General features: G+C 35.9%; 1 long non-coding RNA gene across 3 annotated transcripts; it reads right to left on the bottom strand.

Annotated features, from left to right (window-relative positions):
- Positions 1–30,819: 30,819 nt before the first annotated feature.
- LOC124108570 (uncharacterized) lies at positions 30,820–67,112 on the bottom strand. Of its 3 annotated transcripts, none has more exons than XR_009228834.1 (8): positions 64,255–64,290; positions 63,426–63,507; positions 60,164–60,304; positions 59,114–59,232; positions 56,783–56,842; positions 55,545–55,639; positions 52,872–52,965; positions 30,820–34,292 (listed from the first exon to the last, which is right to left on the bottom strand). It is a non-coding gene; the product is annotated as an uncharacterized LOC124108570 (long non-coding RNA). The 3 variants fall into 3 exon arrangements; XR_009228833.1 differs by having other exon boundaries at positions 32,786–34,292; positions 64,217–67,112; XR_006856725.2 differs by lacking the exon at positions 55,545–55,639 and having other exon boundaries at positions 32,787–34,292; positions 64,217–67,112.
- Between the last annotated feature and the right edge of the window lie 4,977 nt (positions 67,113–72,089).

Genomic DNA, 72,089 nt, shown 5'->3' with positions numbered 1-72,089 from the left:
ACATTAACTTTCCAACAAGCCTAATAAAAATTACAACAACTCTTTGGAAGAGTGGTGGTTTGAAAATTTGCATTTTCTACAAATATTTTCCTCCATTTAAAATATTTACATTTGCATTTATACTAGGCAAATGTCTTGAATTACTTAAGAAACCCATGTTAGTTATTAGCAATGTTCTTTCTACCATATAAACAACCATCCCAATTAATGATGATCATGACATTATTAAGTACCCTATATACATAATTGCTAATACCCTAAATTCTAACTTGGATGAAAAAAAATACCCTTTACATATGTTATAACCTCTAAAAGGAGAAGGAACAATAGTCAAAGTAAGAAGAGGAGAAAAAATATGAGAGGAAAAGAGTAGTAGAGAATGAAATGAAGCTTGTCCTCCTGACCCACTAATGGATTCTCAAGAAAGACTTTGAGGAGATTAATTCGAAAGGAAAATGAAGTAGAGCCCTGAGCTGTTAACTTGTTGAACACACCCATTGTAGAGTAATGGGAGCTATTTTCTCAGTAAATGTGTTGCCAAAAGTCAAGAGTACTAATATGTATTCAACCATTCCCCGTGAACAATTTATAATTGTTGGAGAATAGACTCCTTCCTCCTCCACAGCCTCTTCATTTACCCCCTCATTCTTCTCCATTGTTCTGCTTCTTTGTGAATGCCGCTCACTGAAGCTTGAAGACAAAAATGTTCTAATCAGGGTAGTGATGGGATTATGAAGCCGAAGCAAAAGGCTAACAAAGTAAAAACTCTATGTCATCTGTCATGGGGCATCTTCAACACCATTCTCAACCATGGTGGGAGATAATAATACCAATAAATAATACCAATCGGTATTATTTTCTTGAGAATCACTAATTTACTGAAACACACTGATATAGGAACTAAATGCTTCTGAGTTCTGGAGTTTTTATTTTGGTGTTTTCTTTTTTATCTTGCCCAAACATTAACTTTTAGTAAGGAGGAAATGGATGAATAAACAATCTATAATAAATCTAGATCCATTTTGCATCCAAGAATACCAAACCACTTCTAATAAAAGCATGATTACATTTACTAAATCAAAGATAAAATGATAATGAAGTAATGAAAGTGGAATTGGCAATAATGTTTGCAATAATAGTAGGATAAAAATTGGTAAATTCTCTAACAGAGCATTAACAATAAAATGAGGTTTATTGTGCTCTGACCAAGGGTAATAGTAAAAGAACTTGTTATCACAGTGATCCTCCTGCCCATACAATTATAAAATGTATAGAAAGCATAAATGCTACCATGTAAAGTCACAGAAAAACAACCGACAGTAGATTAACACCGAAACTGATTCAATTCTTGAGACAAAGGAACAGAGTAGATGAGGCCATATTTGTTCAGCTTTACCCTGAGGCTATTCCTCAGCCCAGGACAGAAGCAAAGATCAGTGAGAAGCTGCACTCTTGTTGTGCCAGGAAGTAACAAACACATATAGGGGAGAGACTGAGGATAGGAAGTACTAAACTCTGTGTAGAAACTCCTCTCAAATCCTTGGTTGACTCTAAATCAGCACACAGTGGAACCAGACTCCAAAGAGTCCAGGGGGGGTTATCAATAGCTAAGAGCCTAAGTAAAAATGTCTCAGTTTTAACACACAGTATGGAGGGTTGGGTAGGGAAAAAAATGGAAGTATTTTGGATTAGAAAAAGGGGAATGAAGAGAAGGGATGGTGGGATGGGAACAGGAAAGACAGTAGAATGAATCAGACATTACTTCTTATATTCACATATGAATACACGACTAGGGTAACTCCACATCACATACAACCACAAAAATGGGAAGTTATACTCCATTTATGTATAATATGTCAAAATACATCCTACTGGCATATAAAACTAAAAAGAACAAATACATTTTTAAAAAATATCTGCAATTTCCCATAATAAGAGGGACAGAAACTCTTTGAAGTTCATTTCTTGCCAACTTAGAGTAACTTTTCATTGGGGAGAGAAAATGAACCATGTCTTAAGAGTCAAGGGCAAATCAATTGGATATATCTAATAAAGCATAAAACCAAGACTCCACCATCCTAAAGTAATCTCAGTATTTGACTCCTGTTAAAACAAAATTCAACCCTAGTAAGGCAAATATAATGGTATCAGAGTCTTCACAATATATAATTTCACAGAATGAAGAAATTAGTGAAACTAAAGACCAAAACAATAAAATAGAAAATGGAAAAAAAAAAAAACAGAATTCAAGAGAGTCAGAATTAGTCTTTTTTTAAAAAAAAGTCTAATAAAATTATGCTATTAATTAATGGGATTCATAACCTGTAGCTAATCTTCTAAAGCAAAAGAAGGCAAACACAAGTTACCAATGTCAAGAATAAAAGATCATAGGGAGAGACTGGTCAACAAGTACCAAGTTTCAGCCAGATCAGAAGAAGGCTTTTGTTGTTCTTCTGCACAGTAATTTTCCTTCAGTTGACAACATTGTATCAAATGCATCAAAATAGAAGAGAGGATGTTCACAAAAAAATGGTAAGCATATGAGTTAGTGAATGTGCTAAGTACCTCGACTAGATTTTTACACCAGGTGTACCGACATCAAAACACCACACTCCACCACGTAAATATGTACACTTATTATGTGCCAATTAAAGGCAATATAAAACAAAAGAATGAAAGAGAAGACATCACTGGAGATACAAAAATGTCATATGAAAGAATTATAAAAAATTAAGCACAACAACTTAGTTACATCAACAAACGTCCTGGAGGAGCTGGGGTTGTGGCTCAGCGGTAAAGCCCTCGCCTAGCACGTGCAAGGCTCTGGGTTTGATCCTCAGCACCACATAAAAATAAGTAAATAAAATAAAAGTATTGTGTCTAACTACAACTAAAAATAAATATTTTTTAAAATCTCCTGAAAAACTTAAATTACCAAAACAAGAATAAATAATAAACCTAAATATTTTTATCTGAACTAAGGCAACCATATTCATAATAAAAAATCTTCATATAAATAAATTCCATGCCAGTCAAAATTCTTGGTGCATTATATTAAATGTTTAAGGAACAAACAATAATAACCTTATATTATTTCAGAAAACAGAAGTAGAAGGAAGTCTTACCAAATCATTTTGTGAAACTATAACAATACTAACACAAAAATGGAAAGAAAAAAAAATACCAAAAAATGTGTGAAGTTCAAGTTGAGGATTTGGGGTTTTATTATGTCTGTCTGTTTTGTAGACATCCAGTTACTGCAGCAACATTTGTTGAAAAGTCTGTCTTCCCTCCATTGAATGTCTTTTGCACCCTCATCAAAAAAAATAAGCTGCACATTCATGTGGATCTATTTCTGAATTCTCCATTCTGTTCCTCTCATCTATACCTCGAATCCTCTACCAAAATCATGTGATCCTGACTTTAGTTGTGCTATAAAGTAGACCTTCATATTGGGTAGAATACCTTACCTTACTTTATTCTTCTATTTCAAGATTGGTTTAGCTATAATGGAAACTTTGTCCTTTCATGATAACTTTTAGAAAAAGCTCATCTATGTCTACAAACAATTCACTTGGATTTTGATAGGAATCTCCTTAATCTGGAGAAGCTCGGCATCTTTACTATGTTGAATCTTACAATCTGTGAACATCATATAGGATCATGAACATGATTAATAATAATTAATAATCTCTATGTTATTTAGGTCTTCTCTGATTTCTTTCATCATCTTTTTGTAATTTTCACATACAAATTGGAATGTTTACAATACAATATAAATTGAAAATGTTTTGTTAAGTTTGGACCTACTATTTTACATTCTTTGGAGTGACTGTAAATCACAATTTATTTTTAAATTTTGGTTTTCACATAACCATTATTAGCATGTATAAATGCAATTGATTCCTTATATCCTGTGAACTTGCCAATCTAAAATATTAATTATGGAAGAGGTTACATTTATTTGTTAGGATTATCTATCTACAGGATGATCATGTTTTCTGAAAATATTTTTTTTTCTTTTCCCATCTTTGGGCCCTTTGTTTCTTATTTCCTTGCTGCAGGGGCTAGAATTGCCTGGGCTATGTCATATAGAAGGAGTGAACGTAGACATATAGTCTCCAACATTTTTTGGAAGCATTCATTCATTTCTACCATTAAGTATTATACTAGCAACAGCTTTTTGGAGATACCATTTACCAGTGTAAGGGAGTTCCTGTCTATACTTTGTTTTCTTAAAATATTTATCATAAATATTTATTTGAAATGTTAAAGACTTTTTCTAACTGAATTGGTATATTCATATGCTTGCCCCTGGAAACTACCATTCTGCATTCATATAGGGGGACTCATACACTGTTTGTTGTTCTATGACTGGCTTATTTCACCTCAAAATTCCTACAATTTGTGCCAGATTTGCAAAATTCCCATCTTTCTAAACACTGAATAATATTTTAATGTATATAGGTCATATTTTCTTTATCCATTAATCTGTCAACGAACATGCAGGTTGTTTTGACATGTTGGCTGTGGTTAATAATGCTGCTATGAACATGGAAAGGCTAATACCTCTTTGAGAACATCATTTAAGAACATCATTTCACATCTTTTCAAAAAATATCTAGAAATAAGATTGTGGGAACATGGTAGTTCTATTATATAAATGTATTATATTGGTTTTGTAATGATTTGGTGGCTGTGCTTTTGTTGCCACATCCACTTGGTAAATCATTACCAAGATCAATATAATGCATTTTTGTTTTCTTCTTCCAGTTTTCTAGTTTTAGGGCTTACTTTTAAGATTTTATTTTGAGTTGATTTTGTGTATGGTGTAAAGTAAGTAAGTGTTCAGTTTCATTCTTTTGCAGCTTTCCCAAAACACTTTTTAGAGCTTTTTAAACAGACTGTTCATTCCCCATGGTATATTCTTATCATTCTTGTAAAACACTCATTGGTCCTAGATGCGTTTACTTATTTATGGGCCTCTCTTCTGTTCCCTCAGCCTGAAAGTCTGCCTTCATGCATTATTATATGTTTAATTGCTGTAGCTTTCTAATACAGTTTTAAATAAGAATGTGGGATTTTTTTTCCTTTCTCAGGAACAATATTTTCATCAACTTCCCCTCACTACAACAGAATAGCTGAGGCAATTAACCTATAAATAGAAAAAGATTACTTTGGTTTTGAAGCTTTCAGTCCAGATTCAAGAGTTCCCATCTTTGGGCCTTTGATAAGGGCAGTACATCATGGCAGAGGCACATGGCAGAGAAAAACCACTTACATCTCATGAGCCAAAATGCAGAGAGGACAAGGAAACTGGAGTGCCACAAACCCTGTCAAGGGAATTGCCACCATGTACTTAAGGACCTCTCGCTGGCCCCATGTCCTAAATGTTGCACCACCTCCCAATAGTACCACCCTGTGGCCCTTTCAGGGACATTTAACATAGCAAGTGATTTGGCTATGAATGGTCTTGTAGTTCCATACGAAGTTTAGATGTCGTTTCTGTTTCTGTAAAACATGCATTGTTGAGAATTTTTATCATGAAAGGATGTTGAGTTTTATAAAAGGCTTCCTCTCTATCTCTTGAGACAATTAGGGATTTTATCCTTTAATACAGTGTATCATATTAATTAATTTTCATGTGTTGGATAAACTCTGCATCCCAAAGATAAATCCCACTTAGTTATGGTGTATGAATCCTTTAATGTGCTGTTGAATTTGATTTGCTAATATTCTCTTTTGTACATGTATATTCATCGAGGATACTGGTCTGTATGGTGAGCCCTGCATTCACATATTCTGCATCCATGAATTCAAGCAATCATGTATCAAATATATTTAAAAAATAAATTCCAGAAAGTTCCAAAAAGCAAAACTGTAATTTGTGTGTGCCAAGAACTATGCTGGATTCACATGAATGAACTGATGTGTAAGCATATCCTGCTATAGCCCTATAGCGAGGTCTCAGCCTGGCTCCAGCACTTTTTTAGTGTTGTTCACCCCACATATAATTTATGTTCTGTGTAATTAGGTCTATGATCATTGCCTCTGAACTGAACATACACATGGTTTGTTTGGGGGTTTTTGTCTTATCATGTGTCCTAAGAAAATCAACTATTCACTTATGAATACATTGGATGAAGTATTATAAATAATCTGGAGATGATTTAAAGGGATATGATAGACTGTATGTAGGTTATACACAAATACTGCATTTCACATAACATGCTTCAGCACTGGCAGATACTGGTATCCATAGGGGTCCTTGAGTCAATTCACCATGGACACCAGGAGACAACTGTAGTTTTCTTTTGGTGTCTGTCTCATTTTGGCATCAGCATAATGGCCTTATAAAAGGAGATTGGAAAGGTTCTCTAAGTTTTTGGAAGAGTTTGAGAAGGATTGGCATTAACTCTTTAAATGTTGAATAGAACACTAGTAAGTCATCTTGGTTTAAAGGTTTTATTTGCTGTGAGATTTTTGATTAACTAGTCCATCTCCATATTAGTTATATATCTGTTCAAACTGTTTCTTCATGGTTCAATCTTAATAGGTTGTACATTTCTAGGAATTTATCCATTTCTTCTAGTCATGAGTGTATTATGATCCTTTTTATTTACATGGTATGAGTTTTAAAGTATCCCATCTCATTTCTGATTTTATTTGAGTCTTCAGATTTTTTTTAAGTTAGTCTAGCTAAAGGTTTACCGGTTTTGTTTATCTTTTCAAATACAGGTCAGTTTAATTTGATTTTTTAAAATTTCTATTATTTCATTTATTACTGCTCTAATTTTTGTAACTTCTCTTATGTTAACTTTCAGCTTAGATTTTCTGTTTAGAGCTCCTAGAGGTATAAGGTTAGGTTGTCAGAGATCTTTATTTTCTAAAGGAGGCTGCTAGCATAATAAACTCTCTTAGTACATCTTTTTCTTATTTTCATATTCTATGGTGTTGTTGTTTAGCATCCTCCCTTTTCAATTTGAAGAACTTCCTTTGGTTTTCTTGTAAGCAGGCCTAGAGGTGATGAACTCTCAGCATTTGTTTATCTGGACAAATTTTTGTTTCTGCTTCGTTTTTTTGAAGGACAGTTTTACTATGTGTGCTGTTCTTGATTGGCAGGGCTTTTTTTTTTAATTATTTTTAGTACTTTAAACATATCGTTCCATTTCCTCTGGTCTGTGAATTTCCTGCTGGAAAATTCACCAGTAGTTTTATAGGGGCTCCCTTTTACCTAATAAATCATTTTTCTCTTGCTGCTTCCAAAATTCTCTATTATTTTTTTAAATGTTCTTTGACAATGATGGTTTTATTATAATGTATCTTGATGTATAATTCTTTAGATTTATCTTATCTAGTGTTTTTTGGACTTCTTTAATCTGGATGTCCACTTCCTTCTCCAGATTTGGGAACTTTTCAGACACTGTTTCTTTGAATGTGCTTTCCTGTCCTTTCTCTCTTGTCCCTCTGTGATTCCCTTGGTGTACATCTCAGTCCATTTAATGGTGTCCCATAAGTCCCTGGGGTTTTCTTTACTATTTTTTCTTTTTGTCCCCCCCACTTTTACTCCTTTGGCTGAATTATTTACATCAACCTGTCTTTGAATTCACTGATCCTTTTTCCTGTTTGATTTAGGCTGCCATTGAACCCTCTTAGTGAATTTTTCAGTGTTTGTTTTCTGTTCTTCAGCTGCATGATTTATGTTTGGTACATTTTAATATTGTCTATCTTTGCTGAAACTCACTTTGTTCGTGAATTTGTTTTCCTGACTTTGGCTAGCATATTTATGGTAGTTAGTTTGAATTATCGGTCAAGTAAATCATGTTACTCTGTTTCATTAGGGTTGGTTTCTGGAGATGATTCTTGTTCCTTTGGTACATCTTTTCCTGATACTTTTATTTTCCTCAACTCTCTATGTTGGTGTCTGTGCATTAGACAAAGATGACACATCTAGTCATCACAGAGACCTCATGAAACTAAGACCTTTACCTTTAAAATCAACCAGAGATTTTGAGAGCCTCTAAAACATCCATGATAGTCCAATCCATTTTCTTTATACTTTAGACATCTAGATATGTTGGATCTTCTCATTACACCAAGACAGGTAAGACTGAAGCTAGTTCCTTGTGCATGTGCATCCCTCAGAAAATTAGGTCATTGGAAGCTCCCTTCAAGTCTTTTCTTCCCGACAGCTGGAGGCGAGTATCCATTTCCTATGTATTAGGGAAGTCTCTGATAACTGCCAGACCAACTCTCCATCTCTGTTCCAACTTACCCCCAGGTAGCTAGATTACAGCAAATCCCTTGAACACTCTGAAAAAAAGCAAATCAGATATCAGTCATTTGAAAGCCCCTGGAAAAGTAGTGCATTGGATGCTGGGACCCATTCTTTCCCTTTCTAGGGAAAAGCAGATAGCTGTGGTTTTCATCTGCTTGCTCAGGCTCATCTGGGGGAAGGAGCTGTGTAAGGCATTTACCAGCCCACTCTTCCATCTCTGTTTTCCTTCAGGCAGCTAGACTATGTCACACCCCTCACAGATCCAAGACTAGCAAGACATATGCCAGTTCTCAAGCAGCCCAAAGAAGTTAGGGAATTGTATGTACACAAGGATCAACTTTCTTTCCCCAGGGGAAATCTGAAAGTAGAATTTTTCATCTACTCTATCTGTGTTGAGCTAGGGGGAAGGAGCTATGGCATCCACTAGCACTCCAAGACTGACAGAAGACTGACAAGAACTGACAGAAGCCAGTTCTCCAGTGAGCTCCTTCAGAAAAGTGTGGGGTGTTTGATGTATGAACCAGTTCTTTCCCTCTCCTGGGAGAAGCTCAGGGTTTATTCCTCATCATATGGTACTTAATGGGTTAAAGATTACAGTAAGAGGAGGGCCCCAATTTCCCTACTGGCTTCAGTGAGTCTAGTTATACATTCACACAGGGAACAGGAGACTTTGGAATAAATTCCGGATTGCTCACACAGGGAATTTGTCCATGAGCGTTGCTAAATTAATATGTAGAGGGGAAGAAGCTCTGCTATTCCGCATTTTGCTGACATTACTTTTATACATTGCTACATTTAATTTGCTAACATTTTATTGAGGATTTTGTGTCTTAAGTTTAGCATGTTCATGTTTTGTTGTTGTTGTTGTTGTTTGTTTTCTTTTCTGGTACTGATTTTACCTGCTTTCGGTATCATGTTTGCACTAGCCTCATAAAATGAATGAGATGTCTCTCTTATTTTCTGGAATAAAAATTGTAGAAAAAAAATGGTGTTAATTCTTTACAAGTTTGGTAGAATTCTCCAGTGAAATTATTTTGGCCAAATTTGTTTTTTAAAGGATGTTTTAGTTCCAAATTTAATGTTTTTCATAATGATAGGACCATTTAGGTTGTTAATCTCATCTTAAGTTGAAAGTTTGGTAGTTTGTGGTGGTTGTTGTTTTTAATCTATTTCTCCTTTTTTTTTTTCCAACCAACCTAAGGATATTTGACCACTGAGACACACCCTCAGACCATTTGTTGTTGTTTGTATGTTTTTTCTTATTTGCAGACAGGGTCTCACTAAATTTCCTAGGCTCTCCTCCAACTTGGGAACCTCCTGCCTCATCTTCTCTAGTTACTAGATTTGCAGGCCTGTTCCTCAGGGCCTATCTTTTCTTAGTTGTTGGATTTATGAGTATAAAGGTTTTCATAGCATTCCCTTGCTGTCTTTTTATGTCATTCTATCACCTTGTTATTCCTGATACAGTTGATTTTTGCCAATTTTGCTAGAAAGTTATCACCTTTGTTGGTTTTAGAAAACACCTTTAGTGATATTCTCTGTTGTTTTTCTCTCTAATTTCATTTACTTCTTCTCCTTCTTATTTCATCTTTCTGACTGTTTTGGGTTTATTTTCTAATTCAAAATCTTTCTTCATAATATAAGCACTTAGTATTAGAAACTTCACCCTCAGACCTGCTTTAGGTTCAGACACATATTCTTATGCATTTTGTTTTAATTTAATTATGTTTGATGTGATTTCTTCTCTGACTCATGGATTATTTAAAAATGTGTTACTTAAAATATGTTAAGTTCTTCATATTTGGAGATTTTCTTCTTGTCTTTCTCTTCTAATTTCATCACTGACATTCTACATTTATGGCTTAATTACCTCCCAAGGGTTCTACCTCCAAATATCATCACCTTTGAGCTTCAACATATGATTTTGGGGTAACACACATTCATCCCATAGTGATATTCATTGATGTGTTAGAGCTTAAGACTACTATTTTACTGGTTCTCTGTTTATTTTCTCTGTAGTCCTTTTTTTATCTCCCAGTGAATTAATTGAACATATTTTGAACATATTTTAGGACTCCATGCTGATTTCCTTGTTGTTTTGAGTATATCTGGTCCCTTTTAAGACCATCCCAGTGAAAGTGTACTAACGGACTTGTACTACCTGGTTGGTTCTGAGTGGGGCTGTAAGATTACCTCCCCTCTGCCACTTTTAAGAGAAAAGAGATAAAGGGACCTAAATAGAAGTTTTTTACATTTCACTTAAAGTTGTAAAGAACTAATTTCAAGTAAACTGTGATAAGTTCTTTATATTGTAATACCTAGAGCAAACACTAATCAACAGAGGGATAAAAGTAAACAGAAGGATGAATCAGTTCCCTATGATGCTTCTTGGTAGAGTCAAAAACTCAGCTCCTTACTGGTCCCCATCTACAACAAGGAAGAACACAGGAAAGCAAAGTGCCAACCTCTGCTACCTCATACCACCTTTATGTACCTAATAATTCCAGGTATAGGTGTAGGCTCAACTCCTCACTATAAGGGAGATCCTGATGACATGAGATGGTGTGTGTTAAAGCCTAGGGCTGGGTCAACTACCTCACCAAATACTGCCCTATTAAGTCTTGTCACTGTCCTGTGTGTGAGGATGGCAGGGGGGAGGGAGGTGTCAGCTCATTGCTGGACCCTGTCAGCATTAACCAGACAGGGAGAATCAGGCATCATCTGCTCCTATCAGATGAGAACGCAGGATCTGCTTCCCATAGCCTCACTAATACTTTATGAGCAAGAGAAGCACAGAGATTCCTGCTTCTACCAGGTAGGAGATGCAAGATCAGCTGCCCCCTCAGTTCTGCCAATAAGACATCAGCAGGGGTATCAGATAACTTTTGCCTGCTTCTGCTGCGCAGGAGATGGAAAAACAGCTCCCAGCTGGGTCTCACCAACACCACACAGTAGGAGATCAGAATGCACTGCCTCCTTCCTGGGAGCAGTAGGTTGAGAAGGGCGTTGGAAAATCAGCTCCCTGCTGAACTCTGCTCAAACTGTGGAAGGCAGGACTGTGGTTTTCTCTTGGTGTGTGACTGGAGTAGGCTGGGTTTTGCCAAAGAGGTTTTGTGCTGTTGGACCACATTTTTGTAATTCTTTGCCTGAAGGGAAATGCTTTTCTTGGAGTCTTTTTTGTCTGTGGATGTTGTCAATTCCAGGTTGGACATTTCTACAAAGCTCTAAGATATTATAGAACACAATAAGGAAACCCAGAAAATTAACCACCGCGCGTCACTCCTACAAGTCCTAAGATCTCTAGGTGCCCACCTTATTTCCAGAGTATTCTTACACGTGTTTAACTATAGCTAGAGGTGTTTAGTTGTAAAAAAGGAGATGTTGGGAGGAAAAATGAGCTTCTCTATTTTTGGCAAAACCAGAAATTTTCCCTGTTGGCAGAACCAGAAGCATTTCCTTCTATTTTGTTATGCAACAATTTTATTGAGATGTGTTTCATATATCATACAATGCATCCATTTAAAGCACATAATTCAATGCTTTTTTAGTATACTCTCAGAAGTGGTCAGCTATTACCACAATCAATTTTAGAACATTTTTATCACTTAAAAATGAAACTCCATACATTTTAGCAGTCACTCTCCATTTCCCCCCACCCTCCGTAGACACAGGCAACCACTAATCTACTTTCTATCTCAATAGATTTGTGTATTCTAGACATCTCATATGAATTGAATGACTTAAAATTGGCTTCTGTCAGAAAGCATAATGTTTTCAAGATTCATCCATGGTGTAGCATATGTCACTATTTCATTCCTTTTTATGGCTAAAACATATTCCTTTGAATAGCTATAGTACATATTTTTATCCATTCATCATTTGAAGGATATTTGAACTGTTTCCCTTTCTTGCTATTATAAATAACCTTGCTATGAACATTTGTGTACAGGGTTTTTGTTTTTGTTTTTGTTTTTTGAGGGCATATGTTTTCATTTCATATCTAGGAGAAAAGTGGCTGGGTCTTAAGCTAACAGTGTGATTATTCTTTCGAGAAACCTCCAGAGTGTTTTTTCAATGCAGCTAGACCATTTTACATTCCCATCAGTGGTACAGGAATGAGGCAAGAATTAAAGACAGGCAGTCAGTGCAGATAGGCAAGAAAATGGAAGTTGGTTTGAGTCCAGGAAGTTAGAGACCATCCCTGATAGAATGTCCATGTCTCCAGGGGGCTTTGATTACCAAGATTACCTGCCTTTAATACCCCTCCCAAATGTTGCCTCCTGGGCTGCTTCCTGCCTGGATCAATCCATTTGGCCCCCTCCCTCTGCCCACCTGTTTTTCACCTTTTGGCCACCCCACTGGCATCTCCTGGGCCTAGTCACTGTGCAGGAAGGAGAGAGATAAGAGGGAATAAGGCAGGAGAATTAAAAAAAAAAAAAAGGTCTAAAATGTATAAAAGGGGCAGGATGCTCTCCCTTCTTGGGATGGTAGGTCACCAGCTATGGCCCCCTTCTTCCTCCCAAGAGAAATCTGGATTACTAGTTTTTAAATAAAATCTGCTTTATATGCTTGCCTCAATGCTTCTCTAATGTTCAAATTTCAACATTTGAGGAAGCAAAACTCATCACCAATAACCATAACAAGAAGGTTCAAGTTTCCCCATATCTTTGTGTTTTTTTGTTTTTTTATTGATTTTATTATTTTTTTAAATACATGACAACAGTGGAATGCATTATAATCCTTATTACACATATAGAGCCCAATTTTTCGTATCTCTGTATATAAAGTATGTTCGCATCAATTTATGCCATTATACATGTACTTTTTTGCATTACAATTCTTAATACACATATATACCACAATTTTTCATATCTATGTTTGTATATATGTTTACACCCAATTCAAGTCTTCATACATGTACTTTATTTAATGATGACCATCACATTCCAACATCCTTGCTAATCCCCTTCCCCACTCTTTCCCTCCCACCCCTCTTCCCTATCTAGAATTAATCTAATCCTTCCATGTTCTCCCTCCCTACTCTAATATGAGTCAGTCACCTTATATCAGAGAAAACATTTGGGCATTTGTTTTTTTGGGATTGGCTAACTTCACTTAGCATTATCTTCTCCAAAGCCATCCATTTACCTGCAAATGCCATGATTTTGTTCTCTAATGTTCAAACTTCAACATTTGAGGAAGCAAAACTCATCACCAAGAACCAATATCAGGAAGGTTCCAGGTTCCCCATATCTTTGAAAATATTCATTATTGTCTGTCTTTCTGGTTACAGCCATCCTAATAGGTGTGGGATTTTGATTTTTCACTTCTTTTTGGCTAATAATATTAAGCATCTTTTCATGTGAGTCTTTTTAGAGAGATATCTACTTAGATCCTTTGAATCTAATTAGGTTGTATTTTACAATGGAGTTGTAAATTTCTTTATATATTCTGAATACAAGTACCTTATTGGATATGTGGTTTTACATATTTTTTCTCCAATATTTTTGAGTATATATAGTAAACTTGTACTTGCTCTATCCTTACTTGTATTATTTGTTTAGAAGGCATCTAGAAAAAAAAATCACCTTTAATTTTTTTCTGACAAACAGGTTAGCCATTTTCCTTTGTTCTATGTCATCTTTGAGCTCTTTAAAAAGCATCTGTTTGAGAAAAAGTTTATATAAATACTGTAGCAATACACAGTCTGTGTGATGCTTTATTATTTTGTTAGTTGTTTTTATTTCCTCTCAACCATTTTAGGGATATCTCCAAACACTTAAAAAAAATGACCCATGAATATAAAATTCAGTTGTCATGTGTTGAGTAAAGAGGCTGAAAAATTATTTGTATTTAGGAATGGGTCAAAGTCTTGACATAAACGCACACTCAATGTGAGCTAGACCTGGGGCTCAGAAAGGGCTTCAAAAAATTCCCCGCATCTTGGATGCCATCTTGTGTTTAGCATGAGGCTTATGCTAAAATCTTCCTATGAATCATGATAACCTACCAAACCATGAATTGTTAACAGTTCTTTATCACAACAGAAATAATGGATTCTGAAAACAGTAAGTGTAGGTGATTGATATTCTATATTCTATTGCGTTTCATGGAGTTTGATTTTTTTTCTTTTTTTTTTATTGGTTGTTCAAAACATTACAAAGCTCTTGACATATCATATTTCATACATTAGATTCAAGTGGGTTATGAACTCCCATTTTTACGCCAATTACAGATTGCAGAATCACATGGGTTACATATCCACATTTTTACATGATGCCATATTAGTGACTGCTGTATTCTGCTACCTTTCCTATCTTCTATTATCCCCCCTCCCCTCCCCTCCCATCTTCTCTCTCTACCCCATCTACTACAATTCATTTCTCTCCTTGCTCCCCCCCCCATTCCCCTCACAACCTCTTATATGTAATTTTGTATAACAATGAGGGTCTCCTTCCATTTCCATGCAATTTCCCTTTTCTCTCCCTTTCCCTCCCACCTCATGTCTCTGTTTAATGTTAGCCTTTTCCTCCTGCTCTTCCTCCCTGCTCTGTTCTTAGTTGCTCTCTTTATATCAAAGAAGACATTTGGCATTTGTTTTTTAGGGATTGGCTAGCTTCACTTAGCATAATCTGCTCTAATGCCATCCATTTCCCTGCAAATTCCATGATTTTGTCACTCTTTAGTGCTGCGTAATACTCCATTGTGTATAAATGCCACATTTTTTTTATCCATTCATCTGTTGAAGGGCATCTGGGTTGGTTCCACAGTCTAGCTATTGTGAATTGTGCTGCTATGAACATTGATGTGGCAGTATCCCTGTAGTGCGCTCTTTTAAGGTCTTCAGGGAATAGTCCGAGAAGGGCAATAGCTGGGTCAAATGGTGGTTCCATTCCCAGCTTTCCCAGGAATCTCCATACAGCTTTCCAAATTGGCCACACCAATTTGCAGTCCCACCAGCAATGTATAAGAGTACACTTTTCCCCAAATCCTCGCCAGCACTTGTTGTTGTTTGACTTCATAATGGCTGCCAATCTTACTGGAGTGAGATGGTATCTTAGGGTGGTTTTGATTTGCATTTCTCTGATTGCTAGAGATGGTGAGCATTTTTTCATGTACTTGTTGATTGATTGTATGTCCTCTTCTGAGAAGTGTCTGTTCAGGTCCTTGGCCCATTTGTTGATTGGGTTATTCATTTTCTTATTGTTTAATTTTTTGAGTTCTTTGTATACTCTGGATATTAGGGCTCTATCTGAAGTGTGAGGAGTAAAAATTTGTTCCCAGGATGTAGGCTCCCTATTTACCTCTCTTATTGTTTTCTCTTGCTGAGAAAAAACTTTTTAGTTTGAGTAAGTCCCATTTGTTGATTCTAGTTATTAACTCTTGTGCTATGGGTGTCCTATTAAGGAATTTGGAGCCCGACCCAACAATATGTAGATCGGAGCCAATTTTTTCTTCTATCAGGCGCAGAGTCTCTGATTTGATATCAAGCTCTTTGATCCATTTTGAGTTAACTTTTGTGCATGGCGAGAGAAAGGGATTCAGTTTCATTTTGTTGCATATGGATTTCCAGTTTTCCCAGCACCATTTGTTGAAGAAGCTATCCTTCCTCCATTGCATGCTTTTAGCCCCTTTATCAAATATAAGATAGTTGTAATTTTGTGGATTGGTCTCTTGTCCTCTATTCTGTACCATTGGTCCACCCGCCTGTTTTGGTACCAGTACCATGCTGTTTTTGTTACTATTGCTCTGTAGCATAGTTCGAAATCTGGTATCGCTATACCGCCTGACTCACACTTCCTGCTTAGAATTGCTTTTGCTATTCTGGGTCTTTTGTTTTTCCATATGAATTTCATAATTGCTTTATCTATTTCTACAAGAAATGCCCTTGGGATTTTGATTGGCATTGCATTAAACCTATAGAGAACTTTTGGTAATATCGCCATTTTGATGATGTTAGTTCTGCCTATCCATGAACAGGGTATATTTTTCCATCTTCTAAGGTCTTCTTCTATTTCTCTCTTTAAGGTTCTGTAGTTTTCATTGTATAAATCTTTCACCTCTTTTGTTAGGTTGATTCCCAAGTATTTTATTATTTTTGAGGATATTGTGAATGGGGGTGGTTGTCCTCATTTCCATTTCAGAAGATTTGTTGCTGATATACAGGAATGCCTTTGATTTATGTGTGTTGATTTTATATCCTGCCACTTTGTTGAATTCATTTATTAACTCTAGTAATTTCTTTATAGACCCTTTTGGGTCTGTTAGATATATTATATCATCCGCAAATAGTGAAAATTTAAGTTCTTCTTTTCCTATTTTTATGCCTTTAATTTCTTTCGTCTGTCTAATTGCTCTGGCCAGTGTTTCGAGAACTATATTGATTAAAAGTGGTGATAAGAGGGCATCCCTGTCTCGTTCCAGATTTTAGAGGGAATGCCTTCAGTTTTTCTCCATTCAGAATAATGCTAGCCTGAGGTTTAGCATATATAGCTTTTATAATGTTGAGGTAAGATCCTGTTATCCCTAGTTTTTCTAGTATTTTGAACATAAAGGGATGTTGTACTTTGTTGAATGCTTTTTCTGCATCTATCGAGATGATCATGTGGTTCTTATGGTTAAGTCTATTGATGTGGTGAATAACATTTATTGATTTCCATATATTGAACCAGCCTTGCATCCCAGGGATGAATTATACTTGATCATGGTGCACTAGTTTTTTGATATGCTTTTGTATTCGATTCACCAGGATTTCATTGAGGATTTTTGCTTCTATGTTCATTAGAGATATTGGTCTGTAGTTTTCTTTCTTTGAAGTGTCTTTGTCTGGTTTCTGTATCACGGTGATGTTGGCCTCATAGAATGAATTTGGAAGATCTCCTTCTTTTTCTATTTCTTGAAATAACTTGAAAAGTATTGGTATTAATTCTTCTCTGAAGGTTTTGTAAAACTCCGCTGTATATCCATCCAGTCCAGGGCTTTTCTTGGTTGGTAGTCTTTTGATAGTTTCTTCTATTTCCTCCTTTGTTATTGGTCTGTTTAAATTGTGTGTATCTTCCTGACTCAATCTGGGCAAATCATATGACTTAAGAAATTTATCGATATCTTGACTATCTTCTATTTTATTGGAATATAGGGTTTCAAAGTAATCTCTAATTATCTTCTGTATTTCTGTGGTGTCCGTTGTGATATTGCCTTTTTCATCCCATATGTTGGTAATTTGAGTTCTCTCTCTTCTTCTCTTCCTTAGCATGGCTAAGGGTCTGTCGATCTTATTTATTTTTTTTGAAGAACCAACTTTTAGTTTTATCAATTTTTTCTATGGTTTTTTTGTTTCAATTTTGTTGATTTCCACTCTGATTTTAATTATTTCTTGCCTTCTACTACATTTGCTGTTGTTTTGCTCTTCCTTTTCTAGGGTTTTGAGATGAAGTGTGAGTTCATTTATTTGTTGGTTTTTTTTCTTTTATTGAGGAATGAACTCCAGGCAATGAATTTCCCTCTTAAAACTGCTTTCATTATGTCCCATAGATTTCGATATGTTGTGTCTGTATTTGTGTTTATCTCTAAGAATTTTTTGATTTCCTCCTTTATGTCTTCTGTAACCCATTGATCATTCAGTAACATATTGTTCATTATCCAGGTGATGCAGGATTTTTCCTTCCTTCTTTTATCATTGATTTCCAGTTTCATTCCATTATGATCAGATATGGTGCATGGTATTATCTCCACACCTTTATATTTACTAAGAGTTGCCCTATGGCATAATATATGGTCTATCTTTGAGAAGGATCCATGTGCTGCTGAGAAGAACGTGTATCCACTTGATGATGGTTGATATATTCTATATATGTCGGTTAAGTCTAGGTTATTAATTGTGTTATTGAGTTCTACAATTTCTTTATTCAGCTTTTTTCTGGTGGATCTGTCCAATGGAGAGAGCGGTGTGTTGAAGTCACCCATAATTATTGTGTTGTGGTCTATTTGACTCTTGAACTTGAGGAGAGTTTGTTTTATGAACATTGCAGCACCATTGTTTGGTGCATACATATTGATAATTGTTATGTCTTGTTGGTGGATGATTCCTTTTAACAGTATATAGTGGCCTTCTTTATCCCCTTTGATTAACTTAGGTTTGAAGTTGATTTTATTCGATATGAGTATGGCCACTCCTGCTTGCTTCCGAGGACCATGTGAGTGGTATGATTTTTCCCAGCCTTTCACTTTCAACCTGTGTATGTCTTTTCCTATCATATGAGTCTCCTGAAGTCAGCATATTGTTCGATTTTTTTTTAATCCAGGTTGCTAGCCTTTGTCTCTTGATTGGTGAATTAAGCCATTAGCATTTAAGGTTATTATTGATATATTGTTTGTACTTCCAGACATGCTTATTTATTTATTTATTTATTTATTTTAATATGGCTCGTTTTTCCTTTTTGGTTATATGTTTTGTTCTTCCCTTTACTGGGTTACCTCCCAATGTTAGTTTTGGGTGCTGTTTTTCAATTCCTCTTCTTGTAGTGTTTTGCTCAAAATGCCTTGCAGTGCTGGTTTTCTGGCTGCGAATTCGTTTAACTTTTGTTTATTGTGAAATATTTTAATTTCATTGTCAAATATGAAGCTTAATTTTGCTGGATACAGTATTCTTGGTTGGAATCCATTATTTTTCAGAGTTTGAAATACGTTGTTCCAGGATCTTCTTGCTTTCAACGTCTGTGATGAAAAATCAGCCATAAACCTAATTGGTTTACCCCTGAATGTAATCTGCCTTCTTTCTCTCGTAGCTTTTAATATTCTCTTCTTTTTCTGTATGTTGAATATCTTCATAATTATGTGTCTTGGAGTTGGTCTATTAGGGTTTTTTTATGTTTGGGGTCCTGTAGGCTTCCAGGATTTGGCAATCCATTCCATTTTTCATATCTGGGAAGTTTTCTAGGATTATTTCATTCAATAGGTTGTTCATTTCTTTGGTTTGAATCTCTATACCTTCTTCTATTCCAGTGACTCTCAAGTTTGGTTTTTTTATAACATCCCATATCTCTTGGATAGATTGCTGGTGATTTTTTAGCATCCTTTCTGTGTTGACTATATTCTTTTCAAGTTGATACACTTTGTCTTCATTATATGATGTTCTGAATTCTATTTGATCTAGTCTATTTGTAATATTCTCTTTTGAGTTTTTAATTTGGTTTATGGTTTCCTGCATTTCTAGGATTACTGTTTGATTTTTTTTTAAATCTCTATCTTCTGGTATAGCTCATTCTTTGCCATTTGTATTTGCCTATTTAATTCATTTTCAAAGTATAATTTCATTGTTTGGACTTGCTGTCTAAAGTCTTCTCTAAGATTCTGTTCCATCTGAGTTAGGTATGCCTTGAGTTCTTTCTCTGTCCATTTTTCTGAAGCCTCTAGGTTCTCCTGTGAATTTAAGTTGTCCTGCATTGTTTGTAATCCTTTTTTCCCTTGTTTTTTCATGGTGCTCACGTTGCTTTCCAACTCTGTTTGACTGCTGTGTTTCTGTTTTCTTCTTTAAATTTGTTTTGGTTTTATAGTTCCAATATCTCTCCTTTGTGTTGGGAGACAATGTTTTGAGATGTTGGGTTTAATTGTACTTTAAGGTAAATTCATTAGTTTCATTAGAGGCCTACAGAATTTGTTGGCATGTATAGAATTGAGGTTTGAACTTAGGATTTTATGATGAGGTCAGGCGCTTTGATGATGTGGAGGTTAGTATATGTTAGCTTCTTTGGGGGGTTGCTCCAATGCAGGCGGATATTAACAAGAGAATAGACAGGAGTACTTGGGGGTAGTTAAGGGCTTAGGCGGACTATGGACCAATTCGTAGTATTCATCTATTTGCATTTAGTAAGTTGTACCTAATCTGGGTGGTTGTGCTTAAGAGGAAAGATGGGGAAAAGGTAAGGAAGCAAACAAAGAAAGAGAGAGGGAGAGAGGAAAGAAAGAGAAAAGAAAAGGAAATAATAATAAAAAATAATAATAAAATGCAGTAAAATAGAAATTACATTTAAAAAATAATAATAGTATAATTGTAGAAAAGAAAAAAAAATTAAAATTAAACCAAAAAAAAATTAATTAAAAAAAATTAAAGGAAAAGGGACACTGTTAGGCTTCTATTTTCTTTGCTTCCAGTAGGTGGTGCTGTGCCTTCCGGGCCAAGATTTTGCCCTCCGCTATAGGAAACAGTCCAGTCCGTGTGAGGCCGCTCCCTCCTCCCCCCACTGGTGTCTCTCAAAACCTGTTAGCTTAGGTTAATTCCTGGTTTCTAGTCCCCTGGCTTCTCCTGCCAGCCAGGTCTATCCCCGTGTGATACCTCTTGGAAGTTCAAACTACTCTCTGTGCCTGCAGTTTCCTGGACGTGGAGTGCGGCTTTTGGGAACCGGCACCTTATTGTTTTGACTCCCTCCGCTAGCCCCTCCTCCTAGAGCTGGCAAAACAGGTTTCGTTTTCGCTGCTGGTGAGAGGGAGGAGTTGGGGGTCAGGTGCCTTTGCCTTTCCCCCACGCCTCTACTCACGTTCACTCTGTTAATCATGCCCCCAGAAAGCCGGGGAGAGATTTTATGTGATTTCCCCGTTGTATGGAAGATGGTTTTAAAGTCACAGACCTGTTCTATAACTGAATGAGCTGCAATCAGTCGAAAACTGGCGATGGTGACGTCAGCTCTCCAAGATGGTGGCCACTGGCTTCCTCGGTGGTCTGACGGGTGTGGAGAACAGAACTGGACCGCTTCCTTCCCCTGTCTCAAATCCAAAATTCCGCTCTGAGCACAGTGAGTGCACAGCCGGCAGGCGCCCGCAGAATCAGCAGCGCTGTATCTCTGCGTTGCCAGCTCGCCGTTTCCCTGCGCACGCCGCAGTCTCTAGCAGCGGGGCGAGTCGCTGAATAAGCAGCTTGAATCTCCGTGCGGACAAATCGCTCGTGGTTGAGCCCCAGTAATCAATCCTCGGGTGATGGAAATCCTTCCTCTAGGTTTCGGTGTACCCCAATTATGCTGGGAATTCCTAACAAGATAGTTTTTGGCCGTTCTAACTCGTCATTCACCCGCACTGTGACGCGGTACACAGGGGTGATGCACTCCATTCGCCGCCATCTTCCTTATTTCGAGTTTGATTTTTAAGAAAAAAAAATAATTGCCAACCAAACTGCTTTAAAAATGAGATATGCTCAAGGCACAAAGGCCTAAAGCTTGGACCCAAAAAGCATTTCCTGAAACAATTTTATGGGAGCATAAAATCTAGCATTATAGCATAATGTGTAATACTATTTTATAGTATAAAATATTACTTTAGACATTACATTTCGTCTAGGAATAGCTTATTGAATAAATAGCACGTGAGAAGACAATAATAAAAGCAGGAACATTGTGAAACACAGATTCAAAGGTGCACATAGTCCCTCACCCTGATATTTTTACGAGCATAGTTAACCAGTCAGTATCTTATAATAATTGTCCTGAGTTTTGCAATTTATTCATCAGGGATTAAACAAATTATGAAACAAAGCAATTAGCTGAGCTCAAAGAAAGTAAATCCTATTTGAGATGTAATGTACTTAGTATTCTGAAATTGCAGTTACTAAGTGTTATAGAAGGAATTATGCAAAAACATTTTGATGCCTAGTATGTTCTCTAGAGGTATAATTTTCATTTTCTTAAAAATTGTCACATAGAATGTTTGACCAACCAATTAACTAGCACTTACTATCTCCTTTAGAGATGTTAAAAAGTAATAGATAAAAAAAAAATAAGTAGTGTTTTCATGTAAGTTTCTTTAAAAGAAATAGCTCATGAAATGCTAACGGTGAATGCAGTGCAGAGCATGTGTTACGCTACCATTGGGCCTTTAGAATATAAGGAGATGGAGAGTAGCGGCAGTGCCCCAGAAACTGCCCAGAGAACCCTGGCAATGTGCTTTTGGAAAGTAACTTGTCTAATTTAAAAAAGAATATATCCATTATAGAGATTTTGAAACAACAGAAGATTATAAAAAATAAAATTAAATATATTCATCACCCTATGAGTATATAGTTCTATCAATTTCCAAACTGTTTTAGTGTGTGTAGTGTATATACAACACTATAGAACATACAGTATATTTTATAAGGTGATATCATGCTGTATGTACTCTGAGAATACTAGCTTTTATTTAAAATCCTGCCAAAAATAGATGGTTAATGATACTAAATATTTTATTATAAAAGTAATAATAGTCTATCAAAACTGTTTCTACCATACTATTTTCCTTGGAACAGTACCATCTAGCATGAAGTTAAAGGGAAAATGAAGCAGTCAAAATATATATATATATATATATATATCTGATAAATGTTATTAAATCAATTTGTTTACTTCAGGATTTCTCAGAATTTTGATGTTGATAGGCATAACTGAATTATACAAATGAATAGTAAATATAAGTCTTCCTGTGTTTACATGGCTAAAGATGCTATCCTTTTTCATATAATCCATGATTATATGTTATTCATTATAACTATATATTAGATAAGCTATATCTAATCAATCTGTTTCAAGATTCCTATTAATATTTTTTTAATTTGTTTTAGTTATACGTGACAGTGGAATGCATTTATGCAATTTGAAATATCATCCATATATGGGATATAATTTCTAATTTTTCTGAGTGTACATGTTGCAGAATCATATTGGTCATGTAGTCACATATATTCATCCAGTAATAATGTCTGTTTCATTCTACTGTCTTTCCTATCCCCACATTTCCTCCCCTTCCCTCCCATTGTTTTCCCTCTACCTAATCTAAGGCAATGCTATTCTTCCCTAGTGCCCCCCACCTTATTGTGAATTAGTGTCAGCATATTAGGGATAGCATTTGGCTTTGGTTTTATGAGATTGGCTTATTTCACTTAACATAATATTCTCCAACTCCAACCATTTACTGGCAAATGCCGTAATTTTATCTTCTTTAAAACTGAGTAATATTCCATTGAGTATATACATACCACATTTTCTTTATCCATTAATCTATTGAGGGACACCTAGGCTGGTTCCATAGTCTAGCTATTGTGAATTGAGCTGTTATAAACATTGATGTTACTGTGTTACTATAGTATGCTGATTTTAAGTCCTTTGGGTATAAACCAAGGAGTGGGACATCTGGGTCAAATGGTGGTTCCATTCCCAATTTTCTGAGGACTCTCCACAGTGATAACACCAATTTGCAGTCCCACCAACAATGTATGAGTGTACCTTTTTCACCACATCCTCCTATTAATATTTTATGAGATACTAGTGAACAAAACAACATGGTATGGAAAACACTGAATTAAACTATTTCCAGCTGAGCGCAGTGGTGCAAACCTATAATACAAGCTACTCAGGAAGCTGTGGCCGAGGGATTTCAAGTTAAGGCCAGCCTGAACAATTCAGCAAGACTCTCCCTCAAAATAAAAAGTTTCATAATCCCAGCAGCTCAGGAGGCTGAGTCAGGAGGATTTCAAGTTCAAAGTCAGCTTCAGCAATTTAGAGAGGCCCAAAGCAACTCAGTGAGACTCTGTCTCTAAATAAAATATACAAAAGACCTTAGAATGTAGCACCCCAAGTTCAATCCCCAGTACCAAATAAACAAATAAATAATTTTAAAAAGGGATTAGGGCTATAACTCAGCAGTAAAGTACCTTTGGTTTCAAGCCCCAGTACTAGAGTGGGAGTAGGAGACTACTTTCCCACATACCAGTTTTATTAGTGTTCACAACACCACAGCCTTCTTCAAAATTTCATTGCTTGAAGATGATATTTAGATATTTGTTCATAATTCTGTGGATCAGCAATTTCGAATGAGCTCAATGTGATGTCTCATTGGCTTCTGCTGTGTCGGCAGGTCTCTGTGTGGCCAGCTCCAATGGCAGGATCTCATTTTCCCAGCACTTCAGTCTCTTAACCTCAAGGAGGTAGCCCAGGCTTATTCTTATGGTTGAGGGATATACAGAGAATAGAAGCAGAAAGGTCTCTTGAGGCCTATGCATACCTATCACACTGACCTCATTCTATTGGTCAAGTCGGGTTACAAAGCCAGTTGAGATTCAAAGGTAAAGAAATGGATTCTACTTTCAATGGCAGATGCTGCAAAGAATATGTGACCATTTTCAATCTATCACACCTCTTGTCAAACATGTATGCTTTTTTCCAGATTTTTTTCTAATATAAATAATACAGTGAGGAACATCCATGCACATAAAATTTTGTCCATATTTTTGGGAAAATAGGGAAATAAAAAATTACTGTCAAAAGCTATGAATATATTTAAGGATTTTAATACACATTGCCAAATTTGATAGAAATACTGGAACAATTCCTTCTCACCAACAATACATATCCCAGAATTTCTTTTTTTTCCAATTAATTTAAGACAACTCTTGTTTCATTTCAGCTTATGTAACCTCTAAATTTTACTGTAATATAATCATGAAGTCTTTGCTAGAGGACTGTATTTTATAGATGAAAATTTCATAAGGAGAAAGTACTTTGGATTTCTCAGTAACTTAGTCTTTCTTATGATGTCTAAGATAAAATACTTATATGCAAAATCCGACCAAGTAGAGAAGAAGCATTATTATAAAAGCTGTTATTTTGTTGGTACCCTTATAACAGGAAAATCCTATAGCTAATATTTTATAACTTGGATAACTTATAATGTAATCCCAACTCCTTCAACAAATGTATTTACTTCAGAGGCATCAATGGGGGAAAAAAGTGTTATATAAGTTGAGAATACGTTTTCTGGAAAAAAAGGAAAAAAGAATGAGGTAGTACTCTGGGTGTCATAAAGCAAATTTAAATAGTTTTTCTAGAAGAGGATTTTCTTTGCTCATCACTCTTTCTTTCATATATTTCCCATTCCTGTGAGGATTGAGGACCTCTTTGGTAAAAACAGAGTAAAGAAATACAGACTGTGAGTCTGAGAACCCATTGAATTATATGAAGACACAGTCAATATATTCAACAGAAAGACATTTTTATTTGCATATCCCACACTTTGGAAACTCAAAAGGGCCTAATGCTTCCTCTGGCTCTTCCTGGCAAGGATCAGATAATAATTTTCCATAATGGTCCTGGAAGAAACACTGAACACTTCAAGAATCTGGTGCCAGGCTCCCATGAAGAAAGGGATCTTAGGCATCACCTGAAGTACAGTCTCTGTATTTAAAAAATGATTTAATGGAAAAGTAAAGTCGTTGGCTCAGATAATAACTTTCCAAAATGGTACTTTTCCAAAATGGTACCCTGAACAATTCAAGAAACTGGTGCTAGGCTCCCATAACGAAAGGGATCTTGGCATCACATGAAGTAGAGTCTCTGAATTCAAAGATGATTCAGTTGAGGGTTGGGGTTGTGGCTCAGAGGTAGAGCACTTGCCTAGCATGTGTGATGCACCTGGGTTTGATCCTCAGCACCATGTAAAAATAAAATAAAGATATTGTGTTTGGGGAAATGTTTGGGGAAAGAAGGATTTCTACAGAAGGGGGAGGGAAATTGCTTCAGTAAAATAATTGAATTAGAAGGAGAAACCAAGCCAATACTAATCTGGCATTGCACACACTAAGACCATTATATTAGGTGTAAAAGTTCAGAAATTTGCATGTAGGGCACATGCCAAGAACAGAAGATTAAGGCTGTGTGTTCATGTCAGTATGGACTTGTTACAGGAATTGTTACAGAAGTTAACCACTCATTCTAGAAAATGAGAAAGGCAATCAGATTATAAGGATCAAAGGGCTTTGCTTTTAAAATAGTATGTGGGAGAAAGCTAAGAAGGCTTTGTTCCATACCTGTATTTCACAGGTTGCTGACTATAAGGCACATTCTCAGGGAGTCATTCAAAGATCTAAGAATCCTAAGATTCTTCATAGTGATGGAGTGAAGGCTCCCCAACAGACCCATCACAAATGTTGTTCTACCATTTGCTACTAATGTGGGAAGAACAACATGTGCTGTTCAGTCTCAGAGAATTTCTCAATAAAATATAACAAACATTCACAAATGCTTAAGGTAGCTGGAAAAGAGACCTGTGGGCCCCATGCCATTGCCACCTGGCTCCAGAGACAACCAGCTCAGCTCAGAGCAGCAATTTCCACTCTTCCCATATTATTTTCCTGCACAAGTTTAAACTGTCCCTCTGCAGCCTTGTGGACATAATGGTGTCATTGTGAAAACAAGAAGAATTAGAAATGCCAAGAAGAACTGAGTTATAGGTCCTGAATTACTAGTGTTCTCAGTGGTAATAAGTGAGATTTACAAATGCTAAGTATGCAAAGATATAACTTCCATTAAACTGTATTTCTTTGAATTTAAGACACTCTCCATTGAAAGAAGCACTGTTGTTTTACGTACCATTAAGAAAGAAAAATCACTGCCAACTAAACTCATGGATTGTGAGCTATATCTCAATTTCAAATATACTAAATCATGAAACAGTGTCTTAGAATCAATGAACTAAAATATTTCTGTAAGTGTACTTAACGCTCAAACTTCATTTTTACTGATAACAGAAATATCGATCATGCCAGTTCAAAGTAAACTCTGTCTTCTGAATTTTACTCAGTTTCATTTGAGAAAAGAGTCAATTGAGAATTCTCTGAAGATAGTTTGGAGGGGAGGGGCTGCTCTTTTATTCACAAGGGAGAATGGCACAGTCCTGCTCAGGCCACAGTATCTCAATTGAGATTTAAGTCAGCCTATTTTGCACAACTTTAGCCTTATCAAGTCCTCCTGGCCATGTAGTCTATGTTCAGGATAACCAAAAATGTATGGTGCCTCAAAGGCTTATGGACATCTTAACTGGGGACCCTCAAGCACTCCAAGATGTTTTTCCCATCCAGTGAAATGTCAGACCCATCTTCTTACCCATTTCCTTCAGTGAGGGTTCTACTCCTGCTCCGGCTCATGTTGAGGGCTTCTCAGGGAGACCTATAGTTTCTTCTGCAATCAGGAGGAGGGTGTACGTTTCCCTCCTTATGGAATCCTCAAACATTTTTTGGATTTCTATTTTTCCCCACACATGAAGGATTTCAACCCCAGCAGGACTCAAAAAATAATTTTATTCTCCTGTCTTCTTAACTTCTTTCCTCTCTTCAGTCAACTGACTTTATCTTTATACCCAAAGGCAGAGAAATCTGCCTAAGTTTAGAGACTAACCTATTATTTAGGCTAGAATAATGGCTTTTGATGTTATACAAATGTCTCCTTAGAAGTTCAAATGCTAAGAACTTGACTCTTCTTGCTTAGTATAATCCCTCCTCTTGAAGGCAGCTTGCATATGGAGAGCTGAGGAAATAGGAAACCTGCCAAAGTACAAGTGATGTAAAAAAAAAAATGACACCAATTCTCTATTCTTTCCTTTATTGATGCCTTTGCAATGTGACTTTCAAGTTTCTTTTATCAAGCAATCAAATCTATTTCCCCACTATGGAATCAGGTTGGCCTTATGATTTGAGGTGGTGGATGAAAGGGCAGAAGTGGCAGTATGCCACTTCCAAACCCAGACATCCAAAGTTCTCGCACATCTCTACTTCACTCTCTTAGAGCTCTGTCCCACACCATGAGAACAACCTAGACTAGTCTGCTGAAAAATAAGTCACTATTACCAGCCAAAATAACCCAACATCTTATTTCAGGCAGCCCCCAGATATTCCAAAGTGACTCCTACCTGTGTGCAAGCCCATTCAAGATCAAATTTGTCAAGTAAATTCACAGTCTAACAAAATGCTAGGGCTGTTAGTACTACCCTTGGTGATAGTTTACTATGCAGCAAAATCTAAAGAATATAGAAATTAATATGTAGGAAAGGATGCTGCCTATTTGGGACTCGGTAAGTAGAAGAGGCTAAAAACAGCAGACTGTTAGCAGAAGTTAGAAAAGTGCTGAGATGACACTAGAAATGAAAATCCAGTAACCTGTATTTAGTAGTGGAACAGGTTACAAAACAGTTGTACCACTTTCTTGGAAGATAAAGAAAGTAGCTAATCAACCTTTGGGTTTGACTGAGAAATCTGCAGGCAAAATGTTAGAAGTGTTCCAGTTGTATGTGAGATCCTAGAGGAGGTTGGGGTGAGATAAGATAAAGAAATAACTGGCCAGTTTTAAAAAATTTGTAGGGAATATTGTAGTCCATAATTTGAAGAGTTGGAAAATAAAACTATCTCTCATCAACAGTGTCACCAGCCTGAACACAAAGATTAAATCAATGATTAAAATCTCTGAAATAATGAAGGTGGCACCTAAAATATTTTATAGCTAGCGGGGGAAAAAAAGACTTCAGGAATCTTAAGACTGTGACTCTGCAGAAAAATTCCAAACTAACAAGAAGTCTACAAAAAAGATGCTTTTTTTAAAAAAAAATTCAATTCATAGGAAGATCACAAAATTTTTATGAAGTATACATGTGAAAATACCACCAGCCTGGACTAAAAGGGATACAGATTGTTCCAGCTGTAAAAAGATTTTTGGACTTCAACTTTCTATTGAAAAGAATTGGGTTCAAAAAAAAAATTAGCTAGCAAGTATGGGCTGTTTCTTCAGAAGTAGGTAAGAAATTGAGGGACAGGAAAGGATGAAAGGATGACGACTGGTGCAAACAATGGAGGACACAGACACTTCCAAGAGGCTGTAGAGACAGATGATCAGAGAAAACACTCCCAGGAAGAAGAAGCTATGTCTGATCAAGGAGCATTCCCAACTCCCAGGGTAGGACAATCAGCAACATGTTCCCACTTAGATCTTATAACTACTGCAAATCAGTGACTGTGATGAACTTCCCACAACCCACTCCCCTCCTTTATTATAAAACTAACTCATATTAATTGTATGAATCAATGCATTTCTCTGTGCTTTTTCCATACATGCAGATATCCTGTTTTAATTTTATCTAATCTCCCTATTATCCTCTCTTGCCCTCCTCAATTCTTTCCCATTTGGATGGGATTGTTGCTTGCAATTCTCCAGTCTCTGTAAACACAGTGTATGTTGGGTGTGTAGATCTTGTCCTTTTAGTTCATATGTCTGTTGATCAAAAGGAGCTACACCTAAGAAGCCATATGTGAAACTGATTTAGATATGCAACTTTGAAATTCAAGCTCAATGCCATTATTGATGAAAGCTTTTGAGGATATTAAAATTAGTGAGCAAAATGTGGGCTTTAATAGAATGGTTCTTATTTTCTTCCTGTCTTTTATCTACACCCTTTGAAATGTAGCCTTGAGAGCCTCCTAATAAGAGCTAAACTATCTCTCTCTGTGAACTTGTTGACTTGGATCTGGTCAACAGATTGCAGCAGAAATAGTAGTATGTCAGTCTTGAACCTAGTCCTCGGGTGGTCTTAAAAACCTCTCCTCCATCCCATAAGAACAAGCTTAGGCTAGCCAACAACAGGTTATTGTGGCGTTGTTATTGCTCTAAATATAAACAATAACCAGTTCATGCCCCAACACGTCAGATGAACCAGCTGACAACAGATACATAAGTGAGTCTAACCTATATTAGCCAGCCTGGGTGCAGATCATAATAATCCACCTGATCATAAACTCATGATAAATAACAAATACCTATGGCTTAAATCATTAAATTTTAGATGGCTTTGACACAGCAATAGTTCAGTGATACATGATAGTGATCTATCAGAAGACTACAGTGAAAATGCCAAGATTTTCTATAAATTCTGTAACCTACCTTCTATCATTTTTTTAAAAAAAGAAAACTTTATGCATATTGACCAACTTCTATTATTTTCAAGCCCCTAAATCCCTAACTTACAAACTAATCACCTATCTTTCATAGATTGTCAATGAATAGTTTACAAAGTTAAAACACGTATATTTAAATTGTACTAGCATCAAACATATATGCATAAATTTTAGGGAGCTTTTTAAGGAGCCAGCATGTCTACAGAGAAAGATTGTCTAGAATGTAATAATGATTCTATCACTTTGTTTCTCTTCAGTAAAATTGTACTTGACAACTTTTAATTTTAAAATAATATGTATTTTAGTCAGCTTTTTCATCACTGTGACCAAAAGACCGGATAAGAACAACAGAGGAGGGAAAGTTAATTTGGGGCTCAAAATGTGGGAGGTCTCAGTCGATAGATGGCTGACTTTATAGCTCTGGGTCTGAGGTGATACAGAGCATCCCGGTAGAAAGGCATGGAGGAGGAAAGCAGCTCAGAACTTGAAAATCAGGAAGCAGAGAGAGAGCTCCACTCATATACCTCAAAGTCACACCCTCAGTAACCTACATCCTCCAGTCACACCCCACCTGCCTACAGTTAACACCAGGTTAATCCATATCAGTGAATTAAGCCTTTGATCAAGTTACAACTTTTGTAATTTAATCACTTCACCTCTGAACATTCTTGCATTGTCTCATACATCAGTTTTTGGGAGATACCATGAATCCAAACCATATATATATATATATATATATATATATATATATATATATATATATATATATATATCTCCAAGTTTATCTTTCTAAAATTATTTCTATCTCTCCATATGTGTTTATACATAGATACATGGAATTGTGCTAATCAAATGTATGTTATGTTATTAAGATTTAAGGTTGCTATATTTGCAATATAGTAAAGCACAAATAACTCTAATAAGTTTATTCAAAGAATCATTCAGTTCAGGTAGGACTAAGATTTACAAATTTTCTTTTAAAAAATACTGATTGAGCTATTAAATTAAATCATCATAATAAAACTTATAGCTCTATGAAATCCATGGTGACTCATATCAAAAATATTCACTGATGGAAAAACTTTTATAAAATAAAAAGATATGTGATAATTTGGATGTGAGGTGTTCCCCAAAAGCTCATGTGTGAGAAAATGCAAGAAGGTTTAGAGGAGAAATAATTGGGTTATGAGATCTTTAATCCAATCAGTGAATTAATTCCTGGTAGGGATTAACTGAGTAGAAACTGAAGGCAGGTAGGGTGTGGCTGGAAGAGGTGGGTCATTGGGGGCATGTTTAAGGATATATATTTTGTATCTGGGGAGTGGAGTCTCTCTCTTTCCTTCCTAATCATCATGTGAGATGCTTCGCTCTGCCACACTCTTCCACCACAATGTTCTGCCTCCCCTTCAGCACAAAGGAATGGGGACTGAGACCACTGAAATTTTTCCTCATCTATAATTGTTCTGGTTGGGTCTTTCAGTCACAGCAGAAAAAAAAAAAACTGATTAAATAAGAATTATACACTGTCAGTTTCCAAACTTTAGAAAGAAGCAACAAAGTACAACATCATAATGCCATGCTTTTCCACTTTCTGTAAAATCAAAATGTTTTAATCCAGTCACTCTTCTTGAACATTGCCTAATAAAGATAATCCAAAGAGGATATAGAACCACTACAACAAATCGCAGGTGATTCATAATTTCCTTCCCCCCTCTAAAGCTAGGGCTTATGACAATAAGATTTCTATTGAAGATTTCTCAGTAGGAACTTTATAATTGATTCAATAGAACAAAATAATAAATTCATAGCACAGCCTTAAAATATTAGTTGTGCTTTCTTCCAAATGAAATATTAATTTTGTTAATTAATTTTTTTTCAGTAATGATAATCAAGAACTTTGGACACACAGGAATTAATATGACACTAAATTAATATCAAGTCAAGATCATATTTGGAATGGTTGCTAACCACAATTTATATTAAATTACTTCCTCTCAAAATACGCTATGCCTTATAGTCTCCAGGCAAAATAAGGTCACACTCAGAATCCAAAAGTTCTATTTTATATTGAGGTGTTTACAATGTTGTGGGAACTCAAGTTTTCCCTCAAACTTTTCACCAATATATCTAGAAGACTGTTAGTTAATGTTCCTACACATATGATCTAATGTTCTTAGTCACCATGTGGCTGGCAACCTCTTGTTGCACTGTCTTGCTGTCATGTTACTTGCTGTCATATTACCCCTTGGCAATACAAAAACAGCAGTGGTGATGCAGACAGTGTATCTAGGGCAGACAAGCAGGCTGGGAGGCTGAAGACATCTCTACCAGGCTGCTGGCCTGAGCTAGTTAGTCCTCCTGATGGTACCATCTCTTCAGATCATACCCTTGTCTACAAATGCTGCTAATGACATCTGATGTTTTCAAGAACTCCTGGGGATTTTGGAGAAGTGGTGTTTTTAATGTTTGCTTTTAGCTATTTTTTCTTTCATACATGACAATAGTGGAATGCATTACATTCATAATTATCCATTCAGAGCACAATTTTTCATAACTCTGTATATAAAGTATGTTCACGCTAAATTATGCCATTATACTTGAGCTCCATTATTGATTTTTTTTTGCATTACAATTCTTAATACACCTTTATACCACAATTTATCATATCTCTGTTTGTATATAAGGTATGATGACACCAAATTCACATCTTCAAACATGTATTTTGTATAATGATGGCCGTCTCCTTTCACCATCCTTGCTATTCCCCTTCTCCCTCCCTTAGCCTCCCACCCCTATTCCCTATCTAGAGGTAATCTTCCTCTTCTGCTCTTCCTTCCTACCCCACTTTGAGTCACCCCCCTTATATCAGAGAAAACATTTGGCATTTGTTTTTGGGGGGGATTGGCTAGCTTCGCTTAGCATTATCTTCTCTAACTCCATCCACTTACTGGTATTTGTTCATTCTTCTTTAAGGGCTATACCCTAGAACTCAGTGTGGGGGCTGACTGACTTGCTGGAAGCATCATATTCAGAATGACCTTTCACCTTTATCTTTAACACAGTAGGACTCAAATTTCTCTTCACCCATCATGTCTTTTTCCAAGAAACAGTACAGTTCGTCATATATATAATCTCTTAATGGGACCTTTATTCATTGCTCCAGAGAGATACAAAGAGGTCTTCATTAAAGAATAAAATAATAGCTTGGGATCAGGAAGGGACTGCTCTTTTTATGTAACACAGAAAATGGGGGGGGGGACTCTGACTCGTTTGGATGCTCTGTATTTCATAGAAGTAGATTTTTGTATGCAACAAGGCAAGCAAATGTCCTATAAAATCCACTGCTCATAATAAAGCCTATCTATCATGAGTTTATTATGTGCCAAACACTTCAAAGGGCTTTATATGAAGCACACCATTTATCAATTTTTGGATGTAGAGGTTGAGGTTTACAGGAGTGTTTAGTAACTTCACAAAAGTCAATAGTTAATCTAGGCTTGCTTGATGCCAAAACTCTTGTTCTTAATCACTGTGATCTAGATCAGCAAGGATAGATAGCTCCTACATAAAAAACAGGATTATGAGAATGAAAAACACGATCTTCATACATTCATGGAGTACACCATGAAATTCCTACTAATTCCTCAAGCTCTGCTAGACATTTGGAAAACAACGATAAATAGTACAGCCTATGCCTCCATAATATAAAACAAACAAATACAACTTCTGTTGAAGAGAAGGACCTTGTTACAGTTCAGATATGGTGTGTCCCCCAGAAGCTCATGTGTGAGACAATGCAAGAAAGCTTACAGGTGAAATGATTGGGTCAAGAAAGCCTTAACCCAATCAGTGCATTGATCCTCCAATAGGAATTAACTGGGTGGTAATTACGAACACGTAGTGTGTGGCTGGAGAAAGAGGGTCACTCAGGACATGTCTTTGGGGTTGATATTTTGTCCTTGTTGAGCAGAATAGTCTCTCTCTGTTTGCTGGTGATCGTGTCCTGAGTTGCTTTCCTCTGCCACACTCTTTGGTGGTGATGTTCTATCTCACCCTGGGCCCAGGGCAGTAGAATCAGCCATTTATGGATAAAGACCTTTGAAACTGTGAGCCCCCAAAAAACTTTTCCTCCTCTATGGTGTTCTTGATGGGTCTTCTGGTCACAGTGATGAAAAAGCTGACTAAAACAGAAATGACCTTGAAATCAAACTATCCTCAAATGGCCAGGAGCTAAAGAAAGATACATACTTCCATATGTGTAAAACATGTACTTCTTGAACTTTCCTGTAAGACAAAAACCAACAATCAACATCATCATGCTCTTGAGAGAGGAGCTTCATTGGTGTGAGGTGCATCATGGAAAGGTAGCTGTGTTGCAATTTAGTACAATTATGAAGAAATACAAATTCTTAATGAAAATATGGAACTTGTGTTGATTAACAAAGAGGGCCATGTACCAAATGAAGAGCTCCCAGTGCATTGCCAAAACAAATTCATTTGTATAATATTTTCTTTTTCAGCTAACTGATTTAGAATATATTATCAAGGGAAAAAAAGCCATATTTAAAATAAAACCGAACTCAAGGAATCTCTGGTTTATAGTCAGTACAATTCTTGAATACTAAAATGTCTTAATCTTCCACTTGAAAGCACTAACAAAAAAGAAAAGTCCATGCTGTATCTCTGCTGCAGAGGTACTGGATATTACCTTCAGTCAGTGACAATGCATATAGTATCTGGAAGACTAATGTGCAAAACGGGACATGGATAAGAGAAGGGAAATAAATTTATGTGATATATAAAATAAAATTTAAAGAACTTTACTCCAATTCAATAAGATTTTCAAAAACAATGACCAGGGCTGGGGTTGTAGCTCAGCAGTAGAGTGCTCACCTAGCTTTTCCAAGCCCTGGGTTCGATGCTCAGCACCACATAAAAATAAGTAAATAAAATAAAGGTATTGTGTCCAACTACAACTAAAAAAAATTTAAAAATAACAACCAAAGAGATATTTTCCTTGTTTTCTTTTGTACTTTAAGTAAACTATTCACATATTAGGAATAGGAGGGAATTTCCCAATGGCCTCAGAGGCAAAGCTTGTGTTTCACATTCTTCCAGGGAGAAAAAGCTGCCTTGATATAATATTAAGTCTAAAATTAGAACAAAGAGAAGAGGAAAAATAAAATTATGATATAGAGGATCAGAGTCCATTATAAAACTATTTTGTAAGGTTGACTGAGTGACTTATTGTGAGCAAAAATATAGAGCAAGCAGGGCTGCAAAAAGACTGAAGACTGCTCTACATTTTATGGTTTAATCATAGGTCTCTTCTGAAGAAAGGACATTAATTTCCCAAAAGGAAAACATAGCATAATTGTTTTTTATCCTATACAAGAAGGATAGGTGTCTGTTCACCCATTGGACTGGTTTTCATTTACATTTAGTTTTTTAACAGATACATTAAAATCATATATATTATTGGGGTACCATGTAATGTTTTCAAGCAAATATACATTGTGTAATGTTTAAATCAGATTAAACATATGTGTCTCCTCAAACGTTTGTCATTTCTTCATGGTGAAAATTTTCAAAATCCTTGCTTCCACTTTTTCTAAATAAAGGTACATTATTATTTTATCTATAGTCACCTACCATGCAAAAGCACACGGGAACTTCCTGTTTCTGTCTGTTACTCAGTACACAGGGATCAAACTTTCTCCATCCCGAAGCGCCACTCTCCCAAGACTCTGGTAGTCACCCTTCTCCCCTCATGAGGTCAGCTTTTAGACTCTACATATGAGTGAGATCATGTGGTGCTTGTCTTTTTTTTATTATGTAATGTTTTTAATTTATATATGACAGCAAAATGCATTACAATTCTTACTACATATTTAGAGCACAATTTTTCATATCTCTGGTTGTATACTTAGTGTACTCACACCAATTCTTGTCTTCATACATGTACTTTGGATAATAATCATCACATTCCACCCTCATTAATTACCCTATGCTCGCTCCCTTCTCCTCCAACCCCTCTGCCCTATTTAGAGTTTGTCTATTTCTCCCATGCTCCCTCTCGCTATCCTACTATGAATCAGCCTCCTTATATCAAAGAAAATATTCGGGATTTGGTTTGGGGGGATTGGCTAACTTCACTTAGCATTATTTTCTCTAATTCCATCCATTTACCTGCAAATGCCATGATTTTATTCTCTTTTATTGCTGAGTAATATTCCATTGTCTTTATTAGGCTAGATTATTTCACTTAACATAACAATCTCCAATTCATTCATGTTGTCACAAATGACAAGATTTCATTCTTTTTTATGGCTCAATATTATTTTGATGGGTATATATGAAACATTTTCTTCATCCACTTATCAATTGAAACTTTCTTTCCATTTCTTGGCTATTGTGAATACTCCTCAATGAACATGGGAGAAGTCTCTAACATACTGATTTAATGTTCTTTGGATACATACCCAGGAGTGGAATTCCTGGATCTATTTTTAATTTTTTGAGCAATCTCCCTACTGTTTTTCCATAATGACTGAACTAACTTACATTTCTACCAACAATATTCAAGGGTTACTTTTTTTCCACATCCTTACCAGTACTTGTTATCTTTAGTCTCTTGATAACTGTCATTCCTACTAGGGTGAAGAGATAGGTCATTTTGGTTTTGATTCACATTTCCCTGATGATTAGTGATACTGAGCATTTTTCATATACTAGCCTTTAATATGTTTTCTTTTAAGAAATGTCTACGTAGGGCTATTGCACATTTTTAATTAAAAATACTTGTTTTTATTAGCCACTGAGTTTGTGGAGTTTTTATGTATTCTGGCTATCAACCCCTTGTCCGATATTTAGTTTGCAAATATTTTCTCCTGTGATATAGGTTACCTCTTCACTTTGTTTATTATTTCCTTTGCTACATAAAAGTTTTTAATATAAAAGTTGTCTATTATTGCTTTTATCCCCCTCTGCTTTTGGGGTCTTACCCAGGTTCTGTGGTGTACTCATTACTGTATTGGCTTTATGTGTAAAAAGTCCTTCAGTTTCACAGTGGCACCACAAAAGCCTGTTTTCATGCTTACTTGACCAACTTTCATCATCAAATCTATTCCCTTTCTTGTAGATGCCTAAAATCCCACTATAGCAATTCAGTCCTTTGGATCTTATGAGATTTTTATTTTGCACCATAACATTTGTGGCTTAACTTGTTGTGGTTGTAATAGCCCTTGACGTGTCTGAATTTCTCTTCATAAAACTTCATATTCATGTTTTGGATTAACATACTTGAAATGATTGATTAAGGCACAGTGCGAAGACAATTCTGAAAATCAGATATGAAAGTATAGGAAAAACTAAATTTTGAACAGAAGACAAGCTGACTTATAAGATCATGACTTAGAAGGTCACAACTCCCCTTGAAAGACATGAACTTACTCCATTTTTTAGTTAACAAATCTTCAGGAAATAAATTAGGTATATTCTGATATATAAACCAATGCTTAAAAACACCACAAACAGGCAATTTCTCACCTACGAGGTTTTCTTTAGAAGCCTAAGTCAATATCTCCTTCAGAACAGCTTAAAAAAAATGTTTTTGAATATCCACTAGGGACTAGCTAGTGTACTAAGCACACCAGGGAATACAAGATGAGAAATAATGTCAGCCCTTGGGGGCTCCCACTTAAATCCAAGTAGTTCTAAGGCAGCACAGACAGGGAAAAATGGAACAGAAGATCTACAAACAAAATGTTAGTAGAGGCATCATTACTTTAAAATTGGGGCAGTGGAAAGACCTTGTACAGAAGGTAAAATTTGCTAAAAAGTCTACTCTGTGCCAAAGTAAGGCAGAAACTAATAGGCAATACTTGCCTATATGAAACCTCTCAGATTGTCAGGAAAGCGGGTCTTCAAAGTACTACAGCAGGCCAATGTGCCACAGTGATCCTATAAACAAGTACAGCACCATGGAAGGAAAGAGCACAAAGCACCTGTTCTTCTACAAGGATTGAGGGTTAACCTGCCTTGATATAGAAATGTTTTGCTGCACCCCAAAGGGAGATGAAGGATATTCCAGGCAGCAGAACTGAACTATCATGTAGTCAAAAACTGTTCTATAAGATGGGTGTGAGTTTCAGAGCAATAGACCATGATGAGCATTTCAAAGACCCAAGTTAAAAACAGTAGTTCCCTATTCTCTGCAAAAGAGCCCTTTATAAATTTGGAAACAGCTACTACTAATTCAACTTTCAATTTCCTTCCTGGATTGTATTTTCTGATTCTTTCATCTCAGCTGAGGCTGAATCCTCCCGTGTCTCCTAAATTCATCTTGAATTTGAAACTCACACTTCTCATGCTTCTGTAAAAGTCTTGCCACTCATGGTCTCCCAAATTCTATACACCATATGCTTATTGGCTCATTTTATATATAATATACTTAGTGGTGCATTTCAAGTCTGTCCTTTACCTGAATAGGACAGAGGAACTTCTCTGACTGCCAGGCTCATATGGTTTCACGTTATACAAGTAAATATTTAACGGATAATTTCTATCATCAGTATACTCGTCCCATTGTTCCAAATAGCACAAGCTGTAGGATATCCCCAGGGGGCCACCACCACTGTTTATGGGGGTATCAGACCAAGTTATAAGCTACTCTGTCAACATGGAACTCTGGCTTGAAACTTGTCTCCTTACCTACAGTTCTGATGGAATTTGTTGGCATTATCCACTATCACTGCTGAATTCACCTTTGTTATTTTAAGTGCTTGTGTTATGAGTGTCCTCAGTAAAGCCTCTGCCTGGCAATCTATTTCATCAGACTCTGTGGTTCAAGAAGCTGCTAATGCTTCCCTGGATTTATCATCAGGGATGATAAATCACCTTCTACATGGGAGTTGGCTTCCCTCAGGGACCCTTCAGGCTACGATTTCTGGCCTCTAGTCCACTAGATGGTGATACCTCTTGCCTGATCAAGAAAAGTAGGCAGTACATAGAGTTAGGTACCACATGGTTTTCATACTCAGCATCTTACAAATGCTGCAATTGTTTGCTGTTTACCCTTGTCTTAACCGTATCATCATTCTAATTACTTGGTTCTAGTTTATGACTATTTTCCAAGAAGGTCACCCTCTTGCTTGTCAATTAATTTACTCATTCAATAAACGTGGAGATCTTAAAAAAGGAATAATTAGTAAATATAAGAAAAATAAAAATATTTTAGTGGGATAAGCACAAGATAACAGCAAACTGTAAGGGTAAAAGATGGATGGTTGGATGTGAATAGCATACCCTGCATACTTGTGTGGTCTGAATCCCATTAACATGTACAATTAATATGTGTTAATAAAAAAGATGACAGCAAAGTTTTCATCCTGATTCTCAGAATAAAAATGCCATTTACTGGAAAGAGAAAAAGAGGGGTAAAGCAAATCGGGGCTGAAATGGGAAAGTGAGTAGAGAATCAGGTAGTATCTATACCATACAGTAGACAAATTATCCAGTGGTTTTAATCTTCTTTATACTTTAAGTTTTCCTGTAATATTTATATTTACAATTTTCAAATCCTTTTGGCTAAGGGAGGCAAGTCATGAGAAGGATAATCTAAAATCTCTTTATATTTCATGCACAGCTGTTTCAGACATCGTTTTGAAGTAACAAAACTGGTGAAGTTTCTCAAGTTCTGGGCTTGCCTCTTTCCCACCTCATCCCAAATTTCCTTCTTCCTATTATCCCCATATTTCCTCTAAGGATATTCAGTTCCCTTCTTCTCTCTGTATTTGCCTTCACTTGTCACCATCCACACAACCAGAGAAAAGATCAGCATCAGTCATCGATACCTTAGCATGAATTCAACTCCATATATAATATCTCCCTCAACTGTCTGCCCTTGTCTTTAATTTGTGCTGAATATTCCAATTCTCTAATTCTCCTCTTAAGGGAGTATCAGGAATCAAATGAATACTGGCATGTTTAAACATCTATAGATTTCACAGACATGTGAGACATGATATGCAGACAAGAATGACTGAAAATAATCTATGCTAGGAAAGTTTCTGAAATGTCCTCTCTTGGCCCAAGAAAGAAAGAAGGTGGGACCATGAAGGCTGGAAAAAAAGGTTTAAAAATAGTCTACAGGGGAAGGAATAGTTGCTTGCCTGCCACTTTGATGAATGCAGCATGTAAATAACAAAATTTTATCTGAGGTGGTAGGATAAAGGTTGGTTGTCTACATTGATCAACAGAACAAGTGCACACGAGGCAAGCACCGGCCAGGACAGACAGGCAAAGTCAGGGGCTGCCAGGAGCAGGACACCAGGGAGCAGAAGATCTAGGAGTACAGAAGATATTAGAAGAATTCTAAGAGAAGCAACCATGAACCCTACAGGTGCAATTAATTTCTCAGAGCTGCATGTTCGTACATGTATCTGTATTTATAAATATACATGATGTATATTTTATGTTTTAGTGGAATAAGCACAAGCAACCTGTGAGGGTGAAAGATGGATGGTTGGATTTGATCGATAAACCCTGCATATCTGCGTGAAACTCTCACTCTGAATCCCCTTAACATGTACAATTAATATGTGTTAATATAAAAGATGACAGCAAAGTTTTCATCCTGATTCACGGAATAAAGATGCCATTTACTAAAATAAGAAAAAGAAGGGGTAAAGCAATTCGGGGCTGAGATGGGAAAGTGAGTCGAGAATCAGGTAGTGTCCACACCATACTGTAGACTAATTATCTGATTGGCTTTTATCTACTTTTTTCTTTAAAGTTTTCCTCTCATCCTTACATTTACAATCAACTTCCAGTCCTTTTGGCTAAGGGAGGCAAGTCGTGAGAAGGACAATCCAAAATCATAAATACTCCAATATGGGGAGAAGTCCAATACCTATTGACATATCATTTTCACCCCCAGCTAAATACCTCTAAATGTCTAAGTTCTTTGAATACTTACTTCATGGCTGAACTGCTTTGATCAAATACTTCATAAATATATAAAAAAATGAAATAAATGGAGGTATGATACTATTGATTTTTATCCCTAAATATTAGCTGATACTCTCTTCAATATTAATATTATGGTACCTTTTGGAGGACAATAGATAGGCCTTTCTCTATTTTCTTCATTTTCATGTATCCCTAGACTCCAGTGAATGGATATTTTTCTCTTTTCCCAGAAGCAATACGGTCATGCAGAGATTAAAATGTGTTCTAACAGAAAATCAATTCTACTAATGACATCTTATTAAGTATTGGAAGAATAAAAGAACCATCAACAAAGAAATCCCCAGTGAGGTATTTGCATCCTATAAGAAAGCAAGCAAAAAATAATTTTAAAGTACTGAGATTAACTTGTCATTCAAAGTTTTCTCTTTAACCCAAAGAAAGCCTGTTTGGTTATGTCACTAACCCAGAGTAGAAAAATACATCCATACAACTTCATGACAGCAGTCAATTTGGCTGCCAAGGCCAGCCTGAAGTACAAAATCAGTGCTAAGAGGATAACATTAAGACCAGTGATAAATAATTACTAACAAGAATCTGTCTGTACCCAAATGTCAAATCCAGTGTGACTTCAGCTGTGAGTAATATTAAGACCTGAGGAGTCACTGATTCACCATACAAGTTTCAGAACTAGGCATGCTTTCAAATCCCTAGAAATCTTGCCTAGAAAATAGCAGGAATGGCTCTACTACTTGGAACACTACTTGGGAAAGAGTGTTCTATATGCTACAGAGAAAAACATGGCACCAAAGGCAGTGTTAGTAGTGGTCTCACATGAAGAGATCAAGGAGCAATGAACACCACCTAAATGCCTTTTAACATTCTTTTTTGAATTAAACAATTATTCCCCTCTAAAATTTAAAAAATAAATCATATATATGCATATATACATGCATACACTAAATATATAGTCTCTACTTTTTTTATTATTAGTTGTTCAAAACATTACAAAGCTCTTGACATATCATATTTCATACATTTGATCCAAGCAGATTATGAACTCCCATTTTTACCCCGTATACATATTGCAGATTCAAATAGATCTAACATGTAGAAATGTGTAATACACACATACATTAACCCTTATAAAACAAGATGTATGAGATAAATTCTTCTCAATGTAGATTATATATTTATCATTTTACCTCTTATTTTGAAAGTGTGTTTCCTTTGATAAAGACAAAACAATATCTATAAACCTGATCTTATTGTCATATGGCCAGAAAGCTTAGAGAGAAAATTCATTCTGAATTATGGCCAATGTTCCTATGTCTTTCGCCAAATTATCTCTATTTTCCAATTTTCTCATCTCCTAATTTACATTATGATTTATTAGTCTAATGATTGTTTTGCTTATTTATCTAGTACTTTATGAAAAAACTTATATACTTTTTGTTTGCAAGTATGATACATATAGATTGTAAGTGATATTTGATAGATGCATTTATATGTATTTTGTATATATATATATTGTATACACCCACATATATGATATAAAAAGATAACAGCTAACTATTACTTACTACACTTTATAATGAAAGTTTTCTGTTCTTTCTTAAGTGGAATCTAAAAATAGTTTTGACATGGAAAAAGGTGCCTATGATCCAGGGAACAAAAGAGCCAGCACTACATGGCATGCGGTAGATGCTGAAATCACCCTTCAGTGGCAGAGTAATAACCAGTTGACTTTGGGAAGAAGTCTGGTTCTGACCAGGCTTAGGGTGAGAAGAACGACATAAAGGAAAATAAGTCCTTAGTTGTCAACTGGAAACAGAAAACTCAGTTTCTCCTGACTGGAGATCTGGAGCAGGTTGAGAGCCACCAAGAAAGAACAGAAGCCCTATGTCAACTCTAGAACTTCTTAGTCTCCTGGACTCCTTCTTTGTCTCTCTGAACTACAGAAGAAGGTGGATCAGCCTCTGTGACTAGAAGAAAGGATAGTTTTTACCCCATAAGAGGGAGAAAGGTAAATTGAAAAGTGCTTACATAATTGTACTTTCTATTCTTTGTTAACCCATAGGAACTTGCCTGCCAATAGATGGAGTATATTTCATATATATTTTTGGTCAACAGTAAAGATCAACTTGGTTATAATCACTCAACTCAGATCAAACCTGAAGCACTTTTATTAAGCAACTATAACTAATGATTGATCTCAATAAATTTCCTGGTTCCTATTATACTTGGCTGAACCTTAATGACATTCTGGGCTATCAAGAAGGGGAGGCCACCGTGGGAAATCAGCAATCTGGCTGAAGCATAGAAAGCTTAAGTGTATTCAGGCATGGTGCACATTGCAGACATCAGTTCCAACAGGCAGGGGAAAGAGCACAGAAGAATGTCATGAAAGAGTTGTCCAGTCAAGTGGGAGGGAGGTAGAGACAGACTAGACTTGATATTCAAGTCCCTCTAAAGAATGCTTGAAATAAGATCCAGTCCCAGATAAAAGAGCCTGGCAGAATCTTGGAAATAAAGTTCAGTTCCAACTAACTTTATGACATAGGATCCAGACCCAGCAGAAAACTAGGGTGGAAACCAAAAGTTAAATGTCTATCAGGCAGGAGATCTGTACAGCAGACTAGCAACACTTACAAGGGGATTGGGAAGAGAAAAAGAGGAATAGATGCAAACTGAATCTCTGGGGTATACCAGATGATGATTACAGAGTAACAGACTACTATAAACAGATTGTTCCCTTGGTAGGAAAGGGACCCTTAGTGTATTGCCAATCAGGCTTCCACTAGTTCAGGAATTAAGCAAGGTTGAAGATGCTTATGAATGGCAGGCCTGAGTACCCAGGGCTGTAATTTCTGCCAGCACCTGAAATAACAGCTTCCTTGTCCCTGTCACAGTGGCAAAAGCAAATGGGAGAGTGTGAGACAGCCCTGCAGAGAGCATAGCCTGGATCCATGGGAGCCTCTCAGAGGGATTCAGAAGGAAAGATACACTGGGTGAGAAGCTCAAAGAGAGAATGACCTTCACAGTATAATCATATATTAAATTTCAGGCCAAATATTGATGCTACAAAGGATGATTTTATCATAATTTTGATGAATAATGTTCAGAAACCTTATTCTCTCTTTAGAAACCTGTCCTTTAAATATTTTATATATGCCCTTCTTTCTTTAACAAATCTAGAATTTTTATAATAAATCATCAGCCTGATGTATTTTATAACACTTGCTGCTTGAGTTAATGAAAATCCTGGGATGAAACTTATTACTTAAATTATTTTGAGGTACGTTATACAACTTGTAGAAAATTGCCATTTCCCCTCAGGATAAACCACTTTCCTCTAGTTTTGCATAATAAATACTTGCATTTTGCAAATTCAGGCATTACAAATCACTGTATCCTTTTGAAACACTAACAGTCAATTGTCTTCCTTAGCAAAAATGTGTTGAGTTGCTATTTTGCAGACTATTATACTCTAGGATACAAATTCAACCAAAAACAACTGTATGCACAATTTACTATTAAGGAGTTTATAAACTCATCACCTGAAAGTTTTAAACAATAACAGGAAACCCCACAAAGGAGAAGTTTAACCCGAAAACCCTTATGAAGGATATGGCTTAATTTATTAACAAAAGACCAATTACTTCGGATTATCCAATATTGTAACTAAATTGTGATATATCATAATTAAATCTATTAATTTTATTCTTTAAAATAATTACAAGCCATGAGGAGTTTTGCTTGTGGCAGAATATCACTCTGAAGAAAAAGCAGAATTAATATATATGTATAGATATATCATATCATATATCTGCTTCATAGAAAGAAAATGGGGTTTTCAATAATCTTCCTTATGGACCACTGGAGGAAGTAGTTGAATGTGGACTGTCCATGATCAGAAAACAGGACCAGTTTAGTGGCGTCAAACTACCATCACAAAGGCACACTCAGAATGGTCCTCTATGTGGTTTTAATTCCCCATCATCAACTTCAGAAATCTTAATTTTTGAAGGAGTGACTTGAGTTTTCATTTTACACTGGGATATTTCAAGTTGTAAGCCAATTCTGCATACAAAGAGGTCAATTATAGATCAAGAAACATCATTTCCACTGCCACAGGTCTTTACACATTATCAGATGCATCATATATCAACAGGAAATAATCACTGAATGAATTGAATCAACCTTACTCCCTAATTTCCAAGAGGGATTTTAGTTGTCCCCAAATAATTGCCTGTCTTTAAGGCTCATGGGGGAAAATATCAAAGATATCTTCACTTGTAATCCTTTTTCATATTAACTTTCCCATATTATCTTCTTCCCATTTTTAAGAAATTGCAATTTATTCATCCATACATATGTAACTAGGGTTACACTGGTGTCCAAATCAGCATGAGTACATTCAGAATGCTGGGATATCAAAGAAGTTCCCTAGGATTCCTTTTTACATTAGGGCTCTTTATCAGAACTTATCTAAGGAAACTCAAAAAGTAACTTTAGAATTTGGCAGTTAAATTCATGAGGTCCTTGAGCAAAGAGAGAGCTCTCCAACTCTGGACTCAGGAAAAGCAGGGAGTCATCCTGTTTCAGAAAGAGCTAGAGAAGTGATTTTTGGAAAGGATTGTTCCATGGGTGAATTAACTCATAAGCACTTCTGTAAGTAGTTTGAGGTATCCCTGCACAGCCCATTATAGCTCATTACTTTCCCTAGAGGTGAGGTTGGTGGACATGCATTTACATATGCCACAGTAATTAGAAAACACATCAACACATGGGCATTAGGAGCTGCCCTGAGAGTTTGAATTGAGAACTTACAGAGCTAGATTAGATAGTATAAGCTTCCATTGAAAGTTCATGCAAAGGGCTGGGGAGGTGGCTCAAGCGTAGCGCGCTCGCCTGGCGTGCATGCGGCCCGGGTTCGATCCTCAGCACCACATACAAACAAAGATGTTGTGTCCGCCGAAAACTAAAAAATAAATAAATAAATATTTTAAAAAAAAAGAAAGAAAGAAAGTTCATGCAAAGATGAGACCAAAGTAATCATTTCTGACCACTGTGTGCACAAATCTTTGTCAGAGAAAACTAAATTGCACAGAGAAACAAGAGAATAGCAGAGATGTGCTAATAGAAGCAAAATTCAGAAACCCAGAGGGAAATAGAGAGTAGCCATCTCCATTTTTATCAGCTTTCTAGGTTTCTACACCATCCTGACAAAGCCCAGCTTGTTTCCATGTTTATTATATGAAATAACTATCCTTTCACTCAGATGACTTTGTTCCTTATAATCAAAGGTTTAGTACACCATCCCTGGAGAATATCTTCCAAGTTATTTGATAGCCTTTACTGTGAAATTGAAACACCAACAGCTCAAATCACCTAAGATAAGACCATTGACCATTGAGGGTTGACCTTGAGAGCTGTTATTACATTAGAGAAAGAGAGTCCATCCTCTCTCACCCTCACAAGAGTCAATTACAACTGTCCTACATAAGCTGAAAACCCTTTGCTCCCTTTCTATGCCAATTTCAGCTGTTTCAAATGCATCCACCCAGTGCTTATAGACTGCTCTGTTTCTCTCTTATTGCTAATTAAAGGGCAGGAAGCCCTGCCCTGCTTAGGACTGCCCAGAGTCCCAACACCATGGCAGCCAGAGCACTAGAATAAAAGCCATGATAATGATACCAAATAGTCCAAGAGTTTCCTGGAACCCAAGAGAAATAAAAGAATAAGACCGAGAACAAGGCCTAGATTCAAAAGCCATTGCAATTGTCACCCAAATCCTTGACTAATCCCCATGACTGGTATAATCTGAGAAAATAAGAGGTAGTTATATATGTTGGTGCTTTCAACGGCTGTGTGCTGAATGCATTTAAGATCTTTACTGTAAGCTTTCTTATTACTTTTTCATACCGTTTCATTTGTTCTCCCCCAATAAACTTTCAAAGGCAATACAATGCCAAGATCCCTTTTATCCTCCACAACACTTGGAGCAACACTGGACACATGGAAGGCATTTGAAAATACTTATTTAACTGAATTGATTGAAAGACTACTTTCCCAAATGGGGTTGATGAATTTCTATTTATCATACTACAAGAATCTAGCCCAGTATCTTGAAGGATAAAGGAAAAATGTGTAAAGCACAAGGGAAAAAACCTTTACCTCCCTAACCTCTAAACCTTAATTGATTTTCGAGTCTTTGTTGAATTTTTCCCCGATGTTATTTAAGTCTTTTTCACAACATGGATTTCTGCCAGGCCAAGCTTTAAACGTGTTATTTTAGCCCAGTTGAAGTCTCACACACATGCACACAAAGGCCATATTACTTTTTCCTCAAGCAGCTTCTTTGTTTGTTGAGCTTTTCCTTAACACAGTACATAGCACTTTGCATAGTTGACTGCACAAATGGGTACTTAATAAATGCTTACTGTTTTAAGTAGTTTTGTTTTGTCCTAAGAGTCTTTCAAACAGCCCAAGACTACAAGTGTGAGTGAAATGGAATCTCAAAGGCTGTTTTTAAAGAAAGTAGCACAAAAGGGACGCCAATAGCCATCACTCCTCCTCAACTACTGTGTCAGATTATTCCCTGGAAATCAGTTTCCCTATGTGCATGGTTTCCTGTTGAGAGTACCTAGCCCGGCTCTGAGCTTTCACCACCTGGACCTCAACCCAGTGGATCATGCTGTGCCATGGTAGATTCTGTCCTTGCCTGACTTACCTCTGTTATGGTTTGGACGTGAGGTGTCCCCCTCACAAAAGTCTCAGTATTGCAAAGATCTCTCTGAATCCAAGGTCTGCACACTGAGAACCCAGTGTGACCAGGTGGTGGCCCTAGGAGTAACTGAGAGTGGGGTCTCTGCTCCCCCGGGGCCCTGCTTCCTGACATCACTGTCACATTATTGCACCAGGCCTGGCATACCAATAGGCTGCTGCTCACATGTGAGACAATGCAAGAAATTTTGGAGGAGAAATGATTGGGTTATAGCCTTAGCTTAATCAGGTATTAACTGAAGTGTTAGGGTGTGGCTGGAGGGAGTGGGAATTGGGGCGTAGCTTTGTGTATATATTTGTATCTGCAGAGTAGAGTTTCTCTCTCTGCTTCCTGATGTGAGCTGCCTCCCTCTGTCACACTCTCCTGCCATGATGTTCAGCCTCACCTCGAGCCCCAAGGATTGGAACCAGCCTTCTATGGACTAAGGCCTCTGAAGCCATGAGCCCTCAAATAAACTCTTCCTCCTGACAGTTGTTCTGGTCAGATCCTTTAGTCACAGGAGGGAAAAAGCTGACTAAAACAGCCTCTTTTGTTGAATGGATGATCCTTTACCTCCTTACTAACCAAGAGTAAACACAAATGCACTGTCTTCCTCTTACCTGGACCCTGGGGCTTTAGATTTCCAACCTTTACTTTGGACCATTTCCCTCAATGTCTGGCACTTGACCGTCCCATGCTTGGGCCCTATGGACCACAACAACCCTGGTGTGGCCCATCCTCCTTTTTTTTTTTCCTTTTTGTCTTTGCTTCTTCACTTTTTATATTTCTTCTAAACAGCCATTATATTAAGATTTGCTTTGACTCTAAAGAAGCAAAGATTGATTAAGGAAGAGAGAATGTGTGACTTGAAAGAACTCATAATCCCATTAAACTAACTTAGAATATAGTATGATAAATGTTTTCTAGATACACACACAGTGAAGTGTTTGATTCTTTTGGGAGAATTCAGGGAAAATCATAGGGAAGATGACACCTAATAAAAAATTTTAAAACAATGGATTATTTTGCCAAAATGCTGTGCTCTTGGCTACTGTTTTCACACATTACTTCTTGGTAACATGAAGAAGATATTTTATAAGATTAGATTAGCATTCAGAAATTTTACTTAAGCAGTTGTGGGTGGCTTGGGGGAGAGATAAGAAAATATATCCATGGAGTTTTTAAAATTTTTAAATTTCAATTTAAGCCTTCAGCTATTTTTCAAAGTTCATTATATTTAAAATTTTCCTTTCATTTAGTAAAATTATTTAATGACATATTAAAGGTCACCACAAAGGTAATAACAAGAATAATTCTGGCTGCTTTTGAATAATTTTCTACTTTTTACTGCTGAACTTAAAAAGTAAAAGTAAAAAAGGTTAATTGATTACTAAAGTATATATTTATTTTTATTACTAGTATAATTTCTTATAATTATCATATAGGTCCTTATTATAAAATTACAAATATGGGAATTACCTATAAATCACCATTATTGCCATTATTTGGGTAAAAGTTTTCTATTATCCTATTTATGAAAATATCTCTATAATTACCTGATGATGAAACCAGATTTCTACTCTTAGAGATGAGGCTTTAGATTTAATACAAAGTCCCCTTCCAAAAAATACTGTAAAGCAGGTATTGGAAAGAGATAACCATTATCAGACAATAGCACCTTAAAAGGAATTAGTTTATCAAATGTGTTTTACCTGATAATTTCAAGTAGGCTACTGAGAAAATGGGATTCTTAACAGAGTTGAGGAAATACTAACAAAGAGATGAGAACTGGCTGAAGTTAGATTTTTATTGGCAGACACTGGAAAGCCAAGGGTAAATATATGGAAATAGGGGCCCAGTATAAGAGTCAACAAAGAAAATCAAAGATATAATCATAATCTTCCTTTTTCCAATTCCAGACTTTCCTTCTCAGGACACACCTCAAAGTGAAAATTATTACCCTTATTAAAACAATTAAGGGACATGAGCTGTTCCAGTACCAGCACTGGAAATAAGCACTGTGCAGCTCATAAAAACATTATTGTCAACTGTCTGTGGGCTCTAAATAAGAACTACTAAGGCTTCTAGATTGTAAACAGAAGAAGATAGATTGCAGAGAGAAGTGAAAACTTGGAAAAGAATCTATGGGAAAAGCCCCTATTTTTTTCTTTCTCATACTTTGCCCCTAAGGGTAGATCCCAGTCACAGATGGCTTGCAAGAGGCAGCAGACAAACTTCCATGGGAATTCCATATTTCTGACCAAAGAAATAAGGAAAAGTAGATTCTGCAGACTGGAGAGTATAAGGGAATCAAGAGCTAGAAAAAGGGATCCCCTAATCTGCATAAATCTCAGTCTTGCTTCTCATCTAAGCATGAGTGGGACACCCAAAACAGGGTTGTAAAGGCTTGTGAGGAGTAAATTGAGATTTGAACCACTGCTCTTATCTCAGAATAACACCCAAGTTACTCATGTGGAACAAACTCTAACTAGCATTGAAAATATTTTGAGAACTGAACTGAGATTTAATCCCCAAAGATAAGACAGAACACTTGATGTTGACCCAGTCAAGCTGGTTGCCTCATAAATACCAACCTTCTCCAGAGGATTATAACCAGACCCAGAGCCCATGCGATACATATACATTGACCAGAATAAAATTCAAATTTATTCAACATGCCAAGACCTGGGGAAACTTGGCCAATTCTTGAATTACGATACAGTAAATAGATGCCATTTCCAAGATGATGTAAGTGTTGGATTATCAGGCAAAGAGTTTAAGGTAGTTTTTATAGCCATGCTCTGAGAATTAAAGAATAATGCCCTTAAGTGAATGAAAGGATAAGAGTTCTTAGAAGAATCAACATTATAAAAAATAGCCAAATAGAAATTTTGAATTGGAAAAAAAAACTAATGTCTAAAATTTAAAAATTACTGGATGAACTCAATAGGAAATTGGAAATGACAGAGCAAAAAAATCTTCAGTAAAGAGAGAAAAATATTTTTAAAAATTTGCAGAGCCTCAGAGGCCTGTAGAACATTATCAAAAGTCCACATACATAATGTTAGAATCCCCAAAAGGAGAAGAGAAAAATAGTTGGATAGAATATTTGAAAAAAAAATAGTGAAAATTTGTGGTTTTTTAAAAATTTGTGATTTTGATAAAGGATATAAATTAACAAATCTGGGAAGCCCAGTATGTTCTCATAGAAGACAATTCTCTATAGCATTTCTACATACTTTATCTCAGCTTTGATTTCAGATTATCTCTTCAAGGATGTTTGTATTACAAATAACCTTGGATGATAGAGTATCTTCCTCTAAAGCAGGGGATAGATTTGTTTCATGGCCATTATAAAAAAATCATAATTTCTACTTGGGAACAAAAGTTGGGCAGGTTTATTATTAGTCCCCCTTTAAAATACTGGACTGTGTTTCAAATCTACAATAAGTACAACATCCTTCTGGGCTGCTCTATTGAACCATGGGACTTAGGAGGATGGTAAGCCAAAGTGAATATGAATCTTGATGACTGCAGTGCCATGAATAGTGAAGTTCTGTTGCTCACTCAAGGTCATCTGTTTACCAACATCTATGAAATGGTATGTAGCAGGCTAACCTGTTAGCTTGAAAGTAGGGTAAAATCTCAGACCCTTCAGAGTTCTTGCCCCAAAACAACTTAACCCCAAATAAGAATATTATAAAAATATAATAATAGTGATAAAAATAATTATTAATATCATTATTATTATTCCTGGACTCATCATAACCTGAATTATGAATACCAAACAAAGAAAAAAAAATTGAATGTAGTTAGAATAAAAACCATGATATACAATGAATCAATGATTTGAATTACCATGGATTTCTCTTCAGAAACAATGGTGGCCAGACAATGGAACAATATCATTTTTTTTCCATTTTAAAGTTCACAGATGACCTACTTTTTGTTTCAAAGTAAATCTGCTTAATTTATTTGTGATTAAATGCAAACTGGAACTTAATGTGTAAAATTCCGCCTTCTCTTTTTTTTCCAGTTTTTTATTTGTTCTAATTAGTTATACATGAAAGTAGAATGCACTTTGATACATCTTATGTAAATGGAGTATAATTTCTCACTCTTCTGGTTGTACATAATGTAGAATCACACTCTTTGTGTAGTCATATATGTACATAAGGTAATAATGTCTGATTCACTCTACTATCCTTTCTACCTCCATACCCCCTACCCTCACTTTACTGCAAAATAAAAGCTTTGAGGCTGGAATTCTATATCCAACAAGAGTGTCCTTCAAAAATGATGTAAATCATGTACAACCAGATGAATGAGAAGTTATACTCCATTTATGTATATGTCAAAATGCATTCTACTGTCATGTATAACTAATTAGAACAAATAAAAATATATTTAAAAAATTAAAAATATAAAAATGATGTAGAAATGATTACATTTCATATGTAGAAATTTGAATAAAATCCATCAATAACAGCTGTGACCTATAAGAAATAATAGATACTTCAAACTGAAAGGGAAAATAATAATACAGGAAAACTTGACTTTTAAAAAATAAAGGAAGAACAAGAGAAATGACAAATATATGACTAAATAAAAAATATTACCTTCTCCTAAAAGCAAAAACTATAGTACTCTTTGGTGGAATTTTTAAAAATATATGTACATGTTATACATATGATATCTATGTAATATAAAGAACAAGTGGGTTAAAAAAGAGCTATGTAGATATAAGTTTTTTACATGAAAGTTTGCTTTCTCCTTTCTAAAACTCTCGCCCCGAATAACCCAATATCACTGCTTCCAGAAAAGGGGAAAAGTGCAATAGATCATTTGGGTACATTAATTATACAATATAAAACTTAGCTCTTTTTATTGGACATGAAGTGTAGAAGAGTATGAAAGATTAGGAATGTATATTATAATTCTAAAACAATCACTGCAATATAGTACAAAAATATACAAATGGTTAATGTTCAAATAACCCAAAAGATAGCAGGAAAGGTGGGGTGTAGATAATTGAAGTTTTTTACTGAGGTGACAGAGAGCAAAAAATAAAAGACATAAATCCAACCATTTCGATAAATTGTATTAAAATTGAATGGGCTACCTACCTCCAAAGCTTAAAAGAAGAGAGAACACTCCCCAGCTCATTCAATGAGACTGATACTAAAACCAGACAGGACATGGACATGAGACTTAAGAGTCCTAGAAAACAAACTAAACTTCAGTTTTTTATTTGACTAGAAATGAAAGATTTTATGAATAAAATTATTTTCTTATAACCATACACATCTATATTATAAAATAATAATAGGAAGATTTTTCCCTAAAGGATAGGCATTTTTTTTATTTAGAGAATACTTTATTAGTTTCTGTAATCAAACCCACGTAGATAAGACCTTACATATTTAATACAGTGCGTTACCCCTGTACAAATGGAAAAAAATTAAGTTTAACATTTCTAGACCAATATGGCTGTTAATTTCTGTACAATGCCAACTCAACACGGTAAACTGGGATACTTTTCCAAAGTTGACAGCACAGCTAAAGTTTCCAAAAATTCAAATTATCTATATATGTGTATATATATATATATATATATATATATATATATATTTATATTTATATAAAAAGACCAATAATAGCAGTATGTTCTGCATCAGCAGCAGCAACAGCGTTTCCAGGTTCTGCAGTCATATGAACAGAATCATAGACACACCCAGCACACTCCATTTAAAAAAGGGGGGAAAGTAAAAAAACAAAAACAAAACAAAACCCGAGAAAACAGCAAAGTTCTGTTACTGTTGTGATACCTGGCACCATTTTTTTTTTTATTAGCTTCTCAATCATCATCTGAAAAGATAGGCATTTTTATATAAAAAAAGATAGGCATTTTTATATAAAAAACGCAGTAAAATCTAACTAGAGAAACTTGAATGAAAATATAAATTTTAGAACAAAAAGAAATAAATTATTGTTAAAGAAGATCTTGCTCATAGTCTTTAACAGGATGAGGTCAAATCACATTGTATTCAGATTCTATTGGACACCTTTTAAAAGTGTTTTTAATGGTTTCTTTAGATAGATCAATATTTATCATATGCCAGATTTATATTCTTTGCAACTATTAAAGTAAGAATAATAATTTAGACAATAGTTTAAAATGCATTATAGAGTTTATAGATTTTGAAATCATTTTGAGGTTGTTCAAATAAAAGGTCTTAGCTGCTGGAAGGGAGAAGACTATGACAGCTAAGTTAAGAAACTTACAGCTCTCTGGTAGAAGGTATGACAGGAGGAGAAAAGAATCTCTCTCTTTTGAATGTGCAAAGATTGTGTAACAGTCAGCAGTGTCCTTACTCTCCCTCTCTGGCATTGTGGAACCTGCTTAGGGGAAGGTCAGACATCTGCGGTGGGTGGAGCTATCTTTCCCCCAGTAAACAATTGTTCTTTTGGGAAATGACCCCTCTCCTCTGCCAGGAGGTTGAGTGGATCCTCCCACTCCTACACGCATATCCCAATCCATGAAGTCTACAGTACCATAAATAATAAAATCCTTTTTCTTTTACCCCAAGGATAACAAATCTTCTACCAGCATCTATGAAACTACATTAAGCTAACCTATTAAATGCAACATATAAAATCTGCAATCCTAGTGCCAAAGAATATTCCAGGGGCAAAAGGTGGAAATTAGTTAAAATGAGAACCTGACAGCTTATATCAAAAGCACACCTCCCTTATACTAAGACATCACAGCTTCTGAGTGACCCTGTTTCCCTGTCCCGGGTCAGAATCACACTCTCTCCAGGCAATCAGGACCTAGAGTGATGACCAGGAGGAGTGCAGCATTTGGAATATAAGGTTAAACCTCCTAAAGGAAAAAATTTGCTTTCCCCTTTCTAAAACCCTCACCCCAAATAACCCAATATCATTGCTTCCAGAAAAGGGGAAAAATGCAATTGATCATTTGGGTATATTATATGAGCTCAAAGTAGTCCCTGAATAATTATATACATTATATAAATTATACAATATGAAACTTAGCTCTTTTTATTGTTGGACCATATGTACATGTAAAGTTTTCCATCATGAAAGAACAAAACACAAAGAATGATAGACAAGGAACATGCTATGCTCTCCAATAGCTAGAGGACCCCCACAGATGTTGTTCCTTCAAACACATCATCCTTCTTGAGCTGGGTAGAGTAAACAAGCACATGACTCATCCAACTTCCTTCTTTCTAGTGTACTTTCCTGAAATCAGAGCACATTTCCTGGCTCCAGACATAATAAGCTGCACCAACATTTCCATAATAAATAAAAACTACAATTGAGAATGAGGCTATATCACGTGGCTACTCTTTCTTAACCTTCCAGGTCATGGCTGTTTCCTGATCATGACAATTTTACCAATCCTAGGAAAGGCAGTATCTCTTGATAACTGAATTTTGGGATATGAGCTCAAAGTAGTCCCTCAAAGCCCAAAATTATTTCTTCTATTTTCCCACTGATTGTATAATCAATCCAAAAACTATCATTAATTCTTTCATTTAAAGTAGCTGGAATGGTTTCTCACTGAAATGCCTCCGTTGGCCTGGCCTACCTGGAACAAGCTGAAAGTCACAAAGTGCCTTCCAGAATTCCACAGGAACTCTCCAGAGGGTTGTTTAACATTAGGCTGCTCTAAAATCTGTATGTTCAACCTCAGCCCTTCTAATCCACAATCCAAGAAGCTCAGCCTTCCCTTCTCAAGAGTTGCAGGAGCCAGTCATGATGATACACACCTGTAATCCCAGAGGCTCAGAGAGGCTGAGGCAGGAGCATCTTGAGTTCAAAGCCAACTCAGAAAGGTCCTAAGCAACTCAGAGAGACCTTGTATCTAAATGAAACATAAAAAGGGGCTGGGAGTGTGGGTCAGTGGTTGAGCCCACCTGGATTCAATCCCTGCTGGTATCAAAAAAAAAAAAAAAGTAGCAGGGGAAATGAGTTTCCTATTTACAACTAGTGCTAACAGAGCCCACTATGTTCCTGTTTTTGCCTAGCTAATTTTGATAAGAATCATCTTTGTTCTATATTGCCTCCCATTTCTATATCTATTTGAGTCACCTCACTATGGAATCCCAGTTAAATGTCTCTTTTCTTCTTAGAAACTGAACCATATGCAAAATTGCCACATTATTTAGTTTATTCATCACATTCCTGTTTCCGTTAGACTAGAGCACTAATATCTCACATCTATCAAGAAAAGAAAAACACAAAACAAATTTTTACATGGCTTATTCCCTTTCTAAATTTCAACAAGGATTCTGTGCTGTGTCACACTTACTGATTTTCTATCTCTAATGCCCTCCCCTTCTGAAAAATTGAAGTCCTCTGTATGCTTTAAATAGTAACTTTATCAACACACACAAGCCAATATGATTCTTTAATTTAGGTTATTTGATGCAATGCACAAGTTTCCCAAGAGGAAATAAAGCACATTTTGCTTCCCTAAAACTCAACTTCCATCCACAAGCAATCAAGGCTAAATAATTTTAAACCTGTGTGCATTTGAAACCATATCCATCAGAAGGTATTAGGCCAGCAATAAGGTCCTTAAGCCATATCTATAATTTTCCCAGATCTCCCTAGTCACCCAGTAGCATCTGGATTTCCTGCCAATCCATTGGTCTTTTCCATGGTATTCTTTCTAGGCAGATGCATCTCCATATATACCTGTCATGTGCTATTGCCTCTTTGTTATATAGCACTAGTATACATAGATACCACAACATAAGTCAACTTCCCATTCTCTGTTTTCTGGCCATCCAGTAACTACTCTCTGTGAGTTCATTGCCGCAATCTTTTCACGTTCTGTGCACCTGTAAATAGCGTGTCCTGCCTTCCTGTGCAATGGGAGAGGACAAGGTTATGGGATTTGAGCAGATCCAGCATCAAATCCAAGTTTGAGATGAGTAGCACTAGGCAACTTATTTAACTGTTTAAGTTCCCTCATCTATAAAATAGGATTCATAATACTTACCTTATTATGTTGTCAGAGCAAACAAATGAGATAATTTATGTTAAACACCTGGCTCAGCACCTGGTGATGTAAAAGGGAAAAGGATGAGTCTTTTGAAATGTAATTCTCCAGATGTGGTTTTATAACTCAGCCTATTGCTCATGACTAATAGAGGATTTGTTTAAAAGCCCTAGAGGCACTTCCCCAGATGCTATATGATTCATTTCTGGAAACAATCTACAACTAATCAAAAACTTTTTAAAAAAATTGTAGGTAATATAGATTCTCTGAAATCTAGTGTCATAACTGGCAGGTAGCAGAGGTACTGCTGGGCCCTGCCCTGCCTCTCCATCCTGGCTTCTCTGTCACTTCATCTGTAAATAGAACATTCCTCCAGCCACATTCCTCCCCAGGTTAATTCAGGACAGAAATTATGTGTTCCTTATCATTTCCTTTGTATTAAAAGATTTTGTTCCCAACTCCAACTCAAATACTCCTAATAATTTTTTTTTTTGCTATACTATTCTTCAAATAAACCTTGTTTGTGCTAAAATCTCAAAGCAAGTGACCTGCCCAAATCACAAAATGAAAATAAACATGCAACCAGAAAATGTCAATTCAATCTGTTTTGGAATTGGGATGTTTCCCTATAATTTGGTTTTGTGACTCAGACTGGGGGTCCAGGACAAGGGGCAGGCAATGCTTTTAACTCACACAGGAAATCTGAAAGTGGCTTGTCTGCTCTTATCAGTCATGAGGATTGGAAGCAAGACATATCATCTTCAGTACTTGGTAAAGCAAAAGTATATGTACAATTGATACAGGATAGAATTTGTCTTATTTTGTCTCTAAACAAAAGAGATTACATTTTCTATTTGGTCAGCTGTAGATCAAATGTTATTAAAGTGCTGGGGTCACATACCAAATTTAATTTGCTTCCACAAGCAGATCCACATAGGAAGAATTGTGCTTTACTACTAAAAACACTGTAATAAGCAAATTTAATCAGCTTGCTTCATTTCAGTACACTTAGTAGGAGTAAATGGTAAATATTTTTAAAACTTGTTCTGTGGAACTAACTGAAATTTTTATGTGACATATACACTGAAGCAAATATTTAAAAATGCAGACTTAACATTGACCCTCATATATTTAAGACAGATTTGCTGAAAACATGGAAAATTAAGAAGAAAGTGTAAAATTTCCATAATCTAACCATCAACATTTTGATGGTTGTTTCTATTCTTTTTTCTGACTACTTTCGAAAATATTCATACTAGCATAATTGCTTAATATCATATCCTGTTTTCTTCCAGTGTATCATTATAACCTGAAAGCTCATTAAATACTTTGTAGATAAAATTGCAATAATTCCATAGTATTATATAGCTGTGTATAATTTAACTTGGCTCATTTAGGACACAGTCAACAGTTTACTTTGTGTACAAATAGTTGTGCTCTCCAACTTATCAAAATGCCTTATTACTCCCTAGTATACAGGTAGAAATGTTAAATTTCTAGGTCAAAATACTTCAGCATTTTACCATTCTTGATATTATAGCATCACAGTTAAAAGCATGAATTTTTAAAATCAGATATATAATGAATGGAATCTTGAATCCACCAGCAGTATGAGGTTTGTGTTCTTGGGCATGTACTTAACCTAAGACTCTACTTCTTCATCTGCAAAGCAAGTTTAATAGTTCACAAAGTGTGCTCCTTCGAGACAAAAGGATATCATTTAGGCATAGGGCATAGTTGTCAAATCTGTTTTGAATCCTGTTTCAGCCAATGATGAGTTGTATGCTCTTGGTTTGATCTATTTGTTTTAGTTTTCTAAAAAGGAAAACAATTATAATACCCACTTTACAGGATTATTGCAAAACAAAAGTGAGGTAATGTGTAGTAAATAAAACAGGGCCTGGCAGACATAAAACACTCAATAAATATTACTACTGTTTTCACTAGAGAGAGGATTTTGCCCAGTCCTTTCAAATGGTAAGTACTTCACTACTATAATAAATAGTTATTATAAATTCCTTTCCAGAAAGAGTATACATATTTCTTTATGGCCAACATTACAATACGCACATGCTTTATCTACTCTGTATAATAACAAACCAAAAATAACAATTTGAGGGATCATATAATTTAACTTGCCAGTGATGCTTAGGATAATAGGATCTTTTGATTTTAGAAAGGACTGAGAGCTCATCTCATCCCATCATTTTACTGTATTTGATCACTTTCCTTAAACAAAGATGAAACAGACTATCTTCTTAAATTCAAGGCCAATAAAGCCTACATTTTTAAAAATCCATTGACCTCTTTCCTCAGGCTTATTCTTCTTACCTTACGAATGGCACTGGCTATAAGTCGAAATGCCACCTACACAGCTCCTGTGGATTTTCAGGCCATTTGGTATCAATCACAGAACAGGCATTCATTGCTTACCTACCAAGTACAGTTTCCTAAGAGGAATAGAATAAAATATCTTTCATGGCTATATGTCAGAGAGTATTTTTGCGGCATTAGCTGGTGCCCTGTACCTGAATATTCTGCTTCTCCCTTCCCACTCCCTGATTCACCCACCCTTCATTTGGCCATGCAAGTAGCCAGAACAGAGTATATCACTGCCTCAGAGAAATGCTCTAAGAGCAGAAAGGAAAATACAAATGGTCCTTTCCTGGCTTCTGCACTTCTAAAACCTAAGCCATCACAGCATGTATCAGATATTTGACATAAAACACAATAAATGAAGACAAGGCTTCCTCGTTTTATGCCCCCCTCCACTACAGAAAAGGTTTTCTACTCCTGAGCAAAGAGGTAGAGTCTGAGGAAAAATAAGAAACTCCCCAGGGAGAAGGACCCATACCTGCTTTTCAGTCTAGTTTGAATGAAAAGGGTTTGTAAGAGCCCAAGGAAGAAAAAAGGAAGAAGAGGACATACCGAGACAGCACAAAGAGGAACAATGAAAATCTGGGGATGATGGATATGTTCATGGTCTTAATTGTAGTGATGGTTTTGTGGGTCTATACATAGCAAAAACTATTAAATTGTACCTTAAACACATGTAGTTTATTGCTTGTTAACAAAAAATCGATAACATGGATCTGAGAGAAAGAGGCAGACACAGAGAGAAACACAGACCAAGAAAGAAGTGCTGTGCACCAAGTTCCAAGTGAATGCCCAAGGAAGGTGTGGACCAACGGCGGCCTGGTGTGTAGGCAGACAGGCTTTTTAGCAGCCTGTGAGCTTTCATTCTCTCTTGGTGGTTGAGAAGTCACAGAATGAGCACTGTATACCCAGGAGTGATGCAGAAGAAGCCAAGAGAGCTGCCTGATTCTCAAGGACCATGGACAAGAGCACTCTATATTTGCAGCCCACCATGTGCACACTCACCAAGCAAATGACCAGGCAAAAGTAGTTTCAGCAGATGTCCGTAGTTTCACCCAGATGACAGCAGAGATCTGTAGCACTCTCCTCACCACCCCATTTCCTAGACTTACTCAGTAAAAACTTTTCTGGAACCCTGACATAACCCTTGAAAAACAGAAGAGAAAGAGAAATGTTTGAATTCACTGACATTTGGTTTCTTCCATCCTAACAGAATAAAGCTTGACACAGAAATTGGATAAATACAGATTAAAAAAAAATATCATTTCTTACTTACCTCAATTATAAATGCTAGGATTTGGTCATGAGATAAATTTCCTACATTCATTGCATCATATTCTAATTTAAAAGTCTATAAATTAGATAAGATCCACAGGGAAAGAGACCATAATTACTTTGTATATCAACTACATAGTTTGATATCTGGCACATAATTGTGCTTGATATGTGCTTGTGGAAAGCATGGATAGATATGGATAAGTGGATGGACAGACGACAAGAACAAACTGAATAACACAGTAGATTGTTGGTACTTATCCAGGGGAGCACATGTTGAGAGCAATATGACAGGTTTCATAATTAACAGAGACTCTGAAGGACCAAAGTCACCATTGATTACTCCATTGGAGAAAAAAAGTTGAGGTGATCCTTGAAGGCTAAGAAGAATTGATTCCATAAAGAGATAGGATGAGTAGAAAGGGTGAGCAGTTAAACAAAGTTACAAACAGGACAAAGTATACTCCAGCTGAAGTAATTTTGGTGTCAATCCAATATACTTTCTTCCTCCCATACACTTTTCTAAACATAGTACCTGGCACAGGATCTGCTGACAATGTGTGATGGATGAGGGAATGGATGGATGAAGAAGAAGACTAATAGGAAAAAAATACTACATCTTTAGAGAATAAAGACAATTGGATCTGAAATCTTGAGATAACCAGTCTCTATGATAAGTTTAGTTTTCATTTAAAACAGGTTTTTAACTATTATTCTAATAGCAGATTGCATGTTTTTGAGACATTTTACAATGTTTAGAATTGTGATTAAGTAGACTTGGATGTTTAAAAAAAAATCCATAGAATCAATGCCATTCAATGGTTTACTTTGCAAACTCTCACTCTGCCCTCTGAAAAAGTTCACATCATGCTTTTGATTCCTTTTCCTCCAATAATTAAATGCTATTTGTGGTTTATCAACCAGTTACATAACGTTACCTCATTTATTTTTCACAGAGGAGACTGCTAAAGTAAACATTGTTATCTCCATTTTTAGATATGTAGAAACTGAGACTTGGGGAACATACCCACTTGCATTCATTCACTACCCAATAAAGGGAGAAATCTACACCTGCACACACGCCTTTCCAGAATTCAATGTTGCCTCGCTATTGTCATCTGAGGTCTTTAAAGAATGAGGAAAGATACAGGCACTGCTGGACTGTGAAAGAGCCCAGACATAAAGAGTCTCAACATAAATTAACACAATGAAATATTTTGTGTGGTATATCATTAGTTGTTCCATGTAAGTGAAAAAAAATATCTTTCCAGTTTATGAGGAAGGGATAGGGTATTCTTTGTTCAGCTATTTCATATTCATTGTGTATCTTTGGAAGAACTTCTATATGATCTCCCACAAAGTCTCCCTCCTTTTTAAAGTTCTTTCCCGGGAGCTAGAGTGCTAGAGAGAATTTTTTATGGAAAAAATAATTAAGCTTTTTCACAGAACAAATTCCCCAAAGTAATTTATCATAAAGAAAAACTCTAGCCCAACCTTTTTCCTACCCGAAACTACTAATTTAATTTTACAGCAGAACAGCTTTAGGAATCCCAAGAGCTGGATCAGGGCAGGGGGCTTCTACTTGGTCCTCTTGCACTTACTACTCACATGGGTTTGTTTCATGCTTAGAATTGTTTTTCACTTTGCCAAGTGTGGTTCTGAATGTTTCAAATAGGAAAGGTTAGGCCACTTAGAATGGGAGTCTGTTTCACTGACTGGTTTTATTCCTCTTTGTCTTGGTTAGTGAAAAGTTAGGGTAAATTTTCAGGATAAGATTAGATGTTAGGTGTTATAAGATGGCCCAAAATGACTGTGATTTAAAACTTTTTAAATGCAACTGTTTATAAACTGCAAATGCTTCTCCCTATCTTTTCCCCTTTTTCCACTGACATGGTAAACATGTGCACCCAAAATGGTTGACAGATGAAAATATAAATTTGAGATATTGTATTGACATTGTTCAAAAACACTTTTTTTAAAAAAAATGGTTGATATATAGTGTCATGCATTTTGATGCACAAAATCAGAACTGCATATTCTCAAAGATATGTAATCTGAAAGGTTTATTTATTCATCTGGTACCTACTTGTTAAAGGAGACCACAATTAAACATTGGACCACATCCCAGATAGACCAGACTCGCAACTGCTATGTTCCCACAGCAACCTCCTGATGCAGAGATTTTGACATTTCTATTTTGATGCAGTCATTTTAATATAGCTTCATTGACATAATCCATCAAAATCTAAAATCTGTTTCATATTGCCAAGTCATTCAAGTGACCCCCCTCCGATTCTCATTCTATCCTTAACCCTGTCTCCAATTATAGGGTATTTTCACTTTCTAATTGCCATGTGTTCATTGTTCATTTTTGTAGAACTCAGATTTGTTTTATCCTTAGAGAAAAACCACAAAATTGCTTTAATTTTAATCTTTGAGTAGCAGGTTAGCCCCTAAGATTCTGTAGTTTATCCCTTCTAAAAATAATAATAAAGGTGTTTTATTATGCTAACCTGATAAATGTAGTTTACTAAATTCTGAGAGGACTTTTAGGGAGTTAATTGAGAGTTAACTGAAGTCCTGGGAACTTTGGAACTGAGAATAAGAGAATATATTTTGGAAAACAGTCAGAAAAGGTGTTCATGCTAGATGTAATTGGAAAACAGAGAATGATTATTAAGCGAATCAATTTATTAATTGCCAGTAAAAGAATATATCCATTGAAACTTAATATTATATGCAGACTATTCAAGAGTCATGTGAATTCTCATAGATTAAATGGCTACTTACTTCCTTGCTAAGCATGCTAGATGGCCATCTCTGAAATGTGTGTAAATTTGACAGACACAGGATGCCTGTTTGATGTGATTTCCCTATGTAACAGGTTTGGATTTCAGTCACAAAATACAGGTGAACAAAAGCTGTCAACTTTTTTGCATCTCTGTAAATAAAGTTTGTGTAATTTATAATCCCCATTTTTGTTAAAGCTTACCCTGTTGTGGTGCCTCCATCATGTCTAATCTTCTGTTGCCCTCTATCATGTTGAAAAACCAGCCTCTACCTCAGAGCAAAGCCTGTACAAGGAAGGGATATGACCTTTGTCCTCGGAAAACCCACAGAGCACTCCTAGGCACATTCCCACCCTGCTAAGTTGTTTATCTACAAATAACAGAAGAGATCTGTGGAGCCAGGTGTCCCTGACTCAGTCAGGCTAGGTGGGGATCCATAGCAACCCCCTAGCAGCCACTAATCAGCATGAGACAGGGAAATACCTGGGATGCCAGATGACCCTCCCAGTAGTTTATGGTGGTTGATAACGTGTTGGGAAACCATGTAGTTCAGCATGAACACCCCTCTTGGCTTAAACCAATCAGTTCAAATGAATACCCCTTTTGTACTGACCAATCACCCTTACCCAACTTGTTCCCGCCAGTGAATGTGCTAATCATGTTTTAGAGTTGTTATTTGATTTTCCCGCGGTGTGTGATGATTTGCTAAGAGATGCTATGATGTATGTGAAGTCCCTGCCTTCTCCAAAGAATGTATAAAACTGCTGCAAACCCTGGGCTCAGGGCCTCTCAGCGTCACCAGTTGCTGTGTGTGCACGCGGAGGACCGAGCTAGCTTGCAATAAACACCTCTTTGCTGTTTACATCGATCTTGGTCTCTGGTGGTCTTTTGGGGGTCCCGAATTCAAGCATAACAATGTCTATAATTTCTATCTTCATCTCAATAACAAGGCCCCTTTTGGTCCCCTAGACCTGATAGTCCCATCTGTACTCACCTCTGTGCTGTTGACAGAGGAGGTTGCTCACCACATACCTGTGAGGCTGTGTAGACCCTTCCACATGTGAACCTGCATTATAAAGGTACAAAAATTAAGAAAAAGAGAACATGAGTTTAGAAAGCCAGATGGTAAAAAGAAAGGCAAGAATTTAGAGATTACTTGAGTCAATTGAAAGGCAGAGAGACTAAAGCAACATCCAGACCTTGTAGCAGAAGCCTCCAAAGCCTCCTATAGTGCCTGAATTTCTGCTTTTACTGAGGCTGGTAGGTTTGATGTCCCGCTACCACTTTTTCCTTACAACTTCACTCAGAACTATTATCAGTGGGGATAACTCAGATCTGCATTTTTGCAACCATAAAAACAAAAATAAGGGAAAAACTAAACAAATATCGGACTTTACCGTGAAAGAAGTTTCTGTTAAACAGCAATCTGTTTTTTCACATAATCTTGCCAAACTACCCTCCTAGAAAATCTGCAGGTACCAGAAGACAAAAATGAATATATATGGGTCATCCACAATGTATGGATAAATGTCATATAGTTTTCCTAACTAAGAAAACTCCTTTTATCCAATTTAGATCAAATACTTCTAATGGGGTGTATTTTTAAAACCAGTTTGCCATTATTCAGCTTCACTAAAGCCATCAATTGTGTTTGATAACTTTGTGGTTGGGCAAATGTGTATACACACACATATGTACAAAATATTTAAAAATATCATATACATATATAATATTTATTATTCTCAATCCACCTTAATCCTAGTTTTTGGAAACACACACAAATATTAAATCCTAAAGTTATTCTAAAATCCATAAATGAAATACAAACTTGAAATCTTAGGCAAAATTACAATGCATGCTTGAACATGCTGGGAAAACAATCAGAAAAACATATACAAAGTTAATCCCTATTTATAATAACAAGCAAAGACAATGAAGGTTTCAATATAATATTGCCCATATCATTAATAACCTGGGTTTTATGTTATTAGAAATATTAAAATGATATAAGACTGCTTAGGAGAAATTCAGTGTTTCTATTAGCTTCTATGCATTTTTAAGGTGCCATGTTACATATTATGTTCACATACATGTGTTATATTTTCTTTCTCTTAGTGAATTTCCAGTTAAAAGATTATAGAGAGAATCCATACTTTAGATACTATAAATTTATTATGTAACTTTATCAGCATTTCAATATCATTTCTGTATTTCATTCACATATTTAAAAATAACCTACATTTCATACTTTTATCAGATTTTGCATTTATACCAAATGGAGAATTAATGCTTACTGGATATTAACTATGAGGCCCTATACAAATGTCATCATCATTATTACTGAAATGTAAATTTTTATCATATATTTTCATCCACAACAATATAAAGAATAAAATTCTTTAGATATTTACAAACATCTTAATGACATTTAAACTAAGAAATAACCAAAACACTGGGAAAAAGATAAATACATGTCAGGTGAGAAAATAATTAGAATTCTAGTATCGTCCTCATTACTTGAAAGTCTGATTTAAGCATCTCTATACCTGACATTCTAATTTAGCTACAATGCAACAAAACCAGCATTGTGGTAATAGAATATTGATTGTACAGTGTTCAAAGACAAAGAACTTATGTTGGTGTACTTTTTATACATGCATGATATTGCAGCACAATACCATGTCAATAATTTTCACAAAATGAACCCCACTACCACTGTGCTCAAAGGCAATTTAATTATGAAGTAGTCAATCCTTTGATGAAACACATTATCTCACATTAACCTAAAATATAAGTAATCTTGCTAATCTTAGAAGTCTTTAATGTAACAGCACAGTGAAAATACACTTAAATAGTTCACTGAAGCATATTATTTCCTAATTTTTATTATTGAGATTTTTATTCTCATTATGAACATTTGAGAGAACTTTCTCAAAAAGATTCCAATCCCACAGAAATCAAGTATTCATATATTCTACATTCCAGCACAAAAATTAAAAATAGCTTTATCAGGGTGCCAAAACATGATTTTAAAAAGAATCCTTCCTATGAAATATACTTTTACATGTATAGTTTCATGCCCTTTTTAGAAAGAGCTTACTTTTGAAGAAAATAATGAAGAGATGTTGCTTTATTTACTTGGAAATGAAAACACAAGATCTAATGAGAATTGTAAATAGAAACCAGAAGGTAATCTTGGCACTAAGATCAATGAGTATTTATTAAAACATTGTTTTGAGAGAATTAAGCCATGAGGAATGTGGAACAGGAAATAGTGTCTTTACAAATTGAAGAGTTGAAAAAGTCATTAAAATTTATAAACCAACTGCCACCCAATATGAGTCTCCTTTCCAGCATCCCTGACAGATGTTCACTCAACATCTGCTTGAATATCATTGGGACAGCTATTTTGTGAAAGTGTCATTTCCCATATTGAGACAAAACCTACTTTTTGGTCTTAGTATAGTCCCACATGTCCAATAAGAGTCCCAAAGGATATAACTTGTTTATTTAGCAAAACAAACTATAATGTTCTTCAATGTATTTATTCCTTGACCCTGTAGTTCTAATCTCAGGATTTTACCCTAAGGAACCAAAGTTATCTATTAAATAGGAATGTGTTTGATTTGTTACTTTAAAAGGCAAACATTAGATTTCACTTAAATTTTGAACAATACATTGTACATTTGAAAATTGCTAAGAAAGTAGATTTTAAGTGTCCTTACCACAAAATGTAAGTAAAAAGTTAAAATTCAAGCTGAAAATTTGCAAACAAGCTAATACTCAAGAATGGAAGTGTATTAAAGTAAATTATGATGATTTCACATGACATACAATGAAATGCAATCACAAATTATTCTGTAGATAAGTATATTCACATTTAGGTTTTAATTGAATGCCTATGAAGTACTTACTAGAACTTTGTGACACAGAAAAAAAATGTTAATATCTTTTGTTCCTCATTTTTTATTGGTACATTATAGTTGTACACGTTGATGGGGTTTGTTGTTACATATTTGTACTTGCACAAACATAAGGACATAATTTGGTCAATGTCACTCTCCAGCATTTTCCCCTCCTTCACCATCTCCTACTCCTTGGGCCCTTTCCTCTACTAATCTCTCTTTGATTTTCATGTGATTCGCCCTCACATTTCTTCTTCTTTTCTCTCTAGCTTCTTCTACCTGTCCCTTGATATTCTGAGTTTAATTTATTTTGCTTTTAACATAATGGTCTCTAGTTTCATTCATTTTCCTGCAAAATACATGATTTCATTTTTTTTTTTTTGTGGCTGAATAAAATGCCATTGTGTGTGTGTGTCTGTCTGTCTGTCTGTCTGTCTCACATTTTCTTGATCCATTCATCCATCAATGGACACCTAGACTGATTCCATAGTTTGGCTATTGTGAATTGTGCTGCTATAAACATGGTGTTTTATTCAGCTTTTTCACTGTTGTGAATAAATGATCCAACCAGAACAATTTTAAAAGAGGAAACATTTATTTGAGGGCTCATGGTTTCAGAGGTCTTAGGCCATAGAAGGCCTGCTCTATTCCTTGGAGCTCAAGATGAGGCTGAACTTCATGGCTGGGGAGTGTGGCAGAGGAAAGCAGCTCACATGAGATCAGGAAGCAGAGAGAGAGACTCCATTCGCCAGATACAAATATATACCCAAAGTCACGCTCCTAATGCCCACCTCCTCCAGCCACACCCTACCACTTCAGTTACCACTCAGTTAACCCCCATCAGTGGATTAAATCACTGATTGGGTTAAGACTCTTACAACTCAATCATTTCTACTCTGAACCTTCTTGTGGTATCTCACATGTGAGCTTTTGGGGGACACCTCAACATCCAGACCATTACACATGAGTATGCAATATTACTATAGTATTATGACTTAAATTCTTCAGGATAAATACCAAGAATTGGTATAGCTGGGTCATATGCTGTTTCCATGCTTAGTCTTTTGAGGAAACTCCATATGACACAGAAAATTTTTTAAATTAAATCATATGCTTTAAAGTTAGTAGTAAAGAAGCACTTTCAGTGTACCATTTATAAAAGATTTATGCATTGAGTATGCATTCTTTTGGCAAGCAAAAAACTTATTTTAAGTACTTTTATTTTACTAATGTTTGATGAATCGTGCTATATTTCAGGTATCAATGAATGAGGCTTTACATTTCTATGAGGGTAAAAATAATAAACAAGAAATTTTAAAAATTACAAAATATAGTAATTTCTATAAAGGAAATAAGCAGTACAGTCTCAAAGACAATGCAGTCGAGGTACAAGTTGAATATTCCTTATATAAAAGGCTTGGGACTGGAAGTGTTTTGGATTTGGGATTTAAAAAAAAATTTTGTAATGTATATATTATATGTGTATATATATATATATATATATAATGAGACATTTGGGGGTCAGAACTCAATATAAGCATGACACTTATATTTTATATATACCTTTTACAAATAGCATGAGTATAATTTTATACAATATTTTTAACGCATTTGCATTTTGACTGCAACCTGTCCCATGGGATCAGGTATGGAACTTGTGGCATTATGTCAGTACTCAAAAGTTTTCAATTTTGAAGCATTTTGAATTTCAGATTAGGAATACTCAACTGGTATTTATTATATATGGATGTATGGTAGTCAGTGACAGACTTATAGGACAGCGATATTTTAACTGATAAGTATGAGTTTAACAAAGAACCAAAGAAGAATCTTGCATGCAGAAGGAAGAGCAACACAAAGGCTCCAAGTTTGAGAATGAGTTTGTGATCTTTGGATACAGAAAGGTGGCCAGTGTGATTAAAACCTATATAGGGTGAATATATACAGCTGGTCACTGAAAATTTTTTTTCTGTTTTTAACTTTTTTTTGTTTTCCATTTGTATATTTGAAATTCATCAAGAATTTTAAAGAAAGGAAAGGAAAAGGAAGGAAAGGAAGAAAGGAGGGAAAAGGAAAAGAGAGGAAAAACAACTGATGGGCTGCCAAGTTCCAAAGAATGAGGAGTAGATCAGAACAAAGAGTTCAGAGACAGAGAGACCACCAGGGTCTGCTCATTCAGAGACCTTGAGGTCATTTTAAGGAGCTTAATTTTAAGTGCAATCAAAAAAGTTAAAATGCTTAAAGCAGGAGGGTAATGGGATTGGGTTCCACATCTATGCTAGAGGGAAAGACAGGAGTTCCAATACATACATGATGAAGTTGCTTTGAAGTCAGGGAGATAGTCTACATTTCAAGGTCAGAGGTCTAGGTCATATTGGTACATTCCAGAGTTGCAAACATTGAGACAGTATATAAAACATGATGATGAAGGGAATAATTTAGGGACAGTAGAAAGAGAAGAGGAGATAGGTCCGGCACCATTAACCATGAACAGAAGTTTCAGCCCATAGGGACAAGGAGTGAATGAGAGGGAACAAAGTGCAGATGGAATAAGAATTTCTGAAACTGAGATATGGGTAGAAAAGCAGAGTAGTGTGAAGAGGGTGTGCAGTAAGGAGAGTTTGGTTTAAACATTTTTTATTGAGTTATATGACACAGCAGAGTGCATATGACCCAAATGCAAGGCTCCAAGAATCATCACAGAGTAAACATTTGCGTAACACTGGCCAGGTGGAGAACAAGAACACTTCCAATTCCTGAAGACTTGTCATGCCCCTCCCTCCCAGTCACCTTCCCCCTGCCACCAGTCTCCAGACTCAATAGTAGAGTTTTGTTTGATTTCAAATTTTATATAAACAGATTCATAAGAATTTTTATAAGGAAGACAATATTGCATTCTGAACTAAAAGTTTTAAGATGATTGAAGAGAATCAGCATCTTAACAAGAGAAGGGAGGGGTGTGGGATCCAGAGTCTTTATGAAGCAATTGGAGAAGGTACATGTGGTTGAGGGGAACCAGAGGGGAGAAGGGATGGTGGACTCTATAGATCTGGTGGAGATGAGAAAAACATTCCCACAAGCTAGTTTCTGCTTTCTAAAGAAGCATCAAGAAATCCAGTTGAGACTGGGAAGGAGAGAGTATGCAGAGTTTGAAAAGAAAGAACGTACTAGAAAGAATGTACTGACTACCCTCCATAGGGAGACAAAATATTAGGTGTGGAGGGAACCAAATCATGTCTGCTACATGGCTTGTGAAAAACCATAAACATTTGAAAGCAATCAAAAATTTATCACTAGTGGGGCTGGGGTTGTAGTTCAGTAGCTGAGCGCTTGCTTAGCATGCATGAGGCATTGAGTTCCATCCTCAGCACTACATAAAAATAAATAAAATAAAGGTATTGTGTTCATCTATAACTAAAAAAATTTTTTTTTAAAAAAAGGGTACCACTGGGAAAGCAGATCAATATAGTTTAGAACATTTATACAGTGGAATCTCTAGATTTAGAGGGCAAAAAGATGAACAAGACCTATGTGCATCAACACAGGCAGATTCCAAAAATGTAATTTTGAATTGGAGAAAAGATTGTGGGACAATATGCGCACTGTTACTATTTATGAAAAAAATCTTAGAAATCACAGATATCTGCTCAAAACTACACTCTACACTGATTATCAATATATATATGCATTCTTAAGTACAAAGTAACAAGAACAAAAAGGAAATATGTCAAATTCATGAGAGTGGAAACCTCAAGAAAAGAAGAGTAGGTGATAAGAGTGTGAAAGAACAGAAAAAAAAAACTTAAATTATTTCCATAATGTTTCATTTCTTTTAAAAGGCAAAGAAAATATCTATACAAATGATATTTGTATATCAAATGATAAGATATTGTCATTTTCAACTCTTGGATGGTAGATGTGATGATTCTGTCTTTATTTTTAAAAACTTATAGCAATCAAAAAATTTGCACTATAATAAAAATTATAAAAAGTGAAAAACTTTGAGCAAATAGCCTCATTACAACATAAATTAGTACATATATTTGCCAAAAGACACTTTTAAGAATGTTGTTATCCCTTTACATACAATAGCAAAAACTGGGACCAATCCAAGTGTCCATTTACTATAAAATGGATAAATAATTTTGGAATTTTTTTAAAGCTGTAGTGAGTTATAATTTATATAACATTACATTCACCCAATTTAAACTGTGCAATTCAATGATTTTTTAATAAATTTACTGAGTTGTACAACTACTGCTATAGTCTAGTTTTAAGACAGTTTCCTTATCCCAATAGATCATCATATTCCTTCACAAATAATCCCTTTCCTCACATTCAGCCCCAGGCAACACCAATCTATTCTGTATCTATAGATTTTCCTAAATGTGACATTGTCTTAAATAAAGCAAGTTATAGTGTGTTCTTACACTCATCAACAATGATGAATCTCATTGACAAAATGAACTAAAAAAAAGATATATGCTACGTGATTCCATTTATAGAAATTCAAGAACAAGCAAACATCAATCCATGACAACAAACATCAGAATAGAGATACCATTAAGAGAGGTATTAACTTTGAGGGGCAAATAGGGAGATTTCTATATGTTGAGTAGGATGCTGTTTGGGTATATAAATAGATGAAAACTAATGAATCAATTCAGCTAAAATTTTTGTACTGCATGTGAAATGTCTACCAAAGCATGTATTGAAGTTTTGATTCCTAATGCACCAATGTGCAGAGGTGTAGCTTTGGGGAAGTGATTAGATTTTGAGGGCTGTAACCTTATCAGTGGATTAATAATTTGATGGCATTATTGGGAGGCAATGGAAATTGTAGGAGGTGGGGCCTACATAAGGAGTAGGTACTTGGGGGCATATTATTGGGGCCTATATCTTGTCCCTAGTCTATTCTTTCCTCTCTTCTCCTTTCCTCCTCTCTCTCTCCTTCTCTCTCTC

This window comes from Marmota monax, unplaced genomic scaffold (assembly GCF_021218885.2).
Source record: "Marmota monax isolate L192 unplaced genomic scaffold, Marmota_monax_Labrador192_F-V1.1 WCK01_AAM20220418_F8-fsc00140, whole genome shotgun sequence".
Classification (NCBI taxonomy): Eukaryota; Metazoa; Chordata; class Mammalia; order Rodentia; family Sciuridae; genus Marmota; species Marmota monax.
This window is presented reverse-complemented; position numbering and strand designations above follow the sequence as displayed.